Source organism: Manihot esculenta, chromosome 12 (genome assembly GCF_001659605.2).
Source record: "Manihot esculenta cultivar AM560-2 chromosome 12, M.esculenta_v8, whole genome shotgun sequence".
NCBI lineage: Eukaryota > Viridiplantae > Streptophyta > Magnoliopsida > Malpighiales > Euphorbiaceae > Manihot > Manihot esculenta.
Genome location: NC_035172.2, coordinates 12671296 through 12732243, shown reverse-complemented (window position 1 = coordinate 12732243; position 60948 = coordinate 12671296). Strand labels below are relative to the sequence as shown.

Sequence of the window (60948 nt, the reverse complement as noted above, 5' to 3'; positions counted from 1 at the left end):
AAAATTCAAAGACAAAAGAGGAATTAAAGACCACAAAGACCAAGTCAAAATAGGGATTCCAAACCCTAATTGAACTTGGACTCTCCAACTATAAGAAGGCAGCCTCCAGACCAGCAAAGCATCTTCTCCTCCTCGGAAATTCTGCAGAATTACAGCAGACTCTTTTTCTCTTCCTTTCTTCTTTCCTTTGTGTATTTTGTCCACCATAAGTGGCTAAATTCATTCTTTTCTAGTTGAAGTTGAGAAAATTCAGATTTGTGATGAATTAGGAGATTTAAAACTCCATTGTTAAACTTTTATTTGCTTTCAATATTTATGCAACTTGATCTTTTCTATAATTGTTACTTTGCTTTTAGAATCAATAAGGGCCCATTGCTTTTAAATTGCTTGAGTAATAAATTGTTTGAATGATTTAGGTCCGTAATTGCTTATATTATTTGAACACAAATATAATCAGTTGCATAATCTAGACTTGACCACGCGGTTGGCAAGGATAGAATTGGGTTTCTCTAAGTCTTAATGCAATCAACAGTTGTTTGATGCTAAATGCCCCAAGGACGTTCCTTGGCAACTTGTTGATTAGTGTTTGATTGGCGAACGTTTCCTAATCAAACTAGAACTAAGGAGGAATTTGGTTGTGAGAAACGTCTTCCACAACCAAAACTAATTTATTGAAATAAAATAGGAGTCTTAAATAATCAATGATCAATTCTAAACAAGCTGAAATAGACTCATACTTCAACTAGAATCTCTTTCCCATTGAACTTCTCATCTATTTAAATTATTACTTTCTCTTGCTATTCAGTTTTAATCATCAAAACAAAACCCCCCTCTTTTACTTATTTGTTATTTTGCCTTAGTCATTATTAGGAAGATCCTTAGTGTCAATTCCATGTGGTTCGACCCTATTGCCACTATCTACAAGTTAATTGTTGATTGTTTAATAGGTTTATTTTTTACGGCTTCGACAACCGCTATCAATTACATCTTGTATTATAAGTTTTTCTAAGCTCACAATTTTATTCATAGATAACATGAAACTTATAATTGTCTTATGTTTTATTATCTTACTAGATAATAAAATCAATACTATATGAGGAAGCATTTGTTATCTGTCTAACATCCTTCTTATAATTATATCCCTAATATAAAATAGCATGTATAAATTTCACAATTGCAATTAATAATTTAAATACATTAACCAATTATCTTATCCTCTACACTAACTTAATCACTTTACAAGGCTATACAAAAAATCTTATGTACTCGTCTTCACTAGAAGACCTAAAGTAATTTCATGCGTAGAAAAGACTTTCAAGTTATGTGCATGTATATTCCTAATATAGTAAACTATAACTTCTTACTTCTTAAAAAGATATATCTTGAGATAGATTTAGACTCATCTAAATCTCCTCTCCTTTCTACATCCTTATAGTCTCCCATTCGTAAACTATTTCCTTGATAACATCATGAATTATCTAGTATAAGTCTAAGATATCTCTATATCCATTTCATCTAGTGTGCTCCCCTAGAGTCAGATTGATTTACTATACTCAAGGCATAGAACATATCAATTCTAATATACTTTATAGCATACATCAGGCTTCTAACCTCACTCTTATGTGGAACATTTTTATTTGAGCTCTCTCTTTTGGAGTTTTAAGACATAATCTACGACTTAAAGTTTTTCCTTTGGAAAAAATGAGTATCCACAGGTTTGAAATCTTATATATTTAATCATTGTAAGACTTTCATAATATATTACTCTTGGAAAGAGATAATAGTTTTCTTAATGATCTCTTAGAATCTTAGCTCTAAGATTATATGCAACTTCTTCATCCTTTTCATCTCAAAAGATTATAATCAAACTTTAATAGTTGCGATATACTCACTATCGTTTCTGGCTATTAGTATGTTATCTACATACAATGATAAAATTACTAATTTATTCTTGGATGTTTTACGTATATTCCCATGATCTTCATTGATCACAAAGAAATCATAAAATCCAACGGTATTATGAAATCTAAAATACCATAGTCCCGAAGACTGTTTAAGGCCTTAGAATGACTTCAACAATCTATACATTTTGTGCTCTTGGCCATTTATACCGAAACTTGTGGACTGTATCATGTAAATTTTAATTCTCCATTTGAGAAAAAATAGCCTTCATATCCATTTGATATAATTTAAGATCCAAGTTAGCAACTAATGCAATTTAACAATAAAAAAAATAACCTTATCGATGTAAACCTCACAATAGGATTAAAAAAAATTCTTATAATTCTCTCCTTCCTATTGTGTATACCCCTTTAGTTACCAAACAAGTTTTGTACCTCTTGGTACTATTATCAGCTTTATGCTTTACTTTGAGAATCCACTAATTTTCAATTGTTTTACGTCCTAATTGCAACTCCTTATGCTTTACTTTGACAATCTACTAATTCTCAATTGCTTTATGTTCTAATTGCAACTCTATATTGACTAGCTCTTTATTGACTTTATTTCTCATTCCATTATTTTAATCCATTTTTTTCTTAATTGAAGACCTAAGAGTCTAAGAAACACATTTCTAAGCCCATCTCTATTAGGAGTAACAATAAATAATTCCCCTTTAATCTCAAAATAACAACTGAAAATCCTTAGATGACATGGTCATCGTAGCTGAGATTGATCTATTGACTCATCAATATGCATGTTACTCCCACACGACCAGATTCAATGTCTACACTCACTTTAAGATGCAATTATGAAACTAATGATCATATTCATCTGTATCCATTTTGCTCCCACTTGGATGTGTGTCTGTCAAAAATTTCTATAGCGAAAGCAGACTGGTCACAAGTTAATTTAGAGGTAAGATTTATCCTAACTCCATATGCTTGGGAAAAAATTCTAATGGACGTGATCCCCTATGATTCAAATGCAATTAAAACTTCCATTCTCTTGCTCACTAAAAATTACATATCCTTTTAACTACTCAAAGATACCTTGGAAAGAACATATTCTTCCCCTTGGTCCTCCAAATTTATATGAAGGTTCATGAGTAATTCTACAACACTATAGTTTTAAAGTCTACAAACAAATTCGTGTTTAGTCCATAATTCATATGGAGTGGAAGTTACTAATTATATGGGTATAATGTTAAGTTCAATAGTGATTACTAATAATGTATCACCCTATAGATGATTGACAAAATTAGCTCATCTCATTATTGACCTAACCTAACAGGGTTCTATTTCTCCTTTCTGGTACACAATACCTAAGTTGCTTTAACTGAAATTTTCTACCCTAGTCGGTTCTTAAAGCCTTTACTTTTCTAGCTAATTAATTCTCAACTAAATTTAAAAATTTAATGAAGCAACTTAAAGTCTCAATTTAATGAGATATCAAATAGACAAAACTTTACAGAGAGTAGTCATTAATTTCGAAATAGATGTCCCCTATGTCTAGCCCCACATACATATAATCACATTTACTAGAAAATATTAAACACAATAGAAATTCAGCTCTTGTTCCTAGATAATTTCAAATTAAGCAATATTTACAAGTGGATATATCTACTTTGTTAATATTACCTTATAGGCCTATTTTGACTAATTGTTGCATATCTTTTAATCTATATGGCCAAGCATAGCATACCATGTATTTACATCATTCATGGATGTATCTAAAGATGCAAAATAGCAAAAAAAATATACTATTGAAGTTACATTTAACTTCTAAGTGAATATGAGCATTCATAAAATATTTGGATCTAGAATTTGCACTTAAAATAAGTTTATACTTAGTTCATGAAAAATATATATAAAAAAATAATTTTAATCAACATCAACACAAATAATAAATTCCATTGAATTTATGGAACAAATATTATGTAGGAATAGAATTTGCTTACTACATATAGTAAGCTCGAAGGTGTTTAAGCTCTTTACTTCCACTTTGGAGTTGTTTCCTAAAGAATATCCATTTTACTCATAGAAGAAGTGACACGGAGCAACTAGTCTTGGATTTTAAGGCAGATTTAGACCGGGGCTAACTTTTGTATTTTAATTATTATTTTTGGATATTTTGGGTATTTTCATAATTTTGACATTAGAGTTTTGTTTCTATTATAAATAGTCTCCCTTGGCTATTAGGATTTTAAACTCTTATTAGGATTAGGATGATTTTTGCATATTAGAATTTTATTTCTATTGTAAATAGCCTCCCTTGACTATTAGGATTTTAGACTCCTATTAGGATTAGGATTATTTTTGCATATTAGGATTTTATTTCTATTATAAATAGCCTCCCTTGGCTATTAGGAACTCACTTTCCAATTTTTAAGAAATTTCAATAAGTCTTTTCGTCTTTTAGCCTATCTTTTCTCTTATTTCGTCTTAACCAAACGATATTGGTTAAAACTCCTGACAGAGTCTAAATAGTCCTGTATCAAGAAGTCATCAAAAATTCCACGAAGGTATCCTGATCCTGTTCTATACAGTTAAAACATTTGATCTTAGCAATATTTTCCTTCTTCTATACAAAAGGACCTTTGGCCTTCCCTCTACTGTTATTTCTTATTGAGCTTAACTTTTTCTCTCTCATGCTATTTACCACCTTAATATTTTCACTAGTTTCCATTTCTTCTTTAGAAATTAGAGCTAGTTATATACACTTTTATACTCAATAGATTTACATGCAAATGTTCCTACTTTAACTCTAAGAAGTGCATAACATCTTCCATATACTTAATATGGACATTGTGGGTAAATAACATTTTTCATGTAATCCTAGGTATTTGGGCAGAGAGCATATGACCGCTTGAACATTCTATTTGTCAATCAAAATATGATGAGCATCTTTTAGCTCATTCACTATACTACTCATAATCTTAAGATGTATTCTTATATCATGACGAGAACTATTTTTATAAGCGTCTGATTATATAGTATAAGCTATAAAATTGATATGCGAGATTCCATTAAACCTCACCTTCAGGTGCAGACCATATGTCTATTGTTAAATCATATTTTTGTAAACTCAAGCATAACAATATTATGTATATTACTCATTAAAGTGATGTGAGCATTTAAATTCACTTTTCCAAACATCATATGCCTAACAGTCTAGCCTATACTAGGCCATGTTACCCTATTCTAGTATTTTCATAACTAGATTAAGAGATTCTAGAGCTCCTAGTTCCTCGAGCACATACTAGATTTTCTTATTTTAGATTTCATAATTATCCTTATTTAACTTCTCTCACTTATTAAGGTAAACTAAAAAGATTTAGAAGTAAAAATTATTCTTAGTCTAAAATAGGGATATTTATGTACATGAGTTAATTTCTTAGTTCATACATACACTAACCTTAATAATAATGAATTATATTAATAATTATTTTACATTAGGTTTTAGAGTCGAAAATTCACTATGTTCTCAATTATCATCTAAAATCCTAATGTATTATAAAAATTAATCATAATTAATTATGTTATGGTTCATGTCTTAAATTACTTAAAATTTAAGAGTTTAAAAATATTTTTTAATTGATATCCAGAAACATCAATTCATATACCATATATCAACATATGATATAAAAATAATAAATAATTAGAAATTCATGAAATAAAATAAAATATTATTTAAAATCATGAAACAATAAAAAATAATATTATTCATTATAAAATTATTTACAGTAGCATAAATAAACTAAATAAATAACAATAATTTTTAAAAGAAATTATTCACGTCTAATATAGACTTGGGACACAAGAATAGAATGTTCAAGAAACATATAGAGAATTCCCTCTAGTCGATTCAGATCACAATCAACTTTAGGAAGGTTTAACTTAACTATAGACCTACTATTAAATTTTGATAATCCAATCAAACTACATACCGTCTTATTTGTAACTTATTTGGAATATTTACTAATTAATTTCAATACAAGGCAACAGTAGGACTCTTTGGTATTCTCCCAAATGGAATCCATAATTCCTTCTAGATTGAAATTAGACAACATGATCCTTAAAGAAAAAGCACATCTTTCTTTGTCTTATAAAAAAAATATTTCCAAAACAAAATTATCATTCACATCCATAATAAACTACACTAGATGGTTTATTTCATTTAAAGTGTTTATAGGATCCATCTCAATGATAATCAGCTATCTAATCATCTCATTTACCTGAGCACTTTGCTTGATAGAAGTGCTCATATAGAGTCACGAACGATTTATATTCCATTGGAAATTGATATTATATTTTTGTACACATATAAAAATAAATAGATAAATAAATAAATAACGGTTCAAAATAAAAAAAAAATGATAGTCACATTACTAATAATAAAAAAATGGATTTTTTTAAAGAAAAATATTATTAAAACAAATTATTTAATAATAATTTGAAAAAATATTATAAAAAAATTATAAAAAAATGTCCAATTTAATTTTAATAATTTTTTAAAATGTCACTCATTCAAAAAAAAATTATAAATTTTGGACAAGAAATTATTCTGTTGTTTTTATTTTTTTAATTTCTTTTTTCAATTTTAAAAAATAAAAATAAAAAACAGGCCTGGGCTGTCCAGATGGCCAGGCTAGGCTGGGCCCACGCAACACAGCACAACATGCATGGGCGGCGCTGGGGAGCGCCGTACGCCTAGGCCTGCGCAGCCCACTGCTGCGTGCCTGAGTTTAGGCTTAGTAGCCTGGATCAGCTTCTCATGCGCTCCAATATTTTTTTTTTGAATCTTTTTGGTATGAGATGTAGTGTTTCAAGATATTTTGTGAATTAATTTTGCCAAAAACTAATAAATCTTAGAGTTTGGATTCTTCTAACCTTTATTATGATTAAAAAAAATATTCTATAAACATTCTAGAACAAAATAAATTTGTATCAAAAAGTCTCAATTTTGATAATTTATATCTCAGCCAATATAAATTGAAAAAGTTCATGCAATATATCGTTGGAAAACTTATTTTAAGAGTATAAATTGAAAAAGTTCATGCAATATATTGTTGGAAATCTTATTTTAAGAGCTTTACATTGATACTAATTTTACATTTTCTTGATACTAATTTTACATTTTCTTTTAAAAAATGTATAGAGCATGGTATAAATAATCCAAGATGTCTCCTTAAAATATGTTTGGATAAAATAAAGAAAACAAGCATCCGTAATTTAAAAAAACTATGGCATACAAGGAACCTAACTCTGATACCAATGTTGGAGAATTCATAAATTTTCTAGATCAAAATAATTAAACAACAAACCATAGTTCATCTTGTATCACATAACCCATGCATAATCATGTATTTTCTACGAACTATGCACAGTCTAAGGTAACTTGAAATTGCAGTGTATTCCATAATAACTCAAGTAACTGAATATCCTTATATTCTACGACCAATGTTCTTTTGTTCCACACGAACACAGAAGGTCACCTAACGCATTCAGGAGATAGCTCGACATCCATAGGAAAAAAATCCATTCAAAAGAAAAAAACGAGAACAAACTTTTTGTTCTCCCGTTAAACTGTTTTGATGATAAATAGCCTTTTAGAAGGGCAGAGCAGAAGAATGTGTTTTTTTAGAGGGAAAAATTTTTTCTTGAGAGTAGAGAGCTTTTTCTTGAGAGCTGGGGGAGAGAACCGAGAGAGAGAATAGAGAAAGAGTTTTTTCTTTTGGTTAACTCTCAGTCGAGAGAATGAGGGTTGGTGGTCAGTTATGGCCACTAATCTCTCAAAGGCAGTTACATGGCTTTTACCATGTAACTAAAGCCATGTAACTGCCAAAACAAAATTTAAAATTTAAATATTTTTAGTTTATATAAAATAAATTAAAATTGGACTATTACAAAGAAGATATAGAATTTCATTTTGACCTTTTTATTTTCACCTCTATTTTGGGTGTATAATTTCTTTCACCATTCTTAGTATATTCATGTTCTACACCTAAATATAACTATTAAAAAATTGAATATAATAGTTCAAATGGGATAAAGTGTAGCGGACAAAGAATGAGGAACCATCGAACCCAAAATCTACATTAGTTGCCTCATATGCTCACCGTCATCAATTTTGTACAAAATGAGTGGAAGGGTATGGAAATCTTGCCATATTTAATTTATTATAAATTCAAGATATAATATTATTAATATTTGGATGACAAAAAAATAAAATTGCAAGAGGCCTACAAAAGCACTAATCTAAAATATTTATTTCACAATCTCCTAGGATACAATACACTTGTCTAGAAAATTTATTTTTCCTAAGGTTAGAATAGTAAGAATACATTTAATGTGTAATCCAATAAGAGAGAATAAATAAAACAGAGCATAAAAGGAAATAGAACAGTGAATGCAATATTTACTTTATAGTGATGCATCCTTTTATGGTGAAAAATATAGTTGTTAGGAGCTGTTCAAAAAATTAGGAAAAGAGAATCTAATTTTGAAAATCAAATCTGCAATAGAGAAATTGGCTTTACATAATCTCATGAAATCATATAGTTTAAAAAATTTAAATGGTTAAATATGACTGTTTACAGGTAAGGTTAAAAAATATTTAAAACAAATTTGGAATGAAAAGTAAAATTTTGGGAATGCTATAAAGCCCAATTCATGAGATTATGTAAAGCCAATTTGGGTGATAATTTGGCCCAGTAGCCGATAGCACAACCTTACTATAATAATTGGAGATGAGAAATTCAAAAGTGAGATTTGCATCAAATTCATAGTGGTAGACATTTCTTTGTCATATAATGCAATGTTTAGATGACTCATCCTTAGCAGTGATGAGAAGTCAAAAATCTGCTCAAGAATATTACAAATAGTCCACTAAAGTGATTTGTTAAACCTCTCTACTAATCGACCTTTTGAAAAAGCCTGAGTAGACCATCTCCCCAAAACCAATAGATGAGGTTACCACAATAGAATTGGAGGAAGGGAAAAAGGTCAGATTGGGATCCGCACTAGATGGAGAAAACCGAATCAAAGTCTTAAAAACTCTTAAAAGCCATATGTCCACTTTTGTTTGGACATCCAAAGACATAAGAGGGATGGATTCCTCCATCATTACTCATAAGCTCAATATGAACTCTTCGGCTAAAATGGTAAAGTAGAAAAAGAAGAAATTTACTCCTGAATAACAAAATATAATTGCTGAAGAGATACTGTAACGACCCGGAAACCGGACCGCTACCAGCGCTAGGATCCAGATCGACTTAAGGTCGCCGGGACCCGCAGCAAACCTAACATACATCCTGAATACCTGTTAGATCCCATACATGATCATACAAATACTTAAAAACTTTAAACCTTTTCTTTGATCACCAAGCTTAATCTGTGCATGCACATAACTATAAGCATAAAACCCTCACACTGGAGTCCTCATCAAATACTCCAATGGGGTAACATATCATACATTAAGCTTGGTTTAACATAAAATATCATTAAAACATTACATGAATCATGTATAAAAGGGATTAACTATACATACTAGGGTCAAGCACAACACTAAACCTCAATATACATCATTACATTACATGACTGTTCAACGCTTTACATTACATTATTTTCATGTCCACATCTAGCTATTACATAAAACATGACTTTACTCTTGCTGACCTCCTGGTCTATCCCGTACCTGCAAACATGGGGGTTAAGGGAAAGGGGCGAGCTACTAGAGCTCAGTGAGCAGAATAGTAAAATGATATTTTAAAAGTCATGCTTTCATGAAATGCATCACATCACAAACAAATCACATCAAGGATGGACTTGTCACCAATAGCCCTCTACATCACATTCCAATGTGCCAGGGGCGTAGAATGGGCCTCACTGGTCTTTCTCTTAACATAGCATAACATAGCATAACATTCCAATTTGCCAGGGGCGTAGAATGGGCCTCACTGGTCTTACATACCATACCATATCATATCATATCACATCACGTCATTATACGAGGGCTAATGGATCATTCAACACCCATCCACATCAACATTAATTTATGCAATGCAACATATTCGTGAATTCTAATGCAAACAACCTAACATATCACATGGCATTCGTGATGCATGAACATGCTCGAAATTTATTTATTTGCTTTTAAACATAAAGAGTCATTCTACTCACCTCAGGCTAGTTCTGAAAAGACACTGATGCAGCTATCTCACTGCTGGGGTCCTTGGTTCCTCGGGTCCGAACCTACACAGGTGGACTCAAATGAGGGACCAAACATACATGAACATGACTCTAAACATCTCCCCAAAAACCCCCTAAAACACCTTAAAACAATCATAGAAAACATGCAAAGGAAGGCTGAACAAGGCACTTTCGGCGGCAGGTTCAGCGGCCGAAAGTCCCTCCAGAGCCGAAACTCAGCCACTTTCGGCGGCACCTTCGGCGGCCGAAAGTCCCTTCCAGAGACGAAACTCATGCATGTTCGGCGGCAGGTTCGGCGGCCGAAACTCCCATCCAGAGCCGAAAGTTCAACTTTCGGAGGCAGGGTTCGACAGCCAAAACAAGCCACCACAGGCAGGTTCGGCGACCGAAAGTACCTTCGGCTGCCGAACCTGAGTTCTTCCAAAGTGGCAGAACTCAGCGTCCTCATGCACATTTTGCCTCCCAAACCTTTCCAACATGCATTTAGCTATTCTACAACATGCATATATAAGCAACAAACATATAGGGGTCTCAAACTACCCTAAACCCCAACAATCAACTAACCTAAACATGCATTTCTACCCCATAAACCTCATAAAACTTGTTTAAAACATGGGATGAGCTAAAGATCTACTCTTACCTCTTGAAGATCGAGAGGGGAGGCGACCTAAACTTGGAGAAATGGAGGAAGAGAGCTCCGGGGTCTCCAAGCTTCAAATCTTGATCTTAGCTCCAAAAATCTTCAAAACCAAGTTAAAACTCATTAAAACTTGAAAGATTTGAGAAAAATCATCAAAACCAAGTTAAAACTCGTTAAAACTTGAAAGATTTGAGAAAAATCATCAAAACCAACCATGGGAGGGCATGGACTCACCGTTGACCGAAAATAGGGAAGAAAACTTGCCCATTTTCGGCCATAGGGCCTTTTATAGGTGGCTGGCCAGACCACCTTCGGAAGCCAAAGGTGACTCCAAAACTCCACCATGTTCGGCGGCCGAACATGAGGTTCGGCGGCCGAACCTGGATTTTTCTCAATGGTCATTTCATTCAAAACTCAATTTCTTTCTTACTTAAAACCATAAAATACATGAAAACTATGTTTTCATACAAACATGATTTTACCCTTCTAGAGGTTTTCGACATCCGAGATTCCACCGGACGGTAGGAATTCCGATGCCAGAGTCTAGCCGGGTATTACATTCTCCCCCCCTTAAGAACATTCGTCCCCGAATGTTCACCAAACAAGCATACCTAGCATAAAACATAAACATACATACAAAACGCATAACACTCACCTTAGAAGAGATAAGGATATTGCTGGAGCATGGACTCCCGTGTCTCCCAGGTACACTCTTCGATGTTGTGGAGATTGAAAAGGACTTTCACCATCGGGATTTCCTTGTTCCTTAGCTTTCTGATCTGGGTGTCAAGGATCCATACTGGCTGCTCAACATAGGTGAGATCTCCAAGGATCTCCACATCAGGCTCACTGAGAACCTTGCCCAGATCTGACACGAACTTCCGTAACATGGAAACATGGAAAACCGGATGGATTCTCTCCATAGAAGTAGGTAAGTCCAACTTGTACTATACATTCCCAATCTTCTGCAAGATCTCGAAGGGTCCGATGTACCGTGGAGCTAGCTTACCTTTCTTCCCAAACCGAATCACCCCTTTCATAGGAGACACCTTGAGCAATACCAAATCTCCCTCCTGAAACTCTACTTGTTTCCTGCGGACATCTGTATAACTCTTTTGCCTGCTCATCACAGTTCTGATCCTTTCTCTGATTATGGGCACTACTCTGCTGGTGATCTCTACTAGCTCAGGCCCTGCTAAGGCCCTTTCTCCAACTTCTTCCCAACAGACAGGTGACCTGCACTTCCTTCCATACAAAGCTTCATATGGAGCCATCCCTATGCTAGCATGATAGCTGTTATTGTAGGCAAACTCCACCAAAGGTAGATGCTGCCTCCAAGAACCGCCAAAATCTAGCACACACATTCTGAGCATATCTTCTATCGTCTGGATGGTCCTCTCTGATTGTCCGTCCGTCTGAGGATGGAAAGCAGTGTTGAAGTCTAGCCTGGTACCCATAGCACTCTGTAGACTCCGCCAAAACCTGGAGGTGAACTGGGGTCCTCTATCAGACACTATTGAAACAGGAGCCCCATGCAACCTGACCACTTCATCACAAACACCTGTGCCAATTTGTCCACAGAATAGTCACTCCTGACAGGGATGAAGTGAGCAGATTTGGTCAGTCTGTCCACAATCACCCATATGGAGTCCAATCTGTTGGACGTCGCCGGTAACCCCACCACGAAATCCATAGCGATATTCTCCCATTTCCACTCTGGAATCGGTAGTGGGTTAAGCATTCCAGCCGGCACTACAACATATTACATCTCTAGTTACGATACGTAGCTACAAAAAAAATTATTGTGGCTAATATATTTATTTTATTACGGCTAAAAACCTATTGTGGCTAATTTAAACTATTTAGTAACAAAAATGCAACAATTATAACTAATATATATTTTTTGTTTTATTTTATATATAATGTAACTGTTTGTTGACTATTTGCCACAATTAATTTTAGCTACAAAGTAATATCATAGCTAATAGATATAATAGCTATAAATTTAATTTTTTTGTAACAATTACTACCATTGTAGTCACAACACATTAATATTATAGGTAATAATTTTAATAGCCACGAAGCTAATATGATTGTAGTAATAATTTTTTTATTAGCTATAGTTTATTATGTTTGTCATAACTATTACTAAATTATTAGCCACAACATCGTAGATAAATGAATTGTATGAGTACTATGATACTTTAGTTATAATTATCAAAGAGTCATGGAATTAGCTATCAAATTAGCCACAATTATATAACTACGATAGAATACTATAACTAATAAAATAATTTGGAGAATTACTCTGAGGTCCTTTAGGTATTATATATTGGTTTATCAAGTTCAAAAAATATGCTTAGAGGTTCTAAAAAATTTCATATAATATGTTTTTTTTTTGTCTCTCAATCAATTTTTCTTCTATTGTCCATTTGTTTAGATAGAAAAGTTATTGAGAATTATTTTCTAACTTAAAAAGTTACATATTAATGAATCAATTTTAGTTATAATTATCAATTTTAGTTTTATTTTAATTGAAAATTTGAATAAATAATTTCTAATAGATAACAAGTTTGTTTATAATATATAAGTATAATATTTTGGGGTAAAAAAAGCATTGTTATTTATTTTACACCCATCATTTCTTTTTTAATGTTTAGACACTGTCGTTTATTTTGCGCCCGATTGTTTCTTTTTTTATTGTTCTTGTCTTTAAACTAATTAAAGTGAATAATTAAAGTTTTATTTTAATTGAATATTTGAATAAATGATTACTAATGAATAACAAGTTTGTTTATAATGTATAAGTATAATATTTTGGGGTATGAAAGGCACTGTCGTTTATTATGCGTCCCATCTTTTTTTTTAATGTTCTTGACTTTAAACTAATTTAAGTAAAGAATTAAAGTTTTATTTTAATTGAATATTTGAATAAATGATTACTAATGAATAACAAGTTTGTTTATAATGTATAAGTATAATATTTTGGGGTATGAAAGACACTGTCATTTATTGTGCGTCCTATTTTTTTTTTAATATTCTTGACTTTAAACTAATTTAAGTAAAGAATTAAAGTTTTATTTTAATTAAATATTTGAATAAATGATGACTAATGATTAACAATATAATATTTTGGGATAAGAAATGCACTGCGGTTTATTGTGTGCCACATTATTTCTTTTTTAATGTTATTGACTTTAATTAGCACATTATTTCTTTTTTAATGTTATTGACTTTAAACTAATTAAAGGGAACAATTAAAGTTTTATTTTAAATGAATATTTGAATAAATAATTACTAATAATTATTATATTTTGTTTATAATGTATAAGTATAATATTTTAGGGTAAGCAAGTCACTGTCATTTATTTTAGCCCCATTGTTTCTTTTTTAATGTTCTTGACTTTAAACTAATTAAAGTGAACCATTAAAATTTTATTTTAATTGAATATTTGAATAAATAATTACTAATAAATAACAATTTTGTTTATAATGTATGAGTGTAACATTTTAGGGTAAGAAAGACACTATCGTTTATTTTGCGTCCCATCTTTTTTTTTTTTAATGTTCTTGACTTTAAACTAATTTAAGTAAAGAATTAAAGTTTTATTTTAATTTCCAGAAATCATTTTTTTTTATCTAGTACCGCTTTCTTCTAGGAATTAGTTTCAGAACCGGTACTACACACCCTTAGTAACATGAACTTTACACTACCATATGCTTAAAGATGAGCATTTTATAACCATCACCGTGACCAATTAGCAAATTTGGAAATTATGGTAATTGAAAATTTCTTATAGAATTACTAATTATTGAACATAATTACTAATCGGTAACCAAAAAATCAAAATTCTTTATCCACAATATATAAATTAAATTTATACCAAAATTATTCCAAATTTTTAACCAACGATTTAACACCTTTAGGGTCTTATTCCATCAAAAAACACAATTATGCCAAATTTGGCACACTTAAATTTTTTTTTTTTTACATACTTGAATTTTTTTTACCTACATATTTGTATTTTGCGCATAAATTAATTTTGAAGTTTTTTTTTTGAAAATAAATTTATTTTGATGTTAAAAATACAGCTCTACAAAGGTGTGGTCATGATTTTTTGTCTTTTAAAAAAAAATTCATAGCGTTGATTTTGAATCTGCTTAAACAAATTAAAATTATTTTATTTTACTTATTTAATTAAAAATATAAAATATTTTAATTACAAAAAAGTAAAAATAAATAATATTATATTAATTAATAAAGGGAACCCTATTAATTAGTGGCGGCAATATAATGATAAACTTGCTAATATATATATTTTTGGCTTGGGGGAATGAAAACCTTAAAATTAAAAATTCCCTCCCTACAGCCGCTACTGATTCATTCTTACTCATGATTCATTCAGTTTTCAATTTCTGTCCACTATCAAAAGGAGAAGCTCCCACTATCAAATTCAATCAGGTAGGTTTAAAATTACAAAAGCCTTAAAATTAATGTTTCATTGTAATTGTTCTAGGTTAAACACGTGAAAGGCATCTGATATTTACTTTTCATTCGTTTTTCATCTGTTAAAAAGCTTTGATTCACTATTTTTATATTAATTTATCCTCTATGTGTAATATTCAATTTTTTCCATGAAGCAGAAGCAAACATCATGGCTCGACGATGCAAGTTGCGGAAAGGGAATTCCATCAATATTAACTTGGAAAATGAGACTGAAAATAATGTTAACCAGAACTTTCAAGAAACTCAAGAGTTACACCAAAATCAGGCTTCAAATTTTCAAGGTAAATAATATTTATGTGATTTATAAATTTTAAGTTGTTTTCGTAAATAATTAGATGGCTAACTTCAATTTTTTTTTTTTAGGAAATACTAGTCAGAAGACAATGAGGTATCATTATGAAGGCCATTTTATATTTTCACCAAATAGAATATATGAAAATGGTAGGTTCATAGAGAAACCTAATTTTGATGTTGATTTCATCTCATTTTTTGATATATTGGATGACTTGAAAAAGGATTGTGGATTTGATGTTATAAAAGGAGATAAATTTTATTACTTGAAGGCTGATAAAGCTCTTAGTGATCTTGATGCATTGATAGAGGTTAAAGATGATACATATGTGAAAACTATGATGGATAGTTATAAGAAATTCCTTTCGAAACCCATTGATATATACACTCTATTTCGAGATTATGATATTTTACCAAATGGACTTGGTGACGAGCTACCCGCAGTTACCGTTGATCACACTTCTAATCAACTTCAAAATCCAAATGCAACTGCAGCAACAGGTTTACTCATTTAATTTTATTTAAACAATTGATTATGTTTACTTGTTCTATGTACATAAATTCTTTTTATTATATGATTATTGTTTTACTTTTGTTTTGAAATAGGTTCCAATACAATTAAAAGAAAAACTAGAGGACCAACACGATGCTTGAAAATCACACAATTGGAGAATGGGCAAAAATTGCCAGTAGAATTTGATGAAGATGATCAAGCTATTGGTGATAATGCTACTGCATTTGTTTGGTTTTTAGGACAAACTATTAGCAGTGTGTCGTGTTGTCCATTGCAAGTGAAACAATGGAATAAGATTACCGATGATAAGCTCGACCACATGTGGTCTACCATATTGGTACGAAAATTTATATTAAATTACATCTATTATAAAATGATTATAATTTTTTTAATTCTATTAAGTATCATAATTTTTGTTTCTTACTTCTTTGCTAAAAGGAAAAGTTCACTTTTGAGTATTCTGATGCAAGAAATGGAGCAATTTTCGGTCATATGAATGCATTATATAGGTATTATAGGCATAAGTTGAAGAAGAAGTACTTTGATTCAAAGGCAACTTATTCACTTCGTCTCCGAAACAAGCCTAAGGATATGGATGTAAAAGATTGGAAGTATTTGGTTAATCTTTGGACAGAAAATGCATTTCAGGTATTAAAAATTTGTGTAAAATTTAATAATTTATTTTATATGAATTCAATTTCTGTTAGCTAACATAAATTCTGAAAATTTTTCATTGTTTTTCTTTAGGAGAGAAGCAACAAAAATAAGACAAATAGATGCAAGCGTTCTATGCCGCCATACACGGGGATAAAAAGCTTTACTCGGCTGAGAGATCATATGGTATGAGTTTGTTTTTATTTTATTAGTATTATAGTGTTTTTTATTAATTAAATGATACATAAATAATCCCTTTTTACTGCTGTCGTTTTGTGGACTATGGTTAGAAAGAAACAAAATAGTATTTGATAATTCTAGTTTAGAGCTTGAGAAAGTTTATGATGAGAAAGTTAAACATGGCAATTTTTTAGTAGTATTAGATTAGACAGCAAACACCATTAATAACTCACTCATTTAATGGTGGAATTTGACCATGTTTAATATTCTAAATATAGGAATGAATTATGATTGGTCAACCCTATGAGCATCCAAACTTGTAGTGTAACGCCCCGAAAATCGGACCGCTACCGGCGCTAGGATCCGGGTCGACTTAAGGCCGCCGGGACCCGTAGCAAGCCAAACATACATCCTGGAAACCTATTTAATCCCATACATGATCAAGAAAATACATAAAAATTTAAAACCTTTCTTTCAGACATCCAACTCAACCTGAACATATACTGTACATAGTCATAATCATAATTATGATCCCTCTGTGGGACCTCAACAATGCCTCAATGGGCAAATACATCATGAGATGAGTTGGCTTCCATAACATTATAAAACATTTTGATCATGTAATAAAAGGGATACCTCAATACATAATGTCAAGCACAATATCTAATCCTCAATATCATTACACATAACATAATCATAATATACTGCAAACTCTTACATTACATCATAATACAACTGTCATGTCCACAAACTAACTATTACAACATAAGACATACTTCAAACTCTGGCTAACCTCCTGGTCTACCCTGTACCTGCACATCTGGGGTTAGGGGAGAGGGGTGAGCTACAAAGCCCAGTGAGCAGAATAGTAGAAAACAATATATTAAAATTTCATGCTCTCATGGAATGCAACACATCACAACAAATCACATCTCGGATGGTATTGTCACCTATAGTCCTCTACATAGGTCCAACTGTGCCGGGACGTAGAATGGGTCAACCGGTCTTTCCCTTATCATAACATATCATATGGACCAACTGTGCCAGGGACGTAGAATGGGTACAACCTGGACTTTCTCTTACATCGTGCCAGGGACGTAGAATGGATACAACCTGGACTTCCATACCATATCATGCCATAACATCATCATATCATATGAGGACTAAAGGGTCATCCAATAACCAATCCACATCAACATCATGATCATAAATGCAATGCAACATATTCATGAATACTAATGCAAACAACCTACTATATCTCATGGCATTCATGATGCATGGATCATGCTCAAAATTCATATTCATTTATTTTGAAACTTAAGGTTATTCCACTCACCTCTGGCTAGCTCTGACAATACTCTGAAGCAGCTATCACTGCTGGGGGTCCTCGGTTCCTCGGGTCCGAACCTACACAGGCGGACTCAAATGAGGGACCAAACATACTTAAACAAGACTCTAATATACTCCCCAAAAACCCCCTAAAACATCATGAAAAGCTCATAGGAAATCATGCATGAAATGGCTGGACAGGGCACTTTCGGCGGCAGGTTCGGCGGCCGAAAGTCCCTCCAGAGACGAAAGTCAGGCAGGTTCGGCGGCACCTTCGGCGGCCGAAAGTGCCAGACAGAGACGAAAGTCTCTTTTCGGGGGCACCTTCGGCAGCCGAATGCTGCCTCCACAAGAGGGGTTCGGCGGCCAAAACTTCCTTCGGCTGCCGAACCTGGTTTCTGCCAAACGGGCAGAAACTTGGTTCAAATGAACCTCCTGCCTCCCAAAACCATAAATCATGCCTATGACTCAACCAAAACATGCATACTCATCATACATCACACCTAGGGGTCTCAAACTATCATATACCCCAACTACAACACTTCAAACACACAAAAACCAACATACATTGTTCATCAAAGCATCAAAGACCCATAAGTTCAACATATACCCTAACATGCATTTCTACCCATAAATCTTGCATAAAACTTGTTTAAAACATAATGTAACTCAGAAATCGACTCTTACCTCTTGAAGATCGAGAGTAGAGGCGATTTAACTTGGAGTTGGGAGAGATTTAGCTCCTTGGGTCTCCAAGCTCAAAACTTGCTCAAAACTTTGAAAATCTTCAAAATAGAAGTTAAAACCCGTGAAAACCATGAAAGATCTAAAGAAAATACTCAAGATTGAGGGAGGAGCGGTGGAGACTCACCTTGGCCGACAATGGGGGAGAAAAAGCTCGCCCGTGCGGACCAAAGGGACCCTTTTATAGTGGCTGACCAGGCCACGTTCGGGGGCCGAATGTGCCTCCGCATCCATGCAAATGTTCAGCGGCCGAACTTGACTTTCGGCGGCCGAACCTGGACTGCGCTCACTCATGCTTTCGGGGGCCTAACGTGCCTCCAAAACGCATGCACGTTCGGCGGCCGAACTTGATTTTTCGGCGGCCGAACCTGGGTTTTCCTCCAAGGACTTTTCATGCAAAAACTCATTTAATTTCATACTTAAAACCATTAAAACATGAAAACATTTTTATAAAACATGATTCTACCCTTCTAGAGGTCTCCGACATCCGAGATTCCACCGGACGATAGGAATTCCGATACTGGAGTCTAGCCGGGTATTACATTCTCCCCCCCTTAAGAACATTCGTCCCCGAATGTACCTCAACTAGCACACAAAGCATGGCATAAAACATAACATACATACAAGGCACATAAACACGTAGGGATCTAACCTTAAAAGAGATGAGGGTACTGCTGGAGCATAGACTCCCGTGTCTCCCAAGTGCATTCTTCCAAGTTGTGGTGGTTCCACAGGACTTTCACCATCGGGATTTCCTTGTTTCTTAACTTTCTGATCTGGGTGTCTATGATCCGTACTGGCTGTTCAACATAGGTGAGATCCTCTTGGACCTCCACATCAGGCTCACTAAGAACCTTGCTCGGATCTGACACAAACTTCCTCAACATTGAAACATGGAAAACCGGATGGATTCTTTCCATCGAAGCAGGCAAATCCAGCTTGTACGACACATTCCCAATCTTTTGCAAGATTTCAAAGGGTCCGATGTATCGTGGGGCTAGTTTACCTTTCTTCCCGAAGCGAACCACTCCTTTCATTGGAGACACCTTGAGCAATACCAGATCCCCCTCCTGAAACTCTAACTGTCTCCTGCGGACGTCTGCATAGCTCTTCTGTCTGCTGGCAGCAGTCTTGATTCTCTCTCTGATTATGGGTACCACCCTGCTGGTGATCTCTACTAGTTCAGGCCCTGCCAAGGCCCTTTCTCCAACTTCCTCCCAGCAAACAGGTGATCTGCACTTCCTTCCGTACAAAGCCTCATATGGAGCCATCCCGATGCTAGCATGATGGCTGTTGTTGTAGGCAAACTCCACCAAAGGTAGATGCTGCCTCCAAGAACCGCCAAAGTCTAGCACACACATTCTGAGCATATCCTCGATAGTCTGGATGGTCCTTTCTGACTGTCCATCAGTCTGGGGGTGGAAGGCAGTACTGAAATCCAACCTAGTACCCATGGCATTCTGCAGACTCCGCCAAAATCTGGAGGTGAACTGGGGCCCTCTATCTGACACTATCGAAACAGGAACCCCATGCAGCCTGACGATCTCATCCACATATACCTGCGCCAACTTGTCCACAGAGTAGCCACTCCTGACAGGAATGAAGTGAGCAGATTTGGTGAGTCTGTCCACAATCACCCATATGGAGTCCACTCTGTTGGACGCCGCCGGTAACCCCACTACGAAGTCCATAGCTATATTTTCCCATTTCCATTCTGGAATAGGTAGCGGGTTAAGCATTCCAGCCGGCTTCTGATGTTCCAGCTTCACCCTCTGACACACTTCGCAGGCTGACACAAACTGTGCCACTTCTTTCTTCATTGCTGGCCACCAATAAACCTTCTTTAGATCTTGATACATCTTGGTGGCTCCGGGGTGAATGCTGTATCTTGCATTATGAGCCTCTCTCATAATGTCTCCTTTTAGCCCTATGTCATCTGGTACACATAGTTTGCTCCCATAGCGGAGGATCCCCTTACTGTCGAATCTGAACTCACTATCATTGCCTGACTGAACAGTCCTGGCAATCTTCACTAACTCCGGGTCCTCATGCTGTTTCTGAGCCACCTGCTCCAGAAACACGGGTGCCACTCTCATCTGGGCCACCAAGGCACCTGTACCAGACAACTCCAACTGTAGACCTTCCTCAATAAGCTTGTAGAACTCCTTCACCACTGGCCTCCTCTCTGCCGATATGTGGGATAAACTGCCTAGTGACTTCCGGCTTAGGGCGTCTGCCACGACATTCGCCTTACCCGGGTGATACTGGATCTTGCAATCATAGTCACTCAGCAGCTCCACCCATCTCCTCTGCCTCAAATTCAGATCCCTCTGACTCAAGATGTACTGCAGGCTCTTATGATCTGTAAAGATCTCACATTTCACCCCATAGAGGTAGTGCCTCCACATCTTGAGTGCAAAGATTACTGCTGCCATCTCTAGGTCATGCGTGGGGTAATTCAACTCATGCTTCTTCAGCTGCCTAGAAGCATAAGCGATCACCCTCTCATTCTGCATTAGTACACAACCCAGTCCCACACGGGACGCATCACAAAAGACTGTAAAGTCCTCATCACTAGATGGCAGAGCTAAAACTGGTGCTGAAGTCAACCTCTTCTTAAGCTCTTCAAAACTCTCCTCGCACTGGTCGATCCACAGAAATTTCTGATTCTTCCTGGTTAACCTGGTTAGAGGAGCTGCTATCTTTGAGAAGTCCTGAACGAACCTCCTGTAGTAACCTGCCAAACCCAAGAAATTTCTAATCTCTGTCACTGAGGTGGGTCTAGGCCAGTTAGCCACAGTTTCTGTCTTCTTGGGGTCTACCTCTATACCATTCTCTGACACTACATGCCCCAAGAACGAAATGCTCCTCAGCCAGAATTCACATTTAGAGAACTTGGCATACAAGCCATGTTCCCTCAAAGTCTGCAAGACCAACCGCAGATGATGGGCATGCTCCTCTGCATTCCTGGAATACACTAAGATATCGTCTATGAAGACAATAACGAAGTGATCCAGGTACTGACTAAACACTCTGTTCATGAGATCCATGAATGCGGCAGGGGCGTTGGTTAACCCGAACGGCATTACAAGGAACTCAAAATGCCCATATCTGGTCCTGAAGGCTGTCTTCGGCACATCCTCATCCCTTATCCTTAGCTGATGGTATCCCGATCTTAGATCTATTTTGGAGAAACAACCCGCTCTGGCTAGCTGGTCGAATAGATCATCGATCCTAGGTAATGGGTACCTATTCTTGGTAGTGACTTTGTTCAACTGCCTGTAGTCGATACAAAGTCTAAGGGATCCATCCTTCTTCCTTACAAACAAGACAGGAGCACCCCAAGGTGAGGTACTCTGTCGGATGAAACCCTTTTCTACCAGCTCTTGCAACTGTTCTTTCAACTCCTTTAACTCTGCTGGGGCCATCCTGTAGGGAGGGATAGAGATTGGTCTAGTTCCAGGCACCAACTCTATCTCGAACTCTATCTCCCTAGCAGGTGGTAAACCTGGAAGCTCATCAGGAAAGACATCCTGAAACTCTCTGACAACTGGCACCGAGGCCGGCTCCCTGACCTGACTGTCTAGCTCTCTCACATGAGCTAAGTACCCCTGACATCCCTTCCTAAGCAACCTACGAGCCTGAAGAGCTGATATCAGGCCTCTAGGTGTGCCCCTCATGTCTCCTCTGAAGACGACCTCTGACCCGTTCTGATCTCTGAACCTGACTACCTTGTCCCTGCAGTCCAAGGTAGCACCATGGGTAGATAGCCAATCCATCCCTAGAATGACGTCAAAGTCTGTCAAATCTAGAACCACAAGGTCGGCGGAGAGGCATCTTCCCTCAATAAAAACTGGACTGTACTGGCAGACTGACACTGCCACTGACGGGTCACACTTGGGTCCACTGACCCATAGGGGACACTCTAACCCAGAGACTATCAGACCCAACCTCTCAACGGCTCTCGGAGCAATAAATGAATGAGATGCACCCGGGTCCATTAATGCATACACATCAGAACACCCAATGACGAGATTACCTGACACCACGGTGTTGGATGTGTTAGCCTCCTGCTGAGTCATGGTGAAGATCCTGGCTGGAGCTGATGGACCTTCACCTCGGGAACCAGAAGAAGAGGCTGCCCCTCTCCCTCTACCTCTGCCACTGCCCTGAGTTGTGGCTGGAACTGCTGGCTGTGCCACACTACCAGAAGCTGTCTGCTGGGGCTGGCCCATAAAAGGCGCTCTAGGACAATCCCGAGCCATGTGTCCCTCCTGTCCACATCTGAAACATGTATTAGTCCCAGCTCGACACACTCCCCTGTGCGGTCTTCCACATCTCTGGCATTCTGTACCATCTGAGCCTGAGCTCGAGCCACCGCCAAATCCCAGACCGGATTTCAGCTTGTTCCAAAACTTATTCTTCTTCGACTTCCTGGTGGTGTTATCCCACCTCTTCTTTCCTGAGCTCTGAGAAGAGAAACCTGGTCCTCCTCTGCCTGGGGTCTTAACCCCTGAAGACTGGGTCACTGACTGCTTCACTGACCCCTCAACTATAGCACTTGCTTCCATTCTTCGAGCCATATCCACCACAGTGTGGAAACTTTCTCTCTCAGCTGACTGAACCAACGAGGAGTACCTGGAATGCAGCTTCATAACATATTTCTTGGCTTTCTTCGTATCTGAATCTAGAGCTTGCCCTGAAAAAGGCAATAGCTCCAAGAATTTATCCGTGAACTCCTCGACACTCATGTGCTCTGACTGCCTCAGTTGCTCAAACTCAATCATTTTCAGTTCTCTAGAACTGTCTGGAAAAGCCCATCCAGCGAACTCATTCGCAAATTCCTCCCATGTCATACCGTCTAGTCTCGGGTCCACATAACACTTGAACCATTCCCGTGCCTTCTTGCACTTTAAAGTGAACCCTGCCATCTGAATGGCCCTACTGTCACTTGCCCCTAGCTCATCAGTTATAGTCTTCACTACTCTCAGATACTCAAAGGGGTCATCCCCTGACTTGTATTTGGGAGCATCTAGCTTGAGGTAATCTGTCATCTTTACCTTGCTCCCATCAGTTGAGCTAGGTCTAGGAGGTTGAGTAACCGGGGCTACTGGTTCTGTAGGTGGTGGAGGTGGAGGTGCAGCATTCCCCGAGGTGGGGTTTGCCGGGTTTGGATAGAAAGGTGAGGGTGGATAAGCTGGGTATTGCGTGTAAGGTGGGTAGAAAGGTGGATAGGGCATGTAGGTAGGGTAGGGGTTAAAACTGGAGTAATCCGACGTACCTCCCATCGGATACCCTGAACCCTGGGGGAAAGGTGGATAATGGGGTGGAAAACCATACCCCGAGGCCTGAACGCCTCCCTGAGACTCCCCTGTCCCTTCTTCCTCCATGCTCACATCCAGGTTCCCATCCCTCCTCTGATCCTCTCCTGTAACCTCCCTCACATCGGAAGAACTTCCTCCTCTATCTGTCCCCCTTCTGCTAGCATCAAAAGACCTTCTAGGGTCCCTTGACACCCTTTCTCTGTTGGCTCTACAAGACATTGCCCTAGGCAATGTAGGAGGACGGGCGCTCGTGCCCTCATTCTCAGGTGGCACTCCAGTCAATCGTGCAGATCGACGAGTTCTTCTCATCCTGTTTTCTGAAAAAACCGTACACATCATACAAACATTAGCATCATATGGTTCATGTGGGCACACATGAACCCTCATCACATATACATATCATTCATATCATAGCATATCATTACTGCACATGCATAAAGTCATGGCATTTCACATCATCATACAAGACAGGACTCAACATCCTATCCTAGTGGACATGACCTTCCTATTGTGCTTGACCTTCTATAACATCTATGAGCCCGACACTCTAGGTCCGACCATATGAACCTAGGGCTCTGATACCATTCTGTAACGCCCCGAAAATCGGACCTCTACCGGCGCTAGGATCCGGGTCGACTTAAGGCCGCCGGGACCCGTAGCAAGCCAAACATACATCCTGGAAACCTGTTTAATCCCATACATGATCAAGAAAATACATAAAAATTTAAAACCTTTCTTTCAGACATCCAACTCAACCTGAACATATACTGTACATAGTCATAATCATAATTATGATCCCTCTGTGGGACCTCAACAATGCCTCAATGGGCAAATACATCATGAGATGAGTTGGCTTCCATAACATTATAAAACATTTTGATCATGTAATAAAAGGGATACCTCAATACATAATGTCAAGCACAATATCTAATCCTCAATATCATTACACATAACATAACCATAATATACTGCAAACTCTTACATTACATCATAATACAACTGTCATGTCCACAAACTAACTATTACAACATAAGACATACTTCAAACTCTGGCTAACCTCCTGGTCTACCCTGTACCTGCACATCTGGGGTTAGGGGAGAGGGGTGAGCTACAAAGCCCAGTGAGCAGAATAGTAGAAAACAATATATTAAAATTTCATGCTCTCATGGAATGCAACACATCACAACAAATCACATCTCGGATGGTATTGTCACCTATAGTCCTCTACATAGGTCCAACTGTGCCGAGACGTAGAATGGGTCAACCGGTCTTTCCCTTATCATAACATATCATATGGACCAACTGTGCCAGGGACGTAGAATGGGTACAACCTGGACTTTCTCTTACATCGTGCCAGGGACGTAGAATGGGTACAACCTGGACTTCCATACCATATCATGCCATAACATCATCATATCATATGAGGACTAAAGGGTCATCCAATAACCAATCCACATCAACATCATGATCATAAATGCAATGCAACATATTCGTGAATACTAATGCAAACAACCTACTATATCTCATGGCATTCATGATGCATGGATCATGCTCAAAATTCATATTCATTTATTTTGAAACTTAAGGTTATTCCACTCACCTCTGGCTAGCTCTGACAATACTCTGAAGCAGCTATCACTGCTGGGGGTCCTCGGTTCCTCGGGTCCGAACCTACACAGGCGGACTCAAATGAGGGACCAAACATACTTAAACAAGACTCTAATATACTCCCCAAAAACCCCCTAAAACATCATGAAAAGCTCATAGGAAATCATGCATGAAATGGCTGGACAGGGCACTTTCGGCGGCAGGTTCGGCGGCCGAAAGTCCCTCCAGAGACGAAAGTCAGGCAGGTTCGGCGGCACCTTCGGCGGCCGAAAGTGCTAGACAGAGACGAAAGTCTCTTTTCGGGGGCACCTTCGGCAGCCGAATGCTGCCTCCACAAGAGGGGTTCGGCGGCCGAAACTTCCTTCGGCTGCCGAACCTGATTTCTGCCAAACGGGCAGAAACTTGGTTCAAATGAACCTCCTGCCTCCCAAAACCATAAATCATGCCTATGACTCAACCAAAACATGCATACTCATCATACATCACACCTAGGGGTCTCAAACTATCATATACCCCAACTACAACACTTCAAACACACAAAAACCAACATACATTGTTCATCAAAGCATCAAAGACCCATAAGTTCAACATATACCCTAACATGCATTTCTACCCATAAATCTTGCATAAAACTTGTTTAAAACATAATGTAACTCAGAAATCGACTCTTACCTCTTGAAGATCGAGAGTAGAGGCGATTTAACTTGGAGTTGGGAGAGATTTAGCTCCTTGGGTCTCCAAGCTCAAAACTTGCTCAAAACTTTGAAAATCTTCAAAATAGAAGTTAAAACCCGTGAAAACCATGAAAGATCTAAAGAAAATACTCAAGATTGAGGGAGGAGCGGTGGAGACTCACCTTGGCCGACAATGGGGGAGAAAAAGCTCGCCCGTGCGGACCAAAGGGACCCTTTTATAGTGGCTGACCAGGCCATGTTCGGGGGCCGAATGTGCCTCCGCATCCATGCAAATGTTCGGCGGCCGAACTTGACTTTCGGCGGCCGAACTTGGACTGCCCTCACTCATGCTTTCGGGGGCCTAACGTGCCTCCAAAACGCATGCACGTTCGGCGGCCGAACTTGATTTTTCGGCGGCCGAACCTGGGTTTTCCTCCAAGGACTTTTCATGCAAAAACTCATTTAATTTCATACTTAAAACCATTAAAACATGAAAACATTTTTATAAAACATGATTCTACCCTTCTAGAGGTCTCCGACATCCGAGATTCCACCGGACGATAGGAATTCCGATACCGGAGTCTAGCCGGGTATTACATGTAGAGTAAATAATAATCAATAGTATTATGAATTTTAACGCTTGAATTGATATCATTAGCTGTAAAAATATTAGATCTTTTATACAAGTTTTGTTTATCTACAGCATATTTGTTGTTAAGTCAATTCACTCTTTTACGGAAAGTTTGGTTTTGTTTGAACTCAAATTTTTATTGATATAGATCTATGATAAACTAATACTAATTGTTATATTTATTTGAACAGAAGAAAAAAAATGGAAAAACACCTTCTCGCTTAGAGCTTTTTCTTGAATCCAGAAAGAGAAAGCAAGGCAAAGAAATTGATCCAATATCACAAGAAGCCATTGTAATACTTTTTACATATGTTTTATTTATTTGTTATGTATTTTATGCTATATTTTGATTTTTTTAATATCAATAAATATAAATATCTCTATAGGAAAAGTTTTAGCAACTAAAGAAACAACGAGAAGAATGACAAATTTCACTGGATGATGATGCTATGTTTGCTGATGTACTTGGGCCAGAAAAAAATGGTTATGTACGTGCTTATGGTCCTGGAAAAAATGTCACGGAATATTTTGGTGTTAGACCTACAAAGATAGAACTACTTAGACAACTTGATACTTCAAGAAGAGAAGTAAACGAGCATGTCCAACAAATTCAAAAAGAAGCAAGTGAACAAGTAAATGATGTTAAGAAGCAAATGGATGAGAAACTTGCAGAGATGAATAGAATATGGGAGCAGAAATTCAAGATGCTTTTGGAGAAAAACAATAATATTGCATCAGTAAGTAATTAAAAACTAAGTCTCATTTTTTTTCTAATATAAGAATTTTTGTAAGCTATATAACTAGTATGAACCTTATCTATTTTATATAATTTTGTTATTAATATTTTCAAATAAAATTTTATACAGTCTATGGAGGATTCCCAAGATGATGAAATTGGAGGATGATTTGCAGTATATTTGAAGTTTTGGATTTTGAAGCAGGCAGCAGCCTTATAATACTACTTTTAGAAAATTTAGATATTAATATTAGTGTTAGTATAGTATTATAATTTCAAGTATTTTTAGTGTGATTGCTTTATGACTTAAATTAGTTTATTTTGGATATTAGTTATTTTGGATTAAATTTATTGTTATTTTATAATTGTCATTCTGATTGAGTCTTAATATTAATATATAATTATTTTATAAATTTAAATTTTAGCTAAATTTTTTATATAAATTTTATATTCTATTATAAATTTTACCAAAATTATTAATAGATAAATAACATATATAATAGTAAATTATAATATAATCCCATTAAATAATAATAAATTAAATAAATATTACATTTTAGCTACAAATAATTAATAGTAGCCGTATGTACTATATTTAGAATAGCTTCTAATTTAATAATTTTGTGGCTTTATTCAATAGTTATAAAATAAAATTAAGTGTAACAATTATACTAGAACTTGTCACTTTCTTATTTTTGTGGCTATAAATTTTATTCTTGCCTTATAATTATTTACATGTGGCTAATAGTAAATATTTTTTGTCATACAATTAAGTTTATGGCTAAATTTAGACATGTTAGCCATAACATTAAATTTGTAACTATACATAAGTTTAAATTGCCACATTATTATTTTTTGTAACATAATCATAGCAAAATCACTTACAAAAAAAAGTTGTTGTGGCAAAAAGAAAATGTGGTCACAAGTATTCCATTCTCGTGGCTAATAACTAGCCACAATATTTATTTGTAATGACAATATTTTTGCTTCATTTAAATAAAAAATGTGACTGTAAATATTTATTTTAGCCACAACACAGGTAAATCCCGTAACTAAACTTTAGTTACGCCACTTCTAGCTACGGCATGTCACGAGAAAAATATGTTGTGGCAAAAGTATCTAGCCACCAAAATTCTATTTTTAGCTACAATTTATTTTGTGACAAGATATGGATAATGTTGTAGTGCGGCTTCTGATGTTCCAGCTTCACCCTCTGACATACTTCGCAGGCTGACATAAACTGTGCCACTTCTCTTTTCATAGCTAGCCACCAATAAACTCTCTTCAGATCTTGATACATTTTGGTGGCCCCAGGGTGAACACTGTATCTGGCATTATGAGCTTTCCTCATAATGTCTCCCTTCAGACTCACGTCATCTGGTACACACAATCTATTCCCATAGCGGAGGATCCCCTTGCTATCAAATCTGAACTCTTCGTTCTTGTTTGACTGAACAGTCCTGGCAATCTTCACTAACTCTGGGTCCTCATGCTGTTTCTGGGCCACCTGCTCCAAAAACACAGGTGTTACTCTCATCTGGGCTATCAAGGCACCTGTACCAGATAACTCTAACTGCAGCCCTTCATTAATGAGCTTGTAGAATTCCCTCACCATCGGTCTCCTCACTGCTGAAATATGGGATAGACTGCCAAGTGATTTCCGGCTTAGGGCATCTGCCACAACATTTGCCTTATCCGGATGGTACTGAATCTTGCAATCATAGTCACTAAGCAGTTCTACCCATCTTCTCTGTCTCAAGTTCAACTCTCTCTGACTCAAGATGTACTGCAAGCTTTTATGATCTGTGAAGATCTCACATTTTACCCCATAAAGGTAATGCCTCCACATTGTAACGACCCGAAAATCGGACCGCTACCGGCGCTAGGATCTAGGTCGGCTTAAGGCTGCCGGGACCCGTAGCAAGCCTGACATACAACCTGTAAACCTGTTTAATCCCATACATGATCAAGAATATACATAAAAATTTAAAACTTTTCTTTCATACATTCTCTCATACACCAAACTCAACCTGTGCATGCACTGAACATAGTCATAATCATAAGCATTGACCCCTCGGTGGGGTCTCATCAATGCCCCAATGGGCGATGTAACATATGTTAAGCTGGTTTACATAAACATCATAAAACATCTAACAACATGTATAAAAAGGGATACCTTACACATTGGGTCAAGCACAATCTCTAATCCTCAATATCATTACATACATTACTATTCATAACTTTACATCATTTTACAATTTATCATGTCCACACTATCTATTACATACACATGACTTCATTACTCTTGCTGACCTCCTGGTCTACCCTGTACCTGCAAACCTGGGGGATTAGGGAGAGGGGTGAGCTACTAGAGCCCAGTGAGTAGAATAATAAAACATTTAAAACATATGATAACATGGAATGCATCACATCACAGCTAATCACATCAAGGATGAACTTGTCACTAATAGCCCTCTACATATCCAATAGTGCCAGAACGTAGAATGGATCCTGGTCTTTCTCTTACATAGCATAACATAACATTCCAATGTGCCAGAACGTAGAATGGGTCCTGGTCTTTCTCTTACATAGTGCCAGCGAATGTAGAATGGGTCCCACTGGTCTTACATTCCGTACCGTACATATCACATCATCACATCATAGATCGAGGGCTATGGATCATCCAATGTTCATCCACATCAACAACAATAAAGTATGCAATGCAACATATTCGTGAATTCTAATGCAAACAACCTATTATATCTCATGGCATTCATGATGCGTGAATCATGCTAAGACTGGTTTATTTATTTTAAAGCATAAGAGTTATTCCACTCACCTCTGGATAGCTCTGACCAGACACTGGGGCAACTGACTCACTGCTGGGGCCCTCGGTTCCTCGGGTCCGAACCTACACAGGTGGACTCAAATGAGGGACCAAACATACATGAACATAACTCTAAACTACTCCCCAAAAACCCCCTAGAACATCATGAAACAATCATAGAAAAACATGCAAAGGAGGGCTGGGCAGGGCACTTTCGGCGGCCGAAAGTCCCTCCAGAGCCGAAAGTCAGGCAGGTTTGGCGGCACCTTCGGCGGCCGAAACTCCCAGACAGAGACGAAACTCATGCATGTTCGGCGGCACTTTCGGCGGCCGAAACTGCCCTCCAGAGACGAAAGTCCTCTTTCGGGGGCAGGCTTCGGTAGCCGAAAGGCTTGCCTCCCAGGCAGGTTCGGCGGCCGAAAGTCCTTCGGCTGCCGAACCTGGTTTCTGCTAAATGGCAGAAACTTGGTTCCTCATGCACATTTGCCTCCCAAAACCATCCAAACATGCATTTCTCCTAATCTACAACATACATACTCAAACATACAAGTTCCTAGGGGCATCAAACTATCTTAAACCCCATCTACAACACATCAACCATCCACATTGTCCAAAAACATAACATAAACCCATAACCCTAACCATGAGCTAAACATGCATTCTACCCCATAGATCTACTTAAAACTTACTTAAAACATGCCATAAGCTCAAGATCGGCCCTTACCTCTTGAAGATCGAGAGGAGAACGACCCTAGCTCGGAAAATGGGAGAGAGAGAGTTCCTTGAACCTCCAAGCTCCAAAACTTGCTCAAATGCTCAAAATCTTCAAAACAAGGGTAAAACTAATGAAAATCGAGAAGGATTTGAAGGAAAGAACTCAAAACCGGCGAGGGATGGCGGAGAGCTCACCTTGGCCGAAAATGGGGAGAAAAGCTCGCCCGTTTTCGGCTAAAGGACCCCTTTATAGGTGGCTGGCCAGGCCACGTTCGGGAGCCGAAAGTGCCTCCGCATGCATGCCATGTTCGGCGGCCGAACATAAGGTTCGGCGGCCGAACCTGGTTTCCCTCACTTATGCTTTCGGGGGCCTAAGGCACACCCGAAACGCATGCATGTTCGGCGGCCGAACTTGAGGTTCGGCGGCCGAACCTGAGTTTTCCTCCAAGGTTGTTTTCATGCAAAAACTCATTTCCTTTTTACTTAAAACCATGAAATACCTCAAAACATTTTATGAAAACATGTTTCTACCCTACTAGAGGCTTCCGACATCCGAGATTCCACCGGACGGTAGGAATTCCGATACCGGAGTCTAGCCGGGTATTACACACATCTTGAGTGTAAAGATAACAGCTGCCATCTCTAGGTCATGTGTAGGATAATTCAACTCATGCTTCCTCAGCTGCCTAGAAGCATAAACAATTACCCTCTCATTCTGCATCAACACACAACCCAGTCCCACACGGGACGCATCACAATACACCGTGAAATCCTCATTACTGTTAGACAGAGCTAACACCGGTGCGGACGTTAACCTCTTCTTTAGCTCTTCAAAACTCTCTTCACATAGGTCAGTCTACATAAACTTCTGGTTCTTCTTGGTCAATCTGGTCATAGGAGCGGTAATTTTAGAGAAGTCCTGAACGAACCTTCTGTAGTAACCTGCCAAACCCAAGATCTCTGTCACTGTAGTGGGTCTAGGCCAGTTGGCTACAGCTTCCACCTTCTTGGGGTCCACTTCAATTCCTTTCTCTGACACAACATGCCCCAAGAATGAAATGCTCCTCAACCAGAACTCACACTTGGAGAACTTGGCATACAAGCCGTGTTCCCTCAAGGTCTGCAAGACTAACCTCAGATGATGGGCATGCTCCTCTGCATTCCTGGAATACACTAAAATATCATCTATGAAGACAATAACAAAGTGATCCAGATACTGAATGAAAACTCTGTTCATGAGGTCCATGAATGCTGCAGGGGCATTGGTTAACCCGAACGGCATCACAAGGAACTCATAGTGCCCATATCTGGTCCTGAACGTCGTCTTTGGCACATCATCTTCTCTTATTCTCAGCTGGTGGTACCCGGATCTCAGATCTATCTTAGAGAAACAACCCGCTCCTACTAGCTGGTCAAATAGATCATCAATCCTAGGTAACGGATACTTGTTCTTGGTAGTGACTTTATTCAACTGCCTGTAGTCGATACAAAGTCTCAAGGATCCATCCTTCTTTCTCACAAAAAGCACTGGAGCACCCCAAGGTGAGGTACTCGGTCGGATGAAACCCTTGTCTACCAGCTCTTGCAACTGTTCCTTCAACTCTTTCAACTCAGCTGGTGCCATCGTGTAGGGAGGGATAGAGATTGGTCTGGTTCCAGGCATCAATTCGATTTCAAACTCTATCTCCCTAGGAGGTGGTAAACCTGGCAACTCGTCTAGGAAGACATCTAAAAATTCTCTGACCACGGGCACTGAGGCGGGCTCTCTAACATGACTATCTAGCTCTCTCACATGAGCTAGAAAACCCTGACAACCCCTCCTGAGCAACCTACGAGCCTGTAGGGCTGATATCAAACCTCTAGGTGTACCCCTCCTGTCTCCTCTGAATACAACCTCTGACCCATCCTGACCTCTGAACCTGACTACCTTGTCTCTGCAGTCCAAGGTAGCACCATGGGTAGACAGCCAATCCATCCCTAGAATGACATCAAAATCCGTCAAATCTAGAACCACAAGGTCGGCTGGAAGGCATCTACTCTCCACAAACACTAGACTAAACCGGCAGACTGACTCTGCCACTGACGGGTCACACTTGGGTCCACTGACCCATAGGGGACACTCTAACCCAGAGACCATCAAACCCAACCTCTCAACGGCTCTCGGAGCAACAAAAGAATGAGATACACCAGGGTCCATTAAGGCATACACATCTGAACAACCAATGATGAGATTACCTGACACCACGGTGTTTGATGCATTAGCCTCCTGCTGTGTCATAGTGAAGATCCGTGCTGGAGCTGATGGACCTTCACCCCTGAAACCCGCTGAAGAAGAGGCTGCCCCTCTCCCTCTGCCTCTGCCACTGGCCTGTGTCGCGGCTGGAGCTACTGGTTGAGCCACACTACCAGAAGCTGTCTGCTGGGACTGTGCCATATAAGCTGCTCTAGGACACTCCCGTGCCATGTGTCCCTCCTGCCCACATCTGAAGCAGGTTGTTGTCCCATACCGACATACCCCCTTGTGTGGCTTACCACACCTCAAACATATAGCACTGTCTGCACCTGAGCTCGAGCCACCTCCTAATCCCAGACCTAACTTTATCTTGTTCCAAAACTTATTCTTCTTTGACTTTTTGGTGGTACTGCTCCACCTCTTACTGCCTGAAGCTGCTGCACCCAAAGAAGGAGGGTCTAACTTTCCCCCGCCTAAGGTCTTGGAACCCGAAGACTGTGCCACAGACTGTTTAACTTTTCCTTCGATTATTGCACTAGCCTCCATCCTCCGGGCCATATCCACTATAGCATGGAAACTCTCCCTCTCTGCTGATTGAATCAAGGAGGAATACCTAGAATGAAGCCTCATAATATACCTCCTCGCCTTCTTCTAGTCTGTGTCAAAAGTTTGCCCTGCAAACAGCAACAGCTCTAAGAACTTATCTGTATACTCATCTACACTCATCTCCTCTGTCTGCCTTAGCTGCTTAAACTCAATCATCTTCAACTCCCTTGAGCTATCAGGGAAAGCCCATCCTGTAAACTCATTAGCAAACTCTTCCCATGATAGACTGTCCATCCTCGGGTTCACATAGTTTTTAAACCACTCTCTGGTCTTCTTGCATTTCAGAGTGAACCCAGCCATCTGAATGGCTCTACTATCATCTGCCCCTAACTCATCTGTAATCATCTTGACCGTCCTGAGATACTCAAACGGATCATCACCTGTTTCATATTTGGGAGCATCCAACTTCAAGTAGTCAGTCATCTTGACCTTGCTCCCTCCAGATGAGCTAGGTTTAGGCGCTTGGGCTTCTAGGACCATAGGTTCTGCTGGTGGTGGAGGAGTCACAACATCCCCTGGATTAGGGTTTGTTGTATATGGATAGAAGGATGGGGGTGGGTACATAGGGTACTGTGGGTATTGTGGGTAGAAAGGTGGGTATGGCATGTAAGAAGGATAAGGGTTAAAATTGGGGTAACCCGATGTACCTCCCATCGAATACCCGGGATTCTGTGAAAAGGGTGGGTATTGGGGTGGTTGAACAAACCCCGAGGCCTAAGTGCCTCCTTGAGACTCTCCCATGCCCTCTTCAGACATGCTTACACCAAGACTGTCATCCCTCCTCTGATCCACATCCATATCATCCCCCACATCTTCTAACACTCCTCCCTGAACTGTTCCCCTTCTGCTCATATCAAAAGACCTTCTAGGGTCCCTTAACACTCTCTCCCTACTAGACCTGCAGGACATTGCCCTTGGCAATGCAGGAGGACAGGCATCCATGCCCTCACTTTCCGGTGGGACTCCAGTCAATCGTGCAGATCGACGAGTTCCTCTCATCTTGCTTACTGAAAAACAGCACACATCACATAAAACATTAGCATCATATGGTTCATGTGGAAGCACATGAACCCGCATCACATACATCACATACATAGCATATCATCAATGCACATGCATAAAATCATGGCATTTCACATCATTATTCAAGGCAGGACTCTACATCCTATCCTAGTGGACATGATTTTTCCTATTGTGCTTGCCCTTCTATAACCTCTATGAGCCCGACACACTATAGGTCCGACCATATGAACCTAGGGCTCTGATACCAATCTGTAACGACCCAGAAACCGGACCCCTACTGGCGCTAGGATCCAGATCGACTTAAGGTAGCTGGGACCCGTAGCAAGCCTAACATACATCCTGAATACCTGTTAGATCCCATACATGATCATACAAATACTTAAAAACTTTAAACCTTTTTCTTTGATCACCAAGCTTAATCTGTGCATGCACATAACCATAAGCATAAAACCCCCACACTGGAGTCCTCATCAAATACTCCAATGGGGTAACATATCATACATTAAGCTTGGTTTAACATAAAACATCATTAAAACATTACATGAATCATGTATAAAAGGGATTAACTATACATACTAGGGTCAAGCACAACACTAAACCTCAATATACATCATTACATTACATGACTGTTCAATGCTTTACATTACATTATTTTCATGTCCACATCTAGCTATTACATAAAACATGACTTTACTCTTGCTGACCTCCTGGTCTATCCCGTACCTGCAAACATGGGGGTTAAGGGAAAGGGGTGAGCTACTAGAGCCCAGTGAGCAGAATAGTAAAACGATATTTTAAAATTCATGCTTTCATGAAATGCATCACATCATAAACAAATCACATCAAGGATGGACTTGTCACCAATAGCCCTCTACATCACATTCCAATGTGCCAGGGGCGTAGAATGGGCCTCACTGGTCTTTCTCTTAACATAGCATAACATAGCATAACATTCCAATTTGCCAGGGGCGTAGAATGGGCCTCATTGGTCTTTCTCTTACATCGTGCCAGGGGCGTAGAATGAGCCTCACACTACAAAAAAACAAACTATCAGCGACGGATTTTATCGTCGCTGATAGTCAAAAATCTGTCGCTAAAACTTTCAGCGACGGATTTTCGACGGACTCAAATCCGTCGCTTGAATTCATGTCGCTAATTTTTTCCGACGGATCGGACTTCCGTCGAAAATATTAGCGATGGATTTCTGACGGATCTTAACTCCTTCGAAAAAATTTGCGACGGATTTTCCGACGGATAATTCCGTCGGAACATTTTAGAGACGAGTTTTTTCGTCGCTAAATCCGTCGGAATATCTAAATTCATCCTATAACAATCCGTCGCTAATCTGTCAGAAATAATTAGCGACGGAAATTTTCCGTCGGAAAAACGTCGAAAATATTAAGACATTTTAATAAATATTCTCTTGAATCTGTCGCTAGTCTGTTAAAATTCGATCACAAAAAAAAATTCTTGCTTTTATTTAGATATTCCCTGTATAATCAAATAATTTATAATTAAGAATCATATTGAATATAAATCAAATATTTTATAATACTTAACAATATTCATAAAATTTAAAATAAATCCATAATATTTAACAATATTCATAAAATTTAAAATAAATTCATAATACTTTACAATGTTCATAAAATTTAAAACTAATCTATGAATTTGTTGAACCATCTGAATCTGCAGTTGTGTTATGCGGTGAAGATCTATTTTTGTTCTTCAATGATTTCATCTGATCTTTTATTTGTTTTTCTATCTGCACTCGCATTTGCTCTTGCATTTGCTCTTGCATTTGCTCTTGCATTTGCTCCATGTCTTGTTTCATTTTGATCCGGTTTTGCTCTAATATTTGTTCAACCTCCTCTAAAGAAAACATAGTTTGAGAAGGTCCTCCAGGATGAGCTGATGTGCATGAGAAAGATGTAGTCTTTCTTTACCTACCTTTTCCCAAGCAATTCGAACCATACCTTCTTCACTCTCATCCCATGCATATCGACTCTACAAATAACAATCAGTGTTAAATAAATTTAAAAAACTTAAAATGCATATTATAAATTTTAAAATATAAGTTGTATTTACTCGAAAAAGTCTGAAGAGCTTGTCTTTTGTCTTTAAAGGTATTTCTGACCAAGTTTTCCATGGAGCAGTATAGCGCATCTTAATGTCATTAGTGATTGATCTAGTAACTGTGGAATATAAAAAACTGCAATATTTTTATATGTAATGAGTAGTTGTAAGTAATAATACATATTAAATCAATAGCAAAAAGTTGTATATGACTTACACAGTTCCTTTCAATCTAATCAATTGACGATCAGACGGGTTTGATGGGATAGGATGTCCCAAATTCGGACCTCTAGTTCGAACTGATGATGATGAGGATGCGTTTGCTTGGCCCCCTAATGCTTGTGGAGTATGCTCCAGTATTTCCTCCTGGACCTGTACTGCCTCATCTATTTCATTCATAGACAGATGCTGGCTATGTCCTCTACCTCTGGATGATACTGCTCTTCGAGGCATCTGAAAAAATAATTGTCCATAAGTAACATATCAAAGTAGAGTTGAAAGGAAGGCATGTAAAGCAAACCCACAAATACTATTTTAATTCATGTCTTTAATTAACTAACTACCTTTAAATATTATTATTTTTTTAAAAAAGTTAAATTAATAGATTAGTTTGTTAATCCATTCATTAATATACTAATCAAATCAAATTAATTTCTGAAATTAATTTTTTTATTCTTTTTTCTCTAATTCCTTAATCACAAGAGTTTTTGCTAAATCCAATATTGCTTTATTAGACAAAAAAGAAAAGAAATATAGTTTAAATGATGACACAATTAGATAAAATAAATTTCTATTTGATTTATTGGCCAACAATTATTATTTGATCTCTTTTCTCAATTAAAATTATATATATTTTAAATAAGAAATTAAAATCTGAATTAAAATTATTTATTGGGCCACCTCTATTGGATGCTGTTGGGCAGCAGCAAGCAGCTGCTGCTGGGCATGTAGCTACGCAGCAAGCTGCTGCTGCCCAGCAGCAGCTGCTTGCCTAGCAGCAGCTTGCTGCGCACAGCAGCAAGCTGCTGCTACCCACGCAGCAAGCTGCTGGGCACGTAGCAAGCTGCGTGCCTGCTGCTGGGCAGCTGCAAGCTGCTGCCCAGCAGCAGTAAGCATGCTGCGCACCAGCAGCTGCTGCCCAGCAGCAGTAAGCATGCTGCGCACCAGCAGCTGCTGCTGCTGTGCTTACTGCTGCCCACAATTTAATTTTTTTAAAAATATAATTAGTAAAACTAAAAATAAATTTTGATTAACACAAATTTATAACTAAATGAATAATATTTTCACTATATCATAACATATTCAAAAACTAAAACTCAAAATTTCAATAATATAATAAAAAGAAACTAAAAATCAAAGTAGACACTTACTTGATAGGCAGTGGCGGAAGTGGCGGAAGTGGCGGCAGTGGCGAGCGGCAACGCAGTGGTGGCGAGAGGAGCGTCCAGCAGTGGCGAGCGTCCAGCAGCGGCGACAGTGACGGGATCAACGGCAGCGGCGGCGGCGGCGATTTCGGCAAGAAGAAAGATGTGGGATCCAGGAGAGGAGAGGAGAGGAGAGGAGAGGAGAGGAGAGGAAGTGGGCGGCTAAAATTAGAAGTGAGGATGAATGATTAGGGTTTTTTTTTTATATTATTTGCATTTTCTGACGGATTAGCGACGGAATTTATTCCGTTGCTAATATTTTTATAATCCGTCGCTAATCCGTCGGAAATCTGTCAGAAATGCCAAAATACAATATTCGTCGCTGATCCGTCGCTAATTTTTTTTTTCCGACGGAAGTAATTTCCGTCGCTAAATCCGTCGCTGATAATATATTTTTTTGTAGTGACTGGTCTTACATACCATACCATATCATATCATATCACGTCATTATACGAGGGCTAATGGATCATTCAACACCCATCCACATCAACATTAATTTATGCAATGCAACATATTCGTGAATTCTAATGCAAACAACCTAACATATCACATGGCATTCGTGATGCATGAACATGCTAGAAATTTATTTATTTGCTTTTAAACATAAAGAGTCATTCTACTCACCTCAGGCTAGCTCTGAAAAGACACTGATGCAGCTATCTCACTGCTGGGGTCCTTGGTTCCTCGGGTCCGAACCTACATAGGTGGACTCAAATGAGGGACCAAACATACATGAACATGACTCTAAACATCTCCCCAAAAACCCCCTAAAACACCTTAAAACAATCATAGAAAACATGCAAAGGAAGGCTGAACAGGGCACTTTCGGCGGCAGGTTTAGCGGCCGAAAGTCCCTTCCAGAGCCGAAAGTCCAACTTTCGGGGGCAGGGTTCGGCAGCCAAAACAAGCCACCACAGGCAGGTTCGGCTGCCGAAAGTACCTTCGGCTGCCGAACCTGAGTTCTTCCAAAGTGGCAGAACTCAGCCTCCTCGTGCACATTTTGCCTCCCAAACCTTTTCAACATGCATTTAGCTATTCTACAACATGCATATACAAGCAACAAACATATAGGGGTCTCAAACTACCCTAAACCCCAACAATCAACTAACCTAAACATGCATTTCTACCCCATAAACCTCATAAAACTTGTTTAAAATATGGGATGAGCTAAAGATCTACTCTTACCTCTTGAAGATCGAGAGGGGAGGCGACCTAAACTTGGAGAAATGGAGGAAGAGTGCTCCGGGGTCTCCAAGCTTCAAATCTTGATCTTAGCTCCAAAAATCTTCAAAACTAAGTTAAAACTCGTTAAAACTTGAAAGATTTGAGGAAAATCATCAAAACCAACTATGAGAGGGCATGGACTTACCGTTAACTGAAAATAGGAAAGAAAACTCGCCCATTTTCGCCTATGGGGCCTTTTATAGGTGGCTGGCCAAACCACCTTCGGAAGCTAAAGGTGACTCCAAAACTCCACCATGTTCGGCGGCCGAACATGAGGTTCGGCGGCCGAACCTAGATTTTCCTCAATGGTCATTTTCATTCAAAACTCAATTTCTTTCTTACTTAAAACCATAAAATACATGAAAACATTTTATAAAAACATGATTTTACCCTTCTAGAGGTTTCCGACATCCGAGATTCCACCGGACGGTAGGAATTCCAATGCCGGAGTCTAGCCGGGTATTACAGATACGAAGTTGAAATACATTAGTCTTTTGAAAGAGATTCAATACCCAACATGGGTAGCGAATATAGTATTGGTAAAAAAGGCAAATGAAAAATGGAGGATGTGTGTTGACTTCACTAATTTAAACAAAAGTTGTCTAAAAGACCACTATCCCTTCCCTTCGATTGATAGATTGGTAGATGCAACCACTGGACATGTCGTTTTCTCTTTAGTTGATATAATTTCTATATATTACCAGATTATGTTGGATGAATCTGGAGCAGGAAAGACAACATGTATCACTAATAAGGGAGTTTTTTGCTACAGAGTGTGCCTTTTGACCTTAAAAATTATGGAGTAATATACTAGCATCTAGTAAATGGGTTGTTTCAGGAACACATTGATAAGATTATTTAAGTTTATATTAATGATATGATCATAAAAAATAAGAGTGTGGAAGACCATGCTTGCAATATCGCCACAACCTTTGATATTCTTGACAAAGCAAAATTGAAACTCAATAATGAGAAGTGCACTTTTGATATCAAAGCTGGAAAATTCTTAGGTTTTATGGTATCAAAGAGAGTGATCAAAGGCAATCTATAAAAAATTAAAGCAATTATGGATATGCAACCTCTAAAAATGATCAAAGAGGTACAATAATTGAATGGCAGAATGATGATGCTTGGTAGATTCATGTCATGCTCTACATGGAGATGCCTTCCTTTTTATGAGTATTAAAAGCAACAAAGCAGTTTCGATGGAGAGAAGATTGCTAAATTGCCTTCGAGGAATTAAAAACCTCCATTATAACACCGCCATAGCTTGACACACCCAGAGAAGGAGAAACTCTATACTTGTACCTTTTAGTGACAATTGAAATAAAAAGCTTGGTAATAGTGTGAGAAGACCATAGGGAACAATTTCTCATCTATTAAACTAGCCAGATGTTGAAGGGAGCTAAGATCAATTAACCAGCATTAGAGAAATTGGCTTATTAAGTATTGTTGGCATTTGGGAAGTTAGTGACCCTATTTTGAAGCCTACACAATCGAAGTAAGAAGAAATTAACCTCACAGGAAAGTACTCTATAGTTCTAATATTACCGGGTGATTAACTGAATGGTCAATTCAATTGGGTGCATATAACATCAGATATGCAGTAAGACAAGCCTTAAAAGCACAAGCATTAGCGAATTTCATAGCTGCACGAGCTCCTACCATTTCGATTGAAATTGAAAAGAAAGAAGAATGGAAGGTATGGACTGATGGTGCATCAAGTTTCACTAGTTCTAGGATAGGTATTTTACTACAAGGCCCTCATCAAACCAAGCTGCGATATGTAGCAAAGCTTAATTCAGCGCCACAGATAACGTGGTAGAGTATGAAGCATAGCTCATGGCATTGAGAATCTTAAGCGAGGTCTTGGCAACCAACATAGAAATTTTTTGTTATTCCCAACTAGTAGTAAATCAGTGCTAAGGCAGTTTTCAAGTAAAGGATCCTAATCTTGCTAAGTATGAAGGGTGAAATGCTTCCTTGTTGACTTTTACATACAAAAATGGAGTGATTTCCATAATTTAGATACTGAGAGAAGAAAACATGGAAGCTGATTCCTTAGCAAAACTTGTCACAATTAGAGAGCAGTATTTAACTCAATTATTGCCTCTCGAAGAGATCAATCGCCCAGTGATGGAAGAAGAAAAAGCCTTCACAATAGAAGTGGAAGACACTTGGATGAACCTAATCTTTTATATCTCATGCAAGGAACCCTTCCTGAAGATAAGTTAGAGGCATAAAGGGTAGTGATGAAAGCCTCAAACTATGGCATGATATATAGATGGTTGTACAGAAGAGCATACCTCCAACCATATCTAAAATGCATAATTCAGGAAGATGGTATGAAGGTCCTTCACAAGATCCATAAAGGAATATATGGTACTCATGAAGGGGCCAAGACCATCTAGGAAAAGCTTTCTAGTAGGGTCTTTTTTGGCCTACAACAGTGGAGGATGTAAGGAAGCTAGTCACAAGATGTGTCCAATGCCAAAAACATTATTTCGATCTTCATATTGCTGCAAAAAAAATTAGCAGCAATTAGTATTATAGGGCATTTCTACCAATGGGGTATTTACATTCTTGGGCCATTCCCAAAAGTAGAATGTAATACCCGGCTAGACTCCAGTATCGGAATTCCTACCGTCCGGCGGAATCTCGGATGTCGGAAACCTCTAGAAGGGTAAAAGCATGTTTTCATGAGATGTTTTCATGTTTTAATGATTTTAAATATGATTTTAAAAGAGTTTTTGCATGAAAAGTCTTTGGAGGAAAACTCAGGTTCGGCCGCCGAAAGTCAGGTTCGGCCGCCGAACTTGCATGCGCTTCGGGAGTGCTTTAGGCCCCCGAAAGCATGAGTGAGGGAAGTCCAGGTTCGGCCGCCGAAAGTCAAGTTCGGCCGCCGAACATTGCATGGATTCGGAGGCACATTCGGCCCCCGAACGTGGCCTGGCCAGCCACCTATAAAAAGGGGACTTAGCCGAAATGGGTGAGTTTTCTCCCATTTTCGGCCACAGCTAGCTTCCAACCTCCCTCTCCCAAATCTTTTGTTCTTCCTCCAAATCCCCACCATTTTTCTTAAGTTTTGAGCTTGCATTGAAGGTTTTGAGCTTTTAAAACAAGTTTTGGAGCTTGGGAGACTCAGGAGCCCATTTGCTTGGATCTCCGAGTTTAGATCGTCTCTCTCTCGATCTTCAAGAGGTAAGAGCCGATCTTGAGCTCAATGTATGTTTTTAACAAGTTTTAAGTAGATCTATGAGTAGAAATGCATGTTAGGGCATATGTTGAGTTTATGGGTTTATATTGATGTTTTAAACAATGTAGCTTGTTTATGTGTTGTTGGAAGTGTTGTAGATGGGGTATATGATAGTTTGAGACCCCTAGGTGTAATGTATGATATGTATGCATGTTATAGAACTAGTTTTTGCATGATTTGAGCTTGGGAGGCGAAATGTGCATAGAGGAGCTGAGTTTCTGCCCTTCGGGAGAAGCTCAGGTTCGGGCGCCGAAGTGACTTTCGGCCGCCGAACCCCCTTTTGTGGAGGCAGCATTCGGCTGCCGAAGTTGCCCCCGAAAAGAGACTTTCGTCTCTGTCTGGGACTTTCGGCCGCCGAAGGTGCCGCCGAAAGTGCCTGACTTTCGGATCTGTCCAGGACTTTCGGCCGCCGAAAGTGCCCTGTTCAGCCATTTCATGCATATTTCTATGTGATGTTTTCCTGATGTTTTAGGGGGTTTTTGGGGAGTTTATTAGAGTTATGTTTATGTATGATTGGTCCCTCATTGGAGTCCACCTGTGTAGGTTCGGACCCGAGGAACCGAGGACCTCAGCAGTGAGATAGCTGCTTCAGAGTCTGTAGAGCTTCAGCCAGAGGTGAGTGGAATGAACCTTAAGTTTTTAAATAAATGAAATATAACTTTTTGGAGCATGTTCATGCATCATATATGCCATGTGATATTTTAGGTTGTTTGCATTAGTATTCACGAATATGTTGCATTGCATAATATGATGTGGATGCGGATTGGCTATTGAATGATCCTTTAGTCCTCCTATGGTATGATATGATAATGATACGGTATGGATTGCCAGTGAGGCCCATTCTACGCCCCTGGACTATGTTAAGAGAAAGACCAGTGAGGCCCATTCTACGCCCCTGGCATATTGGAATGTTATGTTATGTTATGTATGTAAGAGAAAGACCAGTGAGGCCCATTCTACGCCCCTGGCACGATTGGACTATGTTGAGGACTATAGGTGACAATACCATCCTTATGTGATATGTTTGTGATGTGTTGCATTTCATGGAAGCATGAAATATTTTAATGTACGTTTTCTCTATTCTGCTCACTGGGCTTTATAGCTCACCCCTCTCCCCTAACCCCAGATGTGCAGGTGCAGGGTAGATCAGGAGGTTATCCAGAGTATGGAAGATATGTTTATGTAATAGTTAGATTGTGGACATGACAATTGTATTATGATGAAATGTAAAAGTGTTTTAAGTTATGTTATGTAATTTGAATATTGAGGATAGAGTTGTGCTTGACCAATACAGATTGTTAATCCCACTTGTATGTACATGGTCTTTATGATATGAGATATGAGGTTATGTTTCAGCCAAGCTTATGTATGATGAGATACCCCATTAAAGCATTTTGATGAGGGCTCCAGTGGAGGTTTATGTTATGTTTATGTTTATGTACAGGTTGAGCTTGGTTGTTATATGAGAATGTTTATAGGTTTATGAGTATTGTTGATCATGTATGGGATTAAACAGGATTACAGGTTATGTTAGGCTTGCTACGGGTCCCGGCGGCCTTACGCCGATCTGGATCCTAGCGCCGGTAGCGGTCCGGTTTTCCGGGGCGTTACAGAATGGTATCAGAGCCCTAGGTTCATATGGTCGGACCTAGAGTGTCGGGCTCATAGAGGTTCTAGAAGGTCAAGCACAATAGGAAGGTCATGTCCACTAGGATAGGATGTTGAGTCCTGTCTTGCATGATAATGTGAAATGCCATGACTTTATGCATGTGCATTAATGATATGCTATGCTATGTGACGTTTGTGATGAGGGTTCATGTGTGCCCACATGAACCATATGATGCTGATGTTTGTGCTATGTGTGGTTTTTCAGAAAACAGGATGAGAGGAACTCGTCGATCTGCAAGATTGACTGGAGTGCCACCTGAGGATGAGGGCATGAGCGCCCGTCCTCCAGCATTGCCTAGGGCAATGTCTAGCAGGTCCAACAGGGACCGAGCAGTGAGAGACCCTAGAAGGTCTTTAGATCTGGGAAGAAGCAGATCAGTACGAGGAACAGTTCAAGGTGGTATGTCAGAAGATGTGGGAGATGACATGGATGTGGACCAGAGGAGGGATGGCAGTTTGGGGATGAGTATGTCAGAGGAAGGCATGGGAGAGTCCCAAGGAGGCACTCAGGCCTCGGGATTTGTACAGCCACCTCATTACCCACCTTTCTCACAGAATCCCGGGTATTCGATGGGAGGTACATCGGATTACCCTAGTTTTAGCCCTTACCCCACACAGATGCCATACCCACCATATTACCCACCATACCCACAGTATCCTATGTATCCACCACCACCCTACCATCCAAATCCAGTAAACCCTACTACAGAAAATGTTGCACCTCCTCCACCACCAGCAGCACCTACTGTCCCAGAAGCCCAAATACCTCAACCTAGCTCATCTGGAGGGAGCAAGGTCAGAATGACTGATTATATGAAGTTGGGTGCTCCCCAGTTTGAAACCGGTGATGACCCGTTTGTGTACCTTGAGAGGGTCAAGGCGATAACAGATGAGATAGGGGCGGATGACAGTAGAGCCATTCAGATGGCTGGGTTCACACTAAAATGCAAGAAGGCCCGTGAGTGGTTCAAGGGCTATGTGAAACCGAGGGTGGATAGTCTATCATGGGAGGAGTTCGCTAATGAATTTGCAGGGTGGGCTTTCCCTGATAGTTCAAGGGAATTGAAGATGATAGAATTCGAGCAGTTGAGACAAACTGATGATATGAGTGTAGATGAATATACTGACAGGTTTATGGAGTTGCTGCCATTTGCTGGGCAGAACCTTGATACAGACCAGAAGAAGTCAAGGAGGTATATCATGAAGCTCCATTCCAGGTATTCCTCCTTGATACAGTCAGCAGATAGAGAGAGTTTTCATGCCATAGTAGATATGGCTAGGAGGATGGAGGCTAGTGCTATCATCGAGGGAAAAGTCAAACAGTCAGCAGCACAGCCTTCTGGTTCCAGAACCCCAGGTAGGGGAAAAGTGGATCCTTCTTCCTTAAGCTCAGGCAGTAAAAGGTGGGGCAGTACCACCAAGAAGTTTAAGAAGAACAAGTTCTGGAACAGGATCAAGTCAGGTCTGGGATTAGGAAGTGGCTCGAGCTCAGGTGCAGAGAATGCAGTATGTAAGAAATGTGGGAGACCGCACAGAGGAGTATGTCTAGTTGGGACATCAGCCTGCTTCAGATGTGGGCAGGAGGGACACATGGCACGAGAGTGTCCTAGAGCAGCTTTTGTGACACAGTCTCAGCAGACAGCTTCTGGTAGTGTGGCACAGCCAGTAGCTCCAGCCATGACACAGGCCAGTGGTAGAGGCAGAGGGAGAGGGTCAGCCTCTTCTTCAGCAGGGTTCAGAGGTGAGGGTCCGTCAGCTCCAGCAAGGATCTTCACCATGACACAGCAGGAGGCAGATGCATCTAACACCGTGGTGGCAGGTAATTTAGTCATTGGGTGTTCTGATGTGTATGCATTAATGGACCCTGGTGCATCTCATTCTTTTATTGCTCCGAGGGCCGTAGAGAGGTTGGGATTAATGGTCTCTGGGTTAGAGTGTCCTCTCTGGGTCAGTGGACCCAAGTGTGATCCATCAGTGGCAGAGTCAGTCTGTCAGTGTAGTCCAGTTTTTGTTGAGGGGAGATGCATGTCCGCCGACCTAGTGGTTCTAGATTTGACAGACTTTGACGTCATTCTAGGGATGGACTGGTTATCTACCCATGGCGCTACCTTGGACTGCAGGGACAAGGTAGTCAGGTTCAGAGGTCAGGATGGATCAGAGGTCGTCTTTAGAGGAGACAGGAGGGGTACACCTAAAGGTTTGATCTCATCTCTTCAGGCTCGTAGGTTGCTTAGGAGGGGATGTCAGGGGTATTTGGCTCATGTGAGAGAGCTAGACAGTCAGATTAGAGAGCTCGCCGCAGTGCCAGTGGTCAATGAGTTTTTAGATGTGTTCCCAGACGAGTTGCCAGGTTTACCACCTGTTAGGGAGATAGAGTTCGAGATTGAATTGATGCCTGGAACTAGACCGATCTCTATTCCTCCCTACAGGATGGCACCAGCTGAGTTGAAAGAATTGAAAGAACAGTTGCAAGAGTTGGTAGACAAGGGCTTCATCCGACCGAGTACCTCACCCTGGGGTGCTCCAGTCTTGTTTGTCAGAAAGAAGGATGGATCCCTTAGACTTTGTATCGACTACAGGCAGTTGAACAAAGTCACTACCAAGAACAAGTACCCATTGCCAAGGATCGACGATCTATTCGACCAGCTAGCAGGAGCGGGTTGTTTCTCCAAAATAGATATGAGGACATGGATGTGGACCAGAGGAGGGATGGCAGTTTGGGGATGAGTATGTCAGAGGAAGGCATGGGAGAGTCCCAAGGAGGCACTCAGGCCTCGGGATTTGTACAGCCACCTCATTACCCACCTTTCTCACAGAATCCCGGGTATTCGATGGGAGGTACATCGGATTACCCTAGTTTTAGCCCTTACCCCACACAGATGCCATACCCACCATATTACCCACCATACCCACAGTATCCTATGTATCCACCACCACCCTACCATCCAAATCCAGTAAACCCTACTACAGAAAATGTTGCACCTCCTCCACCACCAGCAGCACCTACTGTCCCAGAAGCCCAAATACCTCAACCTAGCTCATCTGGAGGGAGCAAGGTCAGAATGACTGATTATATGAAGTTGGGTGCTCCCCAGTTTGAAACCGGTGATGACCCGTTTGTGTACCTTGAGAGGGTCAAGGCGATAACAGATGAGATAGGGGCGGATGACAGTAGAGCCATTCAGATGGCTGGGTTCACACTAAAATGCAAGAAGGCCCGTGAGTGGTTCAAGGGCTATGTGAAACCGAGGGTGGATAGTCTATCATGGGAGGAGTTCGCTAATGAATTTGCAGGGTGGGCTTTCCCTGATAGTTCAAGGGAATTGAAGATGATAGAATTCGAGCAGTTGAGACAAACTGATGATATGAGTGTAGATGAATATACTGACAGGTTTATGGAGTTGCTGCCATTTGCTGGGCAGAACCTTGATACAGACCAGAAGAAGTCAAGGAGGTATATCATGAAGCTCCATTCCAGGTATTCCTCCTTGATACAGTCAGCAGATAGAGAGAGTTTTCATGCCATAGTAGATATGGCTAGGAGGATGGAGGCTAGTGCTATCATCGAGGGAAAAGTCAAACAGTCAGCAGCACAGCCTTCTGGTTCCAGAACCCCAGGTAGGGGAAAAGTGGATCCTTCTTCCTTAAGCTCAGGCAGTAAAAGGTGGGGCAGTACCACCAAGAAGTTTAAGAAGAACAAGTTCTGGAACAGGATCAAGTCAGGTCTGGGATTAGGAAGTGGCTCGAGCTCAGGTGCAGAGAATGCAGTATGTAAGAAATGTGGGAGACCGCACAGAGGAGTATGTCTAGTTGGGACATCAGCCTGCTTCAGATGTGGGCAGGAGGGACACATGGCACGAGAGTGTCCTAGAGCAGCTTTTGTGACACAGTCTCAGCAGACAGCTTCTGGTAGTGTGGCACAGCCAGTAGCTCCAGCCATGACACAGGCCAGTGGTAGAGGCAGAGGGAGAGGGTCAGCCTCTTCTTCAGCAGGGTTCAGAGGTGAGGGTCCGTCAGCTCCAGCAAGGATCTTCACCATGACACAGCAGGAGGCAGATGCATCTAACACCGTGGTGGCAGGTAATTTAGTCATTGGGTGTTCTGATGTGTATGCATTAATGGACCCTGGTGCATCTCATTCTTTTATTGCTCCGAGGGCCGTAGAGAGGTTGGGATTAATGGTCTCTGGGTTAGAGTGTCCTCTCTGGGTCAGTGGACCCAAGTGTGATCCATCAGTGGCAGAGTCAGTCTGTCAGTGTAGTCCAGTTTTTGTTGAGGGGAGATGCATGTCCGCCGACCTAGTGGTTCTAGATTTGACAGACTTTGACGTCATTCTAGGGATGGACTGGTTATCTACCCATGGCGCTACCTTGGACTGCAGGGACAAGGTAGTCAGGTTCAGAGGTCAGGATGGATCAGAGGTCGTCTTTAGAGGAGACAGGAGGGGTACACCTAAAGGTTTGATCTCATCTCTTTAGGCTCGTAGGTTGCTTAGGAGGGGATGTCAGGGGTATTTGGCTCATGTGAGAGAGCTAGACAGTCAGATTAGAGAGCTCGCCGCAGTGCCAGTGGTCAATGAGTTTTTAGATGTGTTCCCAGACGAGTTGCCAGGTTTACCACCTGTTAGGGAGATAGAGTTCGAGATTGAATTGATGCCTGGAACTAGACCGATCTCTATTCCTCCCTACAGGATGGCACCAGCTGAGTTGAAAGAATTGAAAGAACAGTTGCAAGAGTTGGTAGACAAGGGCTTCATCCGACCGAGTACCTCACCCTGGGGTGCTCCAGTCTTGTTTGTCAGAAAGAAGGATGGATCCCTTAGACTTTGTATCGACTACAGGCAGTTGAACAAAGTCACTACCAAGAACAAGTACCCATTGCCAAGGATCGACGATCTATTCGACCAGCTAGCAGGAGCGGGTTGTTTCTCCAAAATAGATATGAGATCGGGGTACCATCAGCTGAGGATCAGAGATGAGGATGTGCCAAAGATGGCTTTCAGGACCAGATATGGGCATTTTGAGTTCCTTGTAATGCCGTTCGGGTTAACTAACGCCCCTGCAGCATTCATGGATCTCATGAACAGAGTGTTTAGCCAGTACCTGGATCACTTCGTTATTGTCTTCATAGATGATATCTTAGTGTATTCCAGGAATGCAGAGGAGCATGCCCATCATCTGAGGATAGTTTTGCAGACCTTGAGGGAGCATGGCTTGTATGCCAAGTTCTCCAAGTGTGAGTTATGGTTGAGAAGCATTTCGTTCTTGGGGCATGTAGTGTCGGAGAATGGGATTGAGGTAGACCCCAAGAAGACAGAAACTGTGGCTAACTAGCCTAGACCCACTTCAGTAACAGAGATCAGGAGTTTCTTGGGTTTGGCAGGTTACTACAGGAGGTTCGTTCAGGACTTCTCAAAGATAGCAGCTCCTCTGACCAGACTGACCAGGAAGAATCAGAAATTTCTGTGGACCGACCAGTGTGAGAAGAGTTTCGAAGAGCTTAAGAAGAGGTTGACTTCAGCACCAGTTTTAGCTCTGCCATCTAGTGATGAGGACTTTACAGTCTTTTGTGATGCGTCCCGTGTGGGACTGGGTTGTGTGCTAATGCAAAATGAGAAGGTGATTGCTTATGCTTCTAGACAGCTAAAGAAGCATGAGTTGAATTACCCCACACATGACCTTGAGATGGCAGCAGTAATCTTTGCACTCAAGATGTGGAGGCACTACCTCTATGGAGTAAAATGTGAGATCTTCACAGATCATAAGAGCCTGCAGCACATCTTGAGTCAGAGGGATTTGAATTTGCGACAGAGAAGATGGGTAGAACTGCTCAGTGACTATGATTGCAAGATCCAGTACCATCCGGGTAAGGCGAATGTCGTGGCAGACGCCCTAAGCCGGAAGTCACTAGGCAGTCTATCCCACATCATGGCAGAAAGGAGACCAGTGGTGAAGGAGTTTTACAAGCTCATGGATGAAGGTCTACAGTTGGAGTTGTCTGGTACAGGTGCTTTAATAGCCCAGATGAGAGTGACACCTGTGTTTCTGGAGCAGGTGGCTCAGAAACAGCACGAGGACCCCGAGTTAGTGAAGATTGCCAGGACTGTTCAGTCAGGCAAGAGTGAAGAGTTCAGATTTGATGATAAGGGGATCCTCCGCTATGGGAACAGACTATGTGTACCAGATGACGTGGGATTGAAAGGAGACATTATGAGAGAAGCTCATAATGCAAGGTACAGTGTTCACCCAGGAGCCACCAAAATGTATCAGGATCTGAAGAGAGTATATTGGTGGCCAGCTATGAAGAAAGAAGGGGCACAGTTTGTGTCAGCCTGCGAAGTATGTCAGAGGGTGAAGCTGGAACATCAGAAGCCGGCTGGAATGCTTAACCCGCTACCTATTCCAGAGTGGAAATGGGAGAATATAGCTATGGACTTTGTAGTGGGGTTACCGGCGACGTCCAACAGATTGGACTCCATACGGGTGATTGTGGACAGACTCACCAAATCTGCTCACTTCATCCCTGTCAGGAGTGGCTATTCTGTGGACAAGTTGGCGCAGGTGTACGTTGATGAGATAGTTAGACTGCATGGGGTTCCTGTTTCAATAGTGTCAGATAGAGGGCCCCAGTTCACCTCCAGGTTTTGGCGGAGTCTGCAGAGTGCTATGGGTACCAGGTTGGATTTCAGTACTGCCTTCCATCCCCAGACCGATGGACAGTCAGAAAGGACCATCCAGACAATAGAAGATATGCTCAGAATGTGTGTGCTAGATTTTGGCGGTTCTTGGAGGCAGCATTTACCCTTGGTAGAGTTTGCCTACAATAACAGTCATCATGCTAGCATAGGGATGGCTCCATATGAAGCTTTGTATGGGAGGAAGTGCAGGTCACCTGTTTGCTGGGAAGAAGTTGGAGAGAGGTCCTTAGCAGGGCCTGAGCTTGTTGAGATCACCAGCAGGGTGGTACCCATTATCAGAGAAAGGATCAAGACTGCTATGAGTAGGCAGAAGAGTTATGCAGACATTCGCAGGAGACAGGTAGAGTTTCAGGAGGGAGATCTGGTATTGCTCAAGGTGTCTCCTATGAAAGGAGTGGTTCGGTTCGGGAAGAAAGGTAAGCTGGCTCCACGGTACATCGGACCCTTTGAAGTCCTGCAAAGGATTGGGAATGTGTCGTACAAGCTGGACTTGCCTGCTTCAATGGAAAGAATCCATCCGGTTTTCCATGTTTCCATGTTGAGGAAGTTCGTGTCAGATCCGAGCAAGGTTCTTAGTGAGCCTGATGTGGAGATCCAAGAGGATCTCACCTATGTTGAACAGCCAGTACGGATCCTAGACACCCAGACCAGAAAGTTGAGAAACAAGGAAATCCCAATGGTGAAAGTCCTTTGGAACCACCACAATATGGAAGAATGCACTTGGGAGACACGGGAGTCTATGCTCCAGCAGTACCCTCATCTCTTTTAAGGTTAGATCTCTATGTGCTTGTGTGTTATGTATGTATAATATGTTGTATGCTATGCATGTGTTAGTTGAGGAACATTCGGGGACGAATGTTCTTAAGGGGGGAGAATGTAATACCCGGCTAGACTCCGGTATCGGAATTCCTACCGTCCGGCGGAATCTCGGATGTCGGAAACCTCTAGAAGGGTAAAAGCATGTTTTCATGAGATGTTTTCATGTTTTAATGATTTTAAATATGATTTTAAAAGAGTTTTTGCATGAAAAGTCTTTGGAGGAAAACTCAGGTTCGGCCGCCGAAAGTCAGGTTCGGCCGCCGAACTTGCATGCGCTTCGGGAGTGCTTTAGGCCCCTGAAAGCATGAGTGAGGGAAGTCCAGGTTCGGCCGCCGAACATTGCATGGATTCGGAGGCACATTCGGCCCCCGAACGTGGCCTGGCCAGCCACCTATAAAAAGGGGACTTAGCCGAAATGGGTGAGTTTTCTCCCATTTTCGGCCACAGCTAGCTTCCAACCTCCCTCTCCCAAATCTTTTGTTCTTCCTCCAAATCCCCACCATTTTTCTTAAGTTTTGAGCTTGCATTGAAGGTTTTGAGCTTTTAAAACAAGTTTTGGAGCTTGGGAGACTCAGGAGCCCATTTGCTTGGATCTCCGAGTTTAGATCGTCTCTCTCTCGATCTTCAAGAGGTAAGAGCCGATCTTGAGCTCAATGTATGTTTTTAACAAGTTTTAAGTAGATCTATGAGTAGAAATGCATGTTAGGGCATATGTTGAGTTTATGGGTTTATATTGATGTTTTAAACAATGTAGCTTGTTTATGTGTTGTTGGAAGTGTTGTAGATGGGGTATATGATAGTTTGAGACCCCTAGGTGTAATGTATGATATGTATGCATGTTATAGAACTAGTTTTTGCATGATTTGAGCTTGGGAGGCGAAATGTGCATAGAGGAGCTGAGTTTCTGCCCTTCGGGAGAAGCTCAGGTTCGGGCGCCGAAGTGACTTTCGGCCGCCGAACCCCCTTTTGTGGAGGCAGCATTCGGCTGCCGAAGTTGCCCCCGAAAAGAGACTTTCGTCTCTGTCTGGGACTTTCGGCCGCCGAAGGTGCCGCCGAAAGTGCCTGACTTTTGGATCTGTCCAGGACTTTCGGCCGCCGAAGGTGCCGCCGAAAGTGCCCTGTTCAGCCATTTCATGCATATTTCTATGTGATGTTTTCCTGATGTTTTAGGGGGTTTTTGGGGAGTTTATTAGAGTTATGTTTATGTATGATTGGTCCCTCATTGGAGTCCACCTGTGTAGGTTCGGACCCGAGGAACCGAGGACCTCAGCAGTGAGATAGCTGCTTCAGAGTCTGTAGAGCTTCAGCCAGAGGTGAGTGGAATGAACCTTAAGTTTTTAAATAAATGAAATATAACTTTTTGGAGCATGTTCATGCATCATATATGCCATGTGATATTTTAGGTTGTTTGCATTAGTATTCACGAATATGTTGCATTGCATAATATGATGTGGATGCGGATTGGCTATTGAATGATCCTTTAGTCCTCCTATGGTATGATATGATAATGATACGGTATGGATTGCTAGTGAGGCCCATTCTACGCCCCTGGACTATGTTAAGAGAAAGACCAGTGAGGCCCATTCTATGCCCCTGGCATATTGGAATGTTATGTTATGTTATGTATGTAAGAGAAAGACCAGTGAGGCCCATTCTACGCCCCTGGCACGATTGGACTATGTTGAGGACTATAGGTGACAATACCATCCTTATGTGATATGTTTGTGATGTGTTGCATTTCATGGAAGCATGAAATATTTTAATGTACGTTTTCTCTATTCTGCTCACTGGGCTTTATAGCTCACCCCTTTCCCCTAACCCCAGATGTGCAGGTGCAGGGTAGATCAGGAGGTTAGCCAGAGTATGGAAGATATGTTTATGTAATAGTTAGATTGTGGACATGACAATTGTATTATGATGAAATGTAAAAGTGTTTTAAGTTATGTTATGTAATTTGAATATTGAGGATAGAGTTGTGCTTGACCAATACAGATTGTTAATCCCACTTGTATGTACATGGTCTTTATGATATGAGATATGAGGTTATGTTTCAGCCAAGCTTATGTATGATGAGATACCCCATTAAAGCATTTTGATGAGGGCTCCAGTGGAGGTTTATGTTATGTTTATGTTTATGTACAGGTTGAGCTTGGTTGTTATATGAGAATGTTTATAGGTTTATGAGTATTGTTGATCATGTATGGGATTAAACAGGATTACAGGTTATGTTAGGCTTGCTACGGGTCCAGGCGGCCTTACGCCGATCTGGATCCTAGCGCTGGTAGCGATCCGGTTTTCCGGGGCGTTACATAGAATATCTGAAGAGGTATGTAATCATTGCAATTGACCATTTCATGAAATCGGTAGAAGTTGAGGCAACAATGAAAATCACTTTTGATGGGGTAATTTTCTTTTGCAAAAAACGTAGTTTCAGTTGTTTTGGGACCCAACAGTATTGATCACAAACAATGGGAAGCAGTTTACCAGTAAAAAGTTCAAAGACTTTTATTTAAAGTGGAGAATTGACCTAAGTTTCACTTCCCTCTACCATCCTCAATCAAATGGCATGGTGGAAGTTACTAATAGAACTATCTTGCATGGATTGAAGAAAACACTTAAACGATACAAAGAAAATTGGTCAGAAAAGTTACCAAGTGTGCTATGGGCATACCGCACCACTCCACGGATAGCCATAGGAGAAACACCATTCTCCCTTACCTATGAGTCAGAAGCAATCGTTCCGATAGAATTCCGAGTCCTAAGTACTTGAACCACTAACCCTTAACTCGCAAAACTGGCTGACACAATTTGTTTCTCCCTAGCCTAGCTAGAAGAGAAAAGGGATAAGCGTTCATGAATATGGCAAGCTACCGCCAAAGATGGTCCATTTGTTCAACTCCAAAGTCAAAGGAAAAACTTTCTTAGTAAGGGACACGGTACTCCAAAGAGCATACTTAAAGAAAGGCAATGCAGATGTAAACTAATGTGCAATTAGGAATGACCATTCCAAGTTATCAAGGTAATAAGACCTGGGTTTTATAAGCTTGCAGACTTAAATGGAAAGGCATTAGCCAGATCCTAGAACATAGCCAACCTCAGGAAGTTTTATTAGTAAAAAGAATCTTGAACTTAACATTTTTTTTTTCATTACCTTACTTCAGCCGAAACTTGTATAACACTTGAATATTTCAACGAATACTTCATAATAATTACTTGAATAAGGCTATTCAGTCATAGAAATTCGTCCATAGAAATCTATGCCATTCAAACAGACATGACATATTCAACATTTTAGGTACCGAATATTGTTATGGGCCAACAATTTGTTCGACACTTATAGTGTCGAACAAGACTATTCAGTCATAGAAATCCGTGCACAACGTCTTATTCAAGACCCAAAGTCTAAAAATCTAATGATCGCCTTTTCCCGCCTGCTCCTATTTAAACTCATAAAAACTTCGTTCAAAATTTTGTTTTTGGGTTGTGAGAAATTTTATAAGAAAAAAATAATTTTGTAAGAGATTTGAGAAGAAAATACTTGAATCTATTTAATATTTTTGCTTCTATTGCAATTAAAGACAAATACCGGTAAGTTTCATATATCATTTTGTTAAAATAAAATTTATTTTATAAAAGTAAGTATATTGAAGATTACAATTTTTTGTTTAAATATATGCATTTTATTTACTGTGATTAATTTTAATTTAATTAGATTTACATGAATTTTATATATATTTAAATTCAATTACGAATATGTTATACTCAAATTGATAGGTTTATTTAGAAAATAATTTATAAAATTATTGATTTAAGAAAATAGAAAATTATTATTTAATTTATATGGTATAGAAAAACTTACTAATTAGTCTCTCGATTTTAAAAAATGCATTAAAACATCCCTAATATTTTAAAAAGTCTACTATTTAGTCACTCTGTTAATTTTGTCGTTAAATATTTTACTATTTAGTCTCTATAATTATAAAAAACTTATCATTTGGTCTCTTAAATTTTTAAAAAGTTTATTAATTAATCCTTCTGTATCAGAGATATTTTAAACTTTTTTACAATACTTAACTGTTAAAACTAACGGAAAGACTAACTAATAGACTTTTTAAATGCATTTTTCAAAACCAATAGATTAATTAGTGGATGTTTTCATATTATAGAGACTAAATAATAATTTAGTCTAAAAAAGTAATTTGATGAGATTAGAGTATAATTCGATATGAGATTATTGTTAACTAATTTTATTTATATTTATAAATTATTTTAATTTTTTTAAAAAGTAAAAGTTTTAAATAATTATAAAAAAAACTTTAAATAGAATGATATTTCAAGCTTAGAGTGTTGAACATGCTCAACTGATACCATATTAGCTTGTTGAGTGTCTAACAAACATGTCATGTCCGCTTGTGAAGTGTCTAACATATTTGTTATACACTCTAAATTTGAAAAATTTTTTGGATTTGCTTAATTTTTAATTTTTTTTTTATTTTGCGTGATTTAAAAAAAAAAAAAACATATATTTTAAGTGTTGTTATTTCCCCTCTAGTTTTGGGTCCGATGGTGCTAGATTTTAATGTTTTATGTTTTATGCTTTATGCTTTATGCGTCTAAGCTTATGAGTGATTCATTGTTTTGCCTAGTGGGTTTTAGTTATCTGAATTGCAATTTGATTTATTGTTGGGTTGCAGATTTTTCACAGTGCTTCTTGCTCCGCCAGCGGCAATAGTGTTGATGTAAAGGGTCTGTAGTCTGTACATCTATTCTGCTATCTAGGGTTGGGTTCTAATGGGCCATGCTTTTTAATAGCTATGGGCTTTTTCTGGTATCCCTAGATATCTGCCTGTATTGTTGTTCAATTTACCCTGGAAGCCAATTATTGAATGATATGCATCATCTTCCAAAAAAGATGTTGTAATTTCCATAAAAGACACCGAAAAAGAAAGAAAAGAAAAGAAAAACTCCCTTTCTCGACAGACAGCACTAAGGATACTTTATTTTCTCAAAGGATAACATAGGAACACATCAGGTTCTATTAGAGCATCCTTTTCATTTACTATGTTTGTTGAGGAAGTTGATGAGGATTTCGTTCACCTGCTGTGGGAGTTGCTCATGAACAAAATGGCTCCCATCTTCAACAAAGATGATATCTAAATCAGGCACAAATTCCTTCACTTTCCCACTCCTAATGAAATCTTCCACACCCGTGAACTTCATAACATAGTCCTTCTCACCCATGATCAATAATGATGGAACTGTGATTTTTGGATCCTTAATTCCGCAATCTACGTTTAAATTCCTGCATAAAAGCACCAATCATCAAGTATAGAATTTTTTGTGGTTCTAAATGTTGCCAGGGAAATATCAGTACACTGACACTTTGCCCAGTTAAAAGCTTGTGGTTCTGGGTGTTTACCGAAGTTCCTTCTAGAAAAGAAAGATATTGTACACTGTTTCAATCTTATCTTTCTAGAACCAATCTGGGTATGGAGTTGGAGTGTTTATGCTACCTGTATGGAACCTGTAAAGCAAAACGAAATCCAGACGTCTCATACAAAGATGCATAAACTGCAAGATCTTCTTCTGAGAACCATGGAGGTAAAGGAGTAGAAGCATCAACCAAATCCATAATTTCTTGAGTATCATCTTTAGCTGTTGGTGGCTCAGTTCCAGAGAAGAGAATGTAAATATTCTTTATCACTGTCTTAACGTCTAGCCTGCCAAAGTCTGCTTCAGCTCTTCCGGGCTCCTATAATTACACAGGAATTACATACAGTATTAGTGTTAATGGAAAATTATGATTGTTAATGGCCAGATAATTACAGTAAAGTAGGTGATACAAAGTTTTACCTGCCACCTTGCTATGTAAAAACCCTTGGGCATAAGATGAGTTGGGATGCCATTAGGACCTGGTAGCATAAAAGGAATGCCCAACGTTGCAAGAGCAGACACCCTGTTGGGGTGGAGGACGCCAAGTAGGTATGCCGGAAAAGCTCCAGCATCCTTTGCGATGACAAAAGCCTGCTTCCAATTATTGAAGTACCAGATTTAAGCTATATGGGTTTTAAGAACAAATAATGAGAATTGAGTATTATAAATAGAGGGGAATTGGCCTGTGGCATGAAACGAACCTTACTGATGCCTAGAGTGTCGAGAAGGGCCAGTACATCGCCAACAAGGTCCATGAAGGTTCCTTTCTCTGGCTCAGGTGGCTGATCAGAGAATCCATAGCCCCTGAAATCAATAGCTATTGCTCGGTAGCCAGCATTAGCGACAGCAATCATTTGGTGCCTCCATGTGTACCAGATTTCTGGAAATCCATGAAGGAATAATACGACCTTCGGACCTGCAAACGGAGTACATGATTCACTGTTGTCAAACAAAAGTAGACGGATCAAGAGCATGCAAATGAAGAAACGAAATAGATTACTGGGTTTGGGCTAATACCACTGCCAATTTCTGCGACGTGCAGTTTTAATCCATTCACTTCGACATGGTTTTGTTTGATCTGCTCCATGGCTGAGAGAGGCTGAGGAAGAGCGGATGGGTGACGTTGATTGAGTCAATTAGGTGGTAGCTCTTTGGAGAAAAAAAAAAAAAATAGGTGGTAGAGGAGCATTTATATCACGTGTTCCTTAAGCGCAAAGGGGAAACAGCTACTTCAATTTAATTTAATTGAAATTAAACAATTGCTAAGACATGAAAGTTTAATATAAATTACTGGTTGTTGTGATAGCCTAAGTTAAAAAGTAAAGAAAGAATAGTCTCAAATAAAAAAAAAATAAAAGATTTTATTTTGTGTTTATATTTTTGGAAGGCTTTGACTTGATTTGAAGGGTCATTTTGAAAAAAAATCTAAAATTTAATGAAACAATATTAAAAATTAAAAAACTTAATACTTGACACTTGATTACGCGTAAATCACATGAAGTTTTATTTTTTCTAAAATTCAAATTTTAAATTTATTTGGAATTTTTCAAACACATTTATCTAAACGGTACCTAACAATTTTAGAATTATAATAAATGTCTATTACTCTCCAAATTTTCTATACAATCTTCTTTCTTTTTTCCACCTTTCTTCTACTCAAATTTCTAAAAAATCACATAAAGTATTGTATGTGATTTTTGAGATTTTATTATATCCTAAAGAAATATTAACTTAATCCTGCAATAATTAAAGTAGAGGCAATTAATTCCTTAAAAAAAAAGTATTTTTTCACTCTTTAAAGTCATTTTTTTTATACGTACTATCATTACATTACTTAAATAATATATTATAATTTAAATCGATTAAATTAAAATACTTTTATATATGTAAAATAAGTAATAAATAGATAATTAAATATAAAATATAATAATTAATGAAATCAATTTAAGATAGTTTGATTCGGGATATATAGATGTCCAACTCTAAAACAAGTTGATACTTTCTGATATACTTTCTGATGCAGCCAAAAAATAGAGTTGTGTGGTGATTGGTTAGATATGCAAAAAAGAGAACGTGAGGTGGTTGGTGTCCACTGCAGCCACTCTGATACTCAAGTCAATATACTGGAGAATAAGGTGAATGTAAAGAATTGCTTAGAATTTTAGTACGAGAGAATAGCGTATCTTTTGTCTCTGTGATCATTTTTCTTTTATATTATAAAATGATGAAGATAAATATAATATTTTTCGATAATCTGGCGATGATATGATGACTACTTGATAAGGGATATCACCAGCTAATAGGCCAATGATCCCGCGATTACAAGCGTAATGGGGATATGTTGGATGGTATCTGATAACGGTAACTTTGTGCCGAGACTCGTCCTACCAGGAGAGGGCGAGTCTTGGCGATGAACCAGGTATTAAGGTGTCTGGGTCTTCCCTTCTTTGGGTGGGACTACATTATCCATTTATTAGATCCTTGCCACGTAGACCTATTATGTGGTGACAGCTCGTGACTTATTTTGGGCGATTATTATGTAGCATCAGAAATTCCCCCGCTGGTCTTCGATTCTTCATATTTGAAGGTGATAGTTGTTCTCATGATCTAGGGCACGTGGCTTATAGATATTAGTTTTTTCTTGGTCACGACGCTTTGCCTGCCTAGCTTTTTAATGATAGCTACCTCATTTCCTGATCCGCATCTAAAGCATGCTGTCAAAATCGTCTTATAAGAACCATTCTTCTTCCCTAAATATCACTTTTTGTAATACCCGGCTAGACCCTGGCATCGGAATCCCTATTTTCCGGTGGAATCTCAGATGTCGGAAACCTCTAGAAGGGTAAAATATGTTTTTCTAAAATGTTTTCATGTGTTTTAAGGTTTTAAGTAAGAAAGAAATTGAGTTTTGAAAGAAAAGAAAGTTTTGAAGGGAATTGCCAGGTTCGGCCGCCAAAAGTGGCTC

The 60948-nt window shown here is 39.3% G+C and overlaps 2 protein-coding genes and 1 long non-coding RNA gene across 3 annotated transcripts; 2 read left to right on the top strand and 1 right to left on the bottom strand.

Moving 5' to 3' along the window:
• The first annotated feature begins 15962 nt into the window (after nucleotides 1–15962).
• On the top strand, nucleotides 15963–16916 carry LOC110627450. Its single transcript, XR_002489891.2, has 3 exons — nucleotides 15963–16090; nucleotides 16196–16751; nucleotides 16851–16916. It is a non-coding gene; the product is annotated as an uncharacterized LOC110627450 (long non-coding RNA).
• Nucleotides 16917–27676: 10760 nt separating this feature from the next.
• On the top strand, nucleotides 27677–28244 carry LOC122721338. Its single transcript, XM_043948629.1, has 2 exons — nucleotides 27677–27984; nucleotides 28114–28244. The coding sequence occupies exons 1-2, from the start codon at nucleotides 27697–27699 to the stop codon at nucleotides 28150–28152; spliced, it is 327 nt and encodes a 108-aa protein (XP_043804564.1). The 5' UTR covers nucleotides 27677–27696; the 3' UTR covers nucleotides 28153–28244.
• A 29207-nt stretch (nucleotides 28245–57451) lies between these two features.
• On the bottom strand, nucleotides 57452–59162 carry LOC110627988 (bifunctional epoxide hydrolase 2). The gene is made up of 5 exons (XM_021774416.2): nucleotides 59001–59162; nucleotides 58685–58899; nucleotides 58404–58574; nucleotides 58064–58302; nucleotides 57452–57852 (listed from the first exon to the last, which is right to left on the bottom strand). Exons 1-5 carry the CDS (start codon nucleotides 59068–59070, stop codon nucleotides 57603–57605), a joined length of 945 nt encoding a protein of 314 aa, XP_021630108.1. The 5' UTR covers nucleotides 59071–59162; the 3' UTR covers nucleotides 57452–57602.
• Nucleotides 59163–60948: the final 1786 nt, after the last annotated feature.

Bases quoted from the DNA above. Each gene is read 5' to 3' on its own strand.
- LOC122721338 (XM_043948629.1), top strand. From the start codon at position 27,697: ATGTTTGCTGATGTACTTGGGCCAGAAAAAAATGGTTATGTACGTGCT. The intron at 27,985-28,113 runs GTAAGTAATTAA...AATTTTATACAG, and splicing joins AAAACAATAATATTGCATCA to TCTATGGAGGATTCCCAAGA.
- LOC110627988 (XM_021774416.2), bottom strand. From the start codon at position 59,070: ATGGAGCAGATCAAACAAAACCATGTCGAAGTGAATGGATTAAAACTG. The intron at 58,575-58,684 runs GTTCGTTTCATG...AATTGGAAGCAG, and splicing joins ACACTCTAGGCATCAGTAAG to GCTTTTGTCATCGCAAAGGA. The intron at 57,853-58,063 runs GTAGCATAAACA...GCTTTTATGCAG, and splicing joins GCTTTACAGGTTCCATACAG to GAATTTAAACGTAGATTGCG.